The 71,599-nt window shown below is 46.0% G+C and overlaps 2 protein-coding genes across 2 annotated transcripts in view; one reads left to right on the top strand and one right to left on the bottom strand.

Annotated features, from left to right (window-relative positions):
• Lzts1 (leucine zipper tumor suppressor 1) overlaps positions 1–18,401 on the top strand; it is an 18,967-nt gene extending 566 nt beyond the window's left edge. The window contains exons 2-4 of the mRNA XM_059244315.1: positions 11,202–11,679; positions 13,729–14,523; positions 17,299–18,401. Of these exons, the coding sequence (XP_059100298.1) occupies positions 11,335–11,679; positions 13,729–14,523; positions 17,299–17,943 (1,785 nt within the window). The 5' untranslated portion in view covers positions 11,202–11,334 and the 3' untranslated portion in view covers positions 17,944–18,401. The remainder of the gene's footprint in view (positions 1–11,201; positions 11,680–13,728; positions 14,524–17,298) is intronic.
• Positions 18,402–44,912: 26,511 nt separating this feature from the next.
• On the bottom strand, positions 44,913–70,424 carry Atp6v1b2 (ATPase H+ transporting V1 subunit B2). Its single transcript, XM_059244615.1, has 14 exons — positions 70,205–70,424; positions 63,302–63,357; positions 58,208–58,306; positions 57,695–57,788; positions 57,485–57,562; positions 56,934–57,073; positions 56,572–56,673; positions 56,139–56,236; positions 55,489–55,612; positions 52,833–52,983; positions 50,565–50,647; positions 49,846–49,950; positions 48,245–48,374; positions 44,913–46,207 (listed from the first exon to the last, which is right to left on the bottom strand). Exons 1-14 carry the CDS (start codon positions 70,338–70,340, stop codon positions 46,068–46,070), a joined length of 1,536 nt encoding a protein of 511 aa, XP_059100598.1. The 5' UTR covers positions 70,341–70,424; the 3' UTR covers positions 44,913–46,067.
• Positions 70,425–71,599: the final 1,175 nt, after the last annotated feature.

Here is a 71,599-nt window from a genome sequence, read left to right as displayed (position 1 = left end):
CAGAGCACCGAGAGCCGCGTATGGGAAAGAGAATGCCTTCCGCTTGCTTTTGTAGGAGCAGCTACACCCGTGGCAGTGGGGTGAATTTGCCTGAGCTTTGCATGTAACTGGGGCTTTATGTTTGAAATGGGGGAGGTTGGAACTGCAATCATATTCCTGAGGAGAGGTGTCAATCAGCCGCTGCTGAGACACAAACTACCCACCGGTACGGAGGGAGGCTCAGCTGGTGGCTGAATGCTGCCGACCTGCACACAAAAGGCTGCCAGGCAGAGTGGCTTTCGGTTCCTCCAGAGCAGTGAGAAGCAGAATTGCTTCTGATTGTGCCATGGAATGACTCAGCCTGCCGGTGATTACCCTTTCCCTTTCTGCCTTGTCTCTGCATCCAAGTTCACTTAATTGAGAGCTGTGTGGGCCCTTGCTCCCAACCCACCAACAGCCTGCTCCCCATTAGCACTTCAGCACCCTCAGCCTTGCCTCTCATCGCCCACGCTCCCCACCCCTTCCTCCTCCGCTCTTGCCTCTTTTTCATTCATCTATTCACTCAGAAAGTATGTATTGAGCTCTGCACATGGAGCCCTCCAGGCATCTGCAGCTTGCAAAGTGAGCTCACCCCTTCCCTAGCCTTGCTCCGCATCGCACCCCTACCTCACCCCACCCCCAAGCAAAAGAGAGCAGGGTCAAGGACAAGGAGCTGAAACACTGGAAGGAATTCTGGATAGGAAAAGCTGAATCAGGCAGAGCAAAGTGCGTTGCTTGCTTTGGGGGCGGGTGTCATCAAAGGGTACTCAATTAGCCCTGGGCACATGCCCCTTAGCCCTTGAGACCTCTTTTGGAGAGGTGCCTAGAGGCTGATCCATCAATCTGGTACAGCTGACAGATGCCTCAGACTAGTTTCATGGGTCTGTGAGATTGAGTAGCCTTCCTCCTGGAGGCAGAAGCATTTCTGCCTAGAAGACGCTATGAACTCTTCCCCAGTAGCAAGGGAGGAATATAGGGAGACCCTTTCTGAAGGGCCTGCACATGTGTGTGTACTGATACATGAGTATGTGTGTGGGCATGCTTGTAGAAGTCAAAGGTTGATACCGGGTGTCTTTCTCTATTGATGTCTATTTATTGACAAAGGGTTTCTCAGTGAAGCTGGAGCTGATTCCTGAGTTCATGCTGGGTTTACAGGTGGCTGCTTGCTTTTATGCAGCTTCTAGAGCTCCAGACTCTGGTCCTAACACTGACACAGTAAATGCCTTATCCACTGAGTCATTTCCCCAGTGCCGGGACTCACTATCTCGACTTGAAGACATACGAGGGGAGGGTGGAGTCCTTACATCTTTCCACACTCCCTCCTAATTTCAGAAGGTCTGGTTGGCTGCTATTAGTTTCCATTCCCATTGTTGTGGCAAAGTACCTTGACAAAAGAAACTTCAGGAAGAAAGGGCTTATTTGGCTCCCAGTTGGAGGGTTCAATGAGGCATCATGAGGCAATTCTTTCTAGTTACTTCTGGGGTAGGGGCGACTGGGTTGCATCTCCAGATGGGGAAGAGGGAGAAGGCGGCACTTACTGCTCTCCCTGGGCTGTGTGTGACGGGGATGTGTGGGGAGAACGTGTGTGTGTGTGTGTGTGGAGGGGAAATCATGGCAGCTGCAGCATGAGACAGCTGTCACATTGCATCTACAGACAGGCAGGAGAGAAGGACAACACTGGTACTTAGCTTACTTTCTCCTTCTCATATAGTCAGGAACCCTTGCCTATGAAATTATAACACCCACATAACCCAGGCTAGAACTCTCTGATACACATGCCCCTGGGTCTTTCTCTAAGCCTGTCAAGTTCACAGTTTTAGCCATCACAGTCTGCCAGTGTTGTTTTTTCCTTAATTTTGGTCAACAAGTATCTTTATAATTTCCTTCCGTGGTGATGGCTGGAGTTGCTATCAGCTGCACTTATCCGACACTCAAGGAAATGGAGATCCTGATTGATAGTGATTCTTCTAGCAGATGGGAGTGGGTATGTCTATCTGTGGTCCTTTGTTGAGAAAGGATAAGGAGTGTGGTGGTGGGGGAGCCTGATGAATGGAACTGAATGGTTTCTTCCTGTGTACTGTTGGGCCAGGAACAACAGTGAGCCAAGACCAGAAGGTGAAATGAGGGGCCCAGAGGTGGAATGAGGCAGAACCCGAATCAGTTCAGGTTCCCTAACTTCCAGCCTGGCATCTGTCCATTGTGTGGCTCCTCACAGAGAACAGCTGTCCTTCACACTGGACTCTGAAGCGAAGGGTTAAAGCACAGACTGGAAACGGTGGCCTGGCCAGACAGACGGGGCAGACAACTGCAGTCTGAGCGTTCACCTCCTACACAAAATCACGGGAGAGCATTTCTATACTAGGGCCAGAGGGGCCTGGACTCTAAGCAACTTGGCAACCTCGAGTGTCTTGGCCTTTCAGCTAAATCTGTGTTGCTGTTTAAACTCCTACTTGGGTCTGTACCTGGCATCTCTCTCGGATCCTTGGAAACAGAAACCCAGGCTTACATTTCTTTGTCTTGACTTTGAACAGGACTACTTTGGGGTGGTAGAGGGTAAATCCACTTCTCTCTGGGGTGATCAGCTGACTCAGACATCTGCTTACAGCAGGAAGATGCACAAGGAGACAGGCCAGGAGGGGGTTTCATCTTCCTTTATAGAGGAAACGGCCTTGAGTAGATTCTAGTCCTTCAGGAGAACCGTGTTTTCTACTGTGCTTGCCCATGCTCTGCCCCACGGGACTGTGTTTATGAATGAGTCCTGAAGAGAGAGCTGAATATAGGAAAAATAAGGATGTGGTTCCAGAACCAAAATTAGAACTTTTTTCTTAGAGGGATGGGCAGGATGGGGCAGAGCTTTTACCCTACCCAGAAGCTGCCAGCCATACCTGGAGACAGGACTCACAAAAAACGATCAGACAGATTCCCCCTCCCACATACACACTCTCCTAATGAAATACACACAAGATTCCACAATCATGCTTTCATTCTCAAACTCAATATGTTCACATATATACACACTTGCTCACATATTCATACAATCATGCCTGCTCTAACTCATGTTTGCACTGGCACTCATACATGCACATGCACTCATACACACAGTCACACATAGTATTGTCCACAATCATACACACAGTCACACATACATGTGTTCACATTTGTGCATATACTCATAGTAACGTGCTTATATATGCTCTCATACACTTTGTATTCTAATTGGCACACACACACACACACACACACACACACACACACCACACACGCACTTATCTATGTATCACCCATAAAGAATAGTTGGTGCTATTTCTAACTGGTCCCATCTATAAATGGTACCCAGCTGGCCTTGTCCCATTAGTATCTAAAAAGTGTGCTGTAGACCTGAAACTTGAAGTATATAATCTGGTATAGTCCCTTCCCACTTGGCTCATACATCATGAAGATTTGCACATAGGATGTCCAGGGTCTCTCTGGCTCCCTTGTTGTGGAAGGTCTCATGGACATGCTATTTGTCCCATCTGGCTGCTGCAGGTTTGCTGAGATTCTTCTGACCGAAGCTTCTTTACCCCCAGGGCCCCTCCCATCCCCTCCACAGTGACAACATCTCTTAAGAAAAATCCAGCCACAGATTTGCCCTGCCATAAAGTGATTGACCCTGCCCTTGCCTTCTTGTGACTGGGCGAAGTGTGATTTGGGGGCTTTGTGTCTCATCTTTCTGCTTTCCTTCTTGGCTAATAAGGGGCTCAGGTGTCAGCTGTCCTGCAGGGATTCCACTAAAGACTGGGGGCCTTGAAAACCTAGACAGCTTTCAAGACCTCAATAGAACAAATTTAGAAAAACTCTCATGTGTGTGCCAAAGTTGTCATATATAGGAGAGGTTTTGCAACACAATGGCTAGGTCTGAGCAGAGAGCATTCCCAGTGTGAAGAACCAGCTCCCCACAGATGCACCGAGGCAGTAGGTGATGCTAGCCCTATGCCTCACTGTGACCTGATTGAAGCTAAGCAGCATAACATTTGTATAAGAACCATATAGCATCAGTATAGAATATGTTAAAATGTTTTATGATCCAAATATGTTCCTGTCAAATTCATGGGACTGGCTTCCCTTGGGGAGAGAGCTTGGAGTAAGGGGTTGGGGAAAATGTGGGAGGGGAGTTCAACTCTGCCATGTTTTATTTCTGAAACCAACATGTCAGCATTTTAACAATTGTCCATACTTCATGGAGTGCTTGAGTTGTTTTTTTTTTAATTGTAAGATTTATTCCTGTGAATTAATTTCCTGTATGTTTTGCATGCATGCTCTTGTGTGTGTGTGTGTGTGTGTGTGTGTGTGTGCGCGCGCGCGCGCGCGCGCGTGCGTACGTGCTGTTTGTGCACCCTGGTGCTTTTAGGGAGTCAGAAGAAGGTATTGGATCCCCCAGAACTGTAGTTACAGACTGCTGTGAGCCACTGTGTGGGTTCTGGGAACTGAATCGGGCCCTCAACAAGAGCAGAACGTGCTCTTAGCCTCTCTAGCCTTTGGGTTAGTTTTGCGAGTATTTCCACTTTTAAAACCCTTTATTAAAATAAGAATGAAACACAAGGATGAAGGTGGCATCATGGATTGCCAGGCACCAGACCAGCCGAGTTGAGACACAGTACCCTGAGCACTGTGACCTCCACTAGGGGGCCTCCCAGTCTAAACACCTGGTGATCCTGTCTTCTTTTTATTTTCCTGAGACAGGGCCTTGCTATGTAGCCCAGGCTGGTCCCTAATTAATTATTCTCTTGCCTCAGTCTCCTAAGTAGTACACCACCATGCCTGGCCTAGACATTCCTTTGGAAGTCAGTCTCAAACACACCCACATCTTGGGAACTAGGGCAGCCGGGCCTGAAGTCTTGAGGGCACTGAGGTCATGCCACTCATTTTCTTTGCTTTGTCACCCTGTCCTTGCTCCCATTTCCCATCCTTCCAGTCCCCAGAGGGAAGCAGCAAAGTCAAGTCCATACGCCAAGGCCAAACTTTCTCCCTAGAGTTCATGTTAGAGCGTGTATTCATGTTTTTAAACTAGGTCAATCAAGGGTCAGGCGCTAGTGGCCAAGGAGTCCTCAGAAGTCTTAGCCAAGAGCTTGTAGAATGCATTTTTCTGACGAAGGGACAGTAATTCTTATTAAATTCTTAAGAAGTCTAAAAACACAAAACTGAATCAAATTCAGCCTCATGTTGTGATTGGAAAGTGAGCCCAGGGAAGACTTAAGGCAAGGGAGCATTTAGCCTTGTACTGTGGTCTCTACCTGCTTCCAAGTTTGGACCCATATGTGGGGGCTGTGTGACGCCCTGGATGGGGACTGCGGCACTGGGCACTTCTCACAGGAACAGCATCTCTGACAACTGTTCCTGGAAACAGCAAGGGGTCCATGGCATGGCTGTGAGTGCCAAATTAGAAGCCACTTTGTCCTACCTGCCTCACCTCCTCCAGCCCAGACCCCTCCCTGTAGAAGAAGGGGTTCCAGATGAAAGGAGGGCTGTGGGAGTGAGAGAACCAAGTGAGCAGCTAGAGGCTGCTCATCCTGAGCTTGGCCTGCTCTGCTGTGTGGGCAAGAACAACAGGATACGTAGGCATGGGTGCCCAGAACTTCTCTCCTCGGCCTGAAGCCTGTGTATGTTGTGGGTGAGGGCCAACTGCTTTACTCCATGGGAAGGAAGACCATCGGTTTGGAATTCAGACAAACACCTTTCAACTACATGCTTCTCCTTCCACTTTCTGGAGGGGATAAACAAGAATGTGTCACATCTGCTTTAGCCCTGTTTTCCTTTGAAGAGGAGAGTGCAGAACAGGAATGGAGAAAGAGTGACAGAGACATCCCTCCCCGTTCCCACCTAAGGGTCAAAATTGCGGGCTTTGGTTATCTTGCCCATTTCCTGTACTGGTGTAGTGAAGTTCAGTCCAGGCTGGGACTGGAGGAAGGGTGAATGTCGGTGCTGCTGGGGAGCAGGGATAGGGAGGTCCTGTATTCCCCCAGTCGGGATTCTGAGAAATGGAGGCTGTTTTGGGTTCCTGTCCTCTTTGGAGCTCCTCAGACGTGATGTCTGCTACTAACTCAGACTCATCTGTGAAGTTCCTAAGAGCTCGTGCAGGCTAGGCTACCCTACCACACTCAGAGTGGCTTCTTTCCTCTTCTCTTCCTCTTCCCAGATCTCTTAAGATCTATGTGGCTCCTGCTTTTCCCCTTGGCCAATGAAATCTTGTTTCCCAGGCAGGGGAAGGAGCCCTTTCACCCTGTCCTTTCAGAGGAGAGAGGCATCAAGTCTGATGGGGGTGGGTGAGACTAAGGCTGGATTACAACCAAGTTTGCTGGAATGCTCTCTAAGTTGACGGTAGAACAAGTCTAGACACTTAAGGAGTAACCCGCTTGGTTTCAAGTGGATCTCAGAGAAAGCTTGAACTTGACAGCTCCCCGAAAGTTAAGACCTGAGGGTGTATAGACTAAGGGACAGGACTGCTCTCCTTGGGACCAGAGGCGTCTGTCCTTTGTCCACACCTCCCTTTTCTCCTAATGTTCTTTGTTTTCTCTCAATTCTGAGCACCCAGCATGAAATTTGTGCACAGCAAGTCAGAGTCACCCAGGCCACTCAGGGTGCCCGGAACCTTCCTGGCATTTGTATTTAAAGGAAGTGAAGGTGTGGCTGGAGGCTCTGGTCCTTGTTTTCTCCTCTAGGTTCTCTCCCAACCTTAGGGACTCACGTTGGTCATTGGGATAGGAGCTAAACATCTCTAAGTCTACATCCTCAACAGCATGTGATAGTATAGATCTATGCTTATCTAACAGATGGTGACATGCAGATCTAAGTTCAAGGACCCCATTGCTCAGGGGTGAGCCGACTGTCTGAGGCCTTACAGTCGCTCTCTGAGCTGCTGATGAATCTTCCTCAGTTTTGTTCTGGTTGCCACAGATGACAAAGTATTTGTTGCCACAGAATTCAAATATGGTGGAGATAGGTGCACTAAAATACATTTTAAAGTAAGAGTGTTATCGGCTAGAGGAATTATGAGATGGAAAATAAGTGGGTTGGTTGTGGAAAGCAGTGAAGGAGCTGTACTTGTCTAGGATACAAGGAGGTGAGTTGAGAACAAAGGGAGAGAGTCACGTATATGGAGGCTAGGCAGCCGAGAGCGGATGAGCATGCCCGAAGTGGGCAGAGCCTCTGTGCTCGCTGCACAGAGAGAAGCAGTGCGGCTGTGACTGTGGGTGTCAGTAAAGGATTCGGGATGTGGAGAGGAGCCTTAAGTTTTACTGTGAGCATGATGGGAAGCCTGGGAGGGTTTATACCGTAGACACACAGTGTTTGTGCTGGAGAAAAGGCATTGGCCATCTCACCTCTGATGCAAGAGCCAGGGGAGAGGAGATGGCAGGCACAACAGCCGTAAACAGATTTATGTAGTGTGTTTATCACTTGCCTTCCTTGTTGCTGCACTAGGATACCTGACCGAAGCAACTTGCAGGAGGGGGGGAAGGCTGATTTCACCTCAGAGTTTGAGAGGGCCGTACAGCCTAGCAGGCAGAGAAAGCTTGGTGGCCAGGTTCATGTTTTATATTTTGTGGTTTTTTTCATGTGTGTGTATGTGTGTTCACATGTATATGGGCACACGTGTATGGAGGTGCACATGTATCCATACATACATGGAGGTCAGAAGTTGGTGTCAAGCATCCTTCCTCATCCAAGCTCGGTATCTACCTCTCTCCATTGAAACCAGGTCTCTAACTTGAACCTTGGGCTTGTTGACTCTGACCAGCTTGCTCTGAGCATCCTCCTGAGCACTGGAATTGCAGGTGGGTCACCGTGCCTGCGCTATACTTATGGGTTCTGGGAATCTGAATTCTAGCCTCCCACTTGCATGGCAAGCCCTTCATCCATGGACCCATCTCTGCAGCCCTGCTGCTCACATCTTGATGGATCAGGAAACAGAACTCTGGATGAAACAAGAACTGGCTATGTCCCTCTTGCTTTACTCATATGGCCCTCTGTCTGCCTGTCAGATCCCAGTCCAAAAGGTTCCACAACTTCCCAAAACAGTTCCACCAGCTGGGACCCAAGTATTCAAATACATCCGCTGGTGGGAAGCCATTAGCATTCAAACTTAATACACACACACCCCATATTGCAGTTACACTTCATCTGTCACTGGCTTTTGAAGGCACCATGCTGTCATAGGCTTCTGTTTATCCTAGACATATCTGTAGGGGCACACGTCCTGTGCCAAGCATCACACTGCACCCTGTAAGAATGCTTCATCTTCCTACAGTTCCTATTTAAGTGAGGACATTTCAGCTAGGCTTGATGGTTCATCTGTAATCTTAGCACTTGGGAGAGTAAGGCAGCAGGATTGACTTAAGCTTGAGGTATCAACCCAGTATCAACCCAGCCAGAACCACATTGGAAGACCTCAAAAACAATAAAAGTTGGTTTTCATATTGAAAATTTTCTCAGTCAGAGCCAGCGGTCTGGCCTTACTACATGGCATGTATAATCCTCACCAATGTATACGTGCTGTGCAAGAAAGAAGGAGCCATCTCCCCAAGAGGTAAAATGGGAACAGCAAGATGGCTCACTGGGTAAAGGCACTTGCCACCAAGCCTGAGGGCTCAGGGTTGATCCCAAGAATCCACACAATAGAAGACAGGACCTAGTCTTGAGTAACACAGTGTGCAGAATACAGGAAGGTCCTCCTGTGTGTGGACAGCCTCCGCTCTCATGGTCCTCCCTGCCTCCTGAGCTTGCTCCCTGAACCCATCCATCCCCAGACTTGTCTTTCTGCAGCTGCAGCTCCTTTATCAGCTGTCTCTGCACACTCACACCTTTGGTGTAAATCCGCAGCTCCGGTGCCTCCCTCACTGCCTACAGCCTACTCCATCAAGCCCAGGTGCCCATCAGCTTTCACAAACCTACAGTCTCAAACCAAACCCCTGTTCTTCAGCTCAACTCACCTACAGTTGCTCAGCTTGTGATCTTTCTTGTTTCAATTAGTGATAAACCCTTGCTTCTGGCTGCCTCATAAAAATCATTAATTTAAAAAAGTAATTCTTTAAATTATTTAGTTGCTTTTTCTCTCTATTTCTCTCTCTTTATTTCTTCGTGTGTGTGTGTGTGTGTGTGTGTGTGTGTGTGTGTGTGTGTGTGTACACTCACGTGCATGCTAGGGATAGAATCTAGGTCCTTGTGCGTGCTTGGTAACTTCCCTGTTGTTAATAGAATTTTAAATAAGAGCCTGGGCTTTGGCCGCCCCCCTGAGCTAGGCTCTGCCATCCATCCCAGTATACCAGTGAAAGAGACAAGCACTAGTGAACGATCAGAGAAGGGAGATTTATTTAATGTGGACGTGTGGGGAGGAGGAATAGATGAAGGGTAAGGGAACTCCTGTTCAAGTCCATCTCCAGAGTAACTGATTTGAGGTTTGACTTGAGGGCTAGGGGTACACATAATTAAGCAGTTCTGGTAAAGGGTTGGTCCTGTCCATCATGGACTCAGTCGCTCCTGCAGGGTGCTCCCATAAGTTGTCAGAACTGTGTGAAATCTCCCGAGAGGCAACATCCCCTCTGGCTTGTCAGGAGGGCTTCAGATCCCGTCCCTCAAGATTCCTAGGGAAACTTTTAATTCTTTAAGATCCTTTGTTTCGGGGTCTCTCTAGAATGTCTTCTCTGTTACCAGGGCATTACCAATGAACTGCGTCCTCCAACCTCTGTCCTCCCAGACCCCACAGAGCCCTTCTTGACTTCTCTTTCTCTCACTCACTTTACCAAGTCCGTCTGCAAACCCTGTCAGACCAGCCTTGAAAGTACACGTAAAACCGGTCCCAGTTACTCTGGCCCACCTGAATCAGTCACAGGAACAGCTGAGCCCCTGGGCAGCCCCTTTACCCAGCTGCCCCAGTGGCCTTCCGCAGCACAGGAAATGAAGTTGTCCCTTCCTTACACTTGTCTCTGTCTCAGTCGAGCTAAAATTCTTGCTGTTGCCCAGCTTCCTGCTCCATGGACCTACCTGCGGGCCCTCTGCCTGCGCTGCTGCTGCTGCTGCTGCTTCTCCAGTTTGCCTTGCCAGCCTAGTGGCTTTCCTGTCAGGATGGTGTCCCAGCTGGCCCCAAGGAGCACCCTCGGCCTCAAGTTCTCAGGCCTCTTGTACTTGTAGCTTCTTGAAGCTTTGTCCTCCCCAGATTCCCATGGCCTGCTTCTCAGGTTTTTGAGATCTCCTGTGAGGAACTCTGACAACATCACTGTTGCTATGACAGCAGGCCATAACCAGGATAATTTATGAAGAATATAGGCATGTTCAGCTCCCAGTTCAAAGCCTAAGAAGTTCAAGAAGGGTAGGGCATTCACATCTGGTCAAGACCTTCTTGCTGTGAAGAAGTGCTCTTTACACCCTCACTCCCCGGGGCAGAGGATTGTATAGGACAGCACATTTCCAGATAGAGCAAGTGTCCAAGTATGTCTCTTTCTTGCTCCTCCTCTTCCTCTTCCTCCCTGTTCCCCCTTTTTCCTTTTCTAAAAAGATGGGTTCTGACTATGATGTAGCCTAGGCTTTTTCTGTCTTTAATTTAACATGCAGCCCAGGCTAGCCTTGAATTTTCCATCTTTCTGCCTCTACCCTCTAAGTGCTGGGATTATAGGTATGCGCTACCACACCTGGATTTACTTCCTCTTACAGAGCCACTAATGCCATCATGAGGCCCCTACATCACGATCTCATCTAAAACTAATGAGTTCAAATCACATTCCCCAATACCATGAGCATATGTCATTGGAGATGGATGCATCTAAACCTCAGTACTCCCTGGGCATACAGAACTCTGTGCCCCTCCCCATAAACATCCTGACTTCTCCTTAGCATAGTAGTTGAAACGGGTCCTGAAGATTAGGTGTGGGCTATCTATCCATATGGTGATCCATGGGTACTGACATATGGGTTCCATTATCCTGTGCAGTGTTTCAGCTTCCACTGGATGGCCAACGCATAGGATGACACCTAACTCTGGCCTGTTCATATCATCAGGATGATGGAAACACTCATAGATAGAAGAGGCAGAGCTAGCATCTGACTGACACATTTCTCTACCATCCAGCTTTCAATGGTAGGAATAACACGCCTGACATCATCACAGTGGTGCTGTGTCTAGGTCTATGACCTCTCTCTGCGTCTCTTTCCAGGTCCATGGCTCTCCCAGGCTCTGAGAGGGTTTTGCTCTGACTACAGTCCCCTGGCTGCTCCAGGACTACATTTTGCTGCTACAGTGTCTCCAGGCCCCTGGTCTACCCTGCAGGCCCTTGGCCACGTGTCACCATGGGCAGTGTCAGCAGCCTCATCTCAGGCCACAGCTTCCACAGCAAGCATTGCCGCGCCTCACAGTACAAGTTGCGCAAATCCTCCCACCTCAAGAAGCTCAACCGCTACTCGGATGGGCTGCTGAGATTTGGCTTCTCCCAGGACTCAGGACGCGGCAAGTCCAGTTCCAAAATGGGGAAAAGCGAAGACTTCTTCTACATCAAGGTCAGCCAGAAGGCCCGAGGATCCCACCGCCCAGACTACACAGCCCTATCCAGTGGGGACATGGGGGGCCAGGCTGGGATAGATTTTGACCCAGCCACCCCACCTAAGCTCATGCCCTTCTCCAATCAGCTGGAAATGGTAAGTGAGGTTCTTTGACGAAGGTGTCTGGGGGCACTGGAACAGGGTGAGAAGTAGTAGGGATGGGAACCTTGATCCAAGCATTTAGGCCTTCCAGCGGCCTGAGCAGCAGTGGTGAGAGCAGAAGTATTTGGCCTCACTGCAGAAATCAAAAGTCTGTCCCCTAAACCGGAAATTTTAGGTTTGCCCTGCCGCAGAGGCAGAGGGGAATCCTAGCCTTTCTGGACTCTGCTCTGACATGACCTGGATGGTTCAAGCAGGCCAAATGTCAGCCAGTTCACAGGCTAGGGAAGAAGAGGGCCTCTAACCCCCTGGAAGAGTTGACAGGAGGAGGAAGACGCTCTCTAGAGGCCTCTAGGAGGTGAGCATTCTTACCCTGCCCTACCTGTGGTTTGGTTTCTGGTCCTCTTGGCTGGAGAAGGGCCCTGGGATTTTGCTCTTGTCCAATGAGCAAGGATGCCCACAAGAGCCCTGGGTATTTAGGAATCCAGCCCCTGCAACAGTTCAGGCTCTCAGAAGCTCACTTGTGCACATTGGAAACACGTTACCTATTTAGTCCCCATGGCCACTCTGTGGCAGAGTCAATGGCTTGAAAACACAGGTTAAATACCCCTTACCTGAAATACTTGGGAACAGGAGTTTCAGGGGTTCAGGGCTGTCCTCTTTCAGACTATGAAATATTTGTACAGACATAATGAGACATCTAAGCACAATATTCATTTATGTTTCATATATACCTGACACACAAAAGTGGAGGATGATTATATAATGTTTTAAATGATTTATGCACAAAACAAAAATCTCCTAGTGTGTGTTTTTTTCTCCCCACCCTTGGCATCTTTGTCTGAACTCAAAGCCTTGCAGATTCTGGAGCACTTCAGATATGAGATTTTTAGGGCCAGTAATTCCCAACCGAGATTAAGAAAGATGCCCGTGTTTGCACAGAGCTTTCCAAACAAAGGCCTCATGAAGGGCAGAGTCCTCCTCTGAGGGATACTGCAAGTTTCAGAAAACTTCCAACCTGGACTGGAAGAGCTCAGTGGAAGAGGCAGAGGGGAAGGAGGTACTGAGCGGATGCAGCCTGTAGTCCTAACTGTACCACATCTCAGTCCCCATCCAGCCTCTCCAGAGGGCTGGGACCAGGTGGCAGCGATTGCTATTAGCACAGTGCCTAGGCCATCACTGAAGATGTTCTTAGATACAGAGGTAGTGTGTGTGTGTGTGTGTGTGTGTGTGTGTGTGAGAGAGAGAGAGAGAGAGAGAGAGAGAGAGAGAGAGAGAGAGACAGGGTCTCACTATGTAGCCTTGGCTGCTCAGAATTCACTATATAGACCAGGATGGCCTGGAACTCACAGAGATCTGCCTGCCTCTGCCTCCCAAGTTAAATAACTAAAGGCATATGCATGCCATCATGCCTGGCCTTAGAGTGTTTCCTTACTTTGTAAGATTTGTTTATTTTTATTTTATTTTTTTATGCATATGAGTCTTTGGCTACATGTATGTATGTGTACCACGTGCATGCCTGGTACCCACAGAGGCCGGGAGAGTGTATCGGATCCCCTGGAACTAGAGTTACAAAACAGTTGTGAGCCACCATATGAGTGTGGGGAATAGAATCTAGGTCCTCTGAAAGAGCAGCCAGTGCTCTTAACCACTGCCTCCAGCTCCCTCAGAGGGTTTCTTAATCATGGTGTGCTGAGGTGGGTGGGATAGCTCAGCAGTTGAGGGCTCGCCACCAACCTGACAGCCTGACTTCCACATGGTGGAAGGAGAGAACTGACTCCTTCCTGTAAGCTGTCTTCTGACTTCCACGTGTATGCTGTGGCATGGATGTACACAGACACACACAAGTACACAAGAGAAGCATTCCATACTCAGCCGGTCCAGAGCGAATGACAAGGTTTGGGGTGGCTCCCAACCAAGAAGGGTGTCACTTGGGCTCCGAGCTCAGGTGGCCTCGTGAGGGTGGCGTATGCGCGCCCACGGTGAGGAGAGGCGAGATGAGTCTGGAAGGGACATTCACGCCTGTGTGGTCCTTTGTTTCCCCAGAGCTCAGACAAGGGGGCAGTGAGGCCCACTGCCTTCAAGCCTGTGCTGCCACGGTCAGGAGCCATCCTCCACTCTTCACCTGAGAGTTCCAGCCACCAGCTTCACCCCATGCCTCCAGACAAGCCCAAGGAACAGGAGCTGAAGCCAGGCCAGTGCTCAGGGGCACTGTCTGACTCGGGCCGGAACTCCATGTCCAGCCTGCCCACACATAGCACCACCAGCAGCTACCAGCTGGATCCTCTGGTCACCCCCGTGGGGCCTACCAGCCGTTTTGGGGGTTCAGCCCACAACATCACGCAAGGCATCATCCTTCAGGACAGTAACATGATGAGCCTAAAGGCTCTGTCGTTCTCTGATGGGGGCAGCAAGCTGGCTCACCCAGGCAAGGGAGACAAGGGCTCGTCATGTGTGCGTTCCCCGCTCTCCACGGATGAGTGCACGGTCCAGGAGCTGGAGCAGAAGCTGCTGCAGAGGGAGAGCGCGCTGCAGAGGCTACAGCGCAGTTTCGATGAGGAGTTCGTCTCCGGTCAGACCTTTGAGGAGCGGCCAAGGCGAACCCGGGACGAGCTGGAGTGCCTGGAACCGAAGAGCAAGCTGAAGCCGGCCTCGCAGAAGAGCCAACGCGCACAGCAGGTGCTCCAGCTGCAGGTGCTGCAGCTGCAGCAGGAGAAGCGGCAGCTGCGGCAGGAGCTCGAGAGCCTAATGAAGGAGCAGGACCTGCTGGAGACCAAGCTGCGGTCCTACGAGCGGGAGAAGACCAACTTCGGCCCTGCGCTGGAGGAGACCCAATGGGAGGTAAGGCTCCACTAGTCCTGCCCAGGCTTGGCTGACAGCTACGTCATCTGTGCTGGCAAAGCATATCAACACGGAGTGCTCGGGCATCTGCTGCTAGAGACAGCTTGATGTATGACCAAGGAAGGGACTCCTGAGTGAACTAGCACGGGGGATGATCTGAGTCAGTTCTGTGTCTCCCGCTCTTCCCATCATCATCCTCACGGCCCCAGTCACTGAATTCACTAGCCTAGTCTTTGATGGGAAAGCCAAAATCCAGACAAGGGGGGCTCAGCCGGGCTGCCTGAGGGCTGACCTCACTTATGGGAGACTAGAAAGATGCACAGACGTATACCTGTGTTTGTTGGGTCTGAGGACCCTAGAGAAAGAATGGGTCTATTTGGTGCTTTGGGGGAAGGGGCCCTAACCACTGCCACGAGTGTAGGTAATCAGGGATGGAATTGCCTCTCCTTGCTGAGGTGTAAGCTCATATTCTACTTGATCAGCTGGGATTTAAACACAGGGGAAGAAGAAAAAGGACAAACAGATACACAGTCACACTTTGGGGACAGGTTTGGTTTCGTTTTCTTGATTTTGGTTTTGTTTTGTTTTGTTTTTTGTGTGGTTTTTATTTTTTATTTTTTATTTTTTTTTGTGCTGGAGATTAAACCTATGGCCTCAAGTTTGCTAGGAAAACACTCCATCACTGATCTATGTCTTCAGCACTTCAGTCGTTTTGGAATCAGTCATGTGAGCCTGGCCTGGCTGGAGAGCAGTCAGGGTCCCCTCATGAATCCTGCTGGTTGGAAAGTAACTTTTCTTCCCGAGGAGTCCTCATGGGCCAGGCAGGCAGGCAGGGTGTGTGCACATCAGTGCTGTTGTTGAGTCCAGAAAATTATATGCAAGGAAGGAGAGCAGTCGTTCTATTTGGATGGATTAGCATCAGGCCTGGATGGGGTGTTGCACCATCAGCAGCAGAGCCCTAACTGCCTGGAGCTTCCTGTAGTCGCAAGAAGGGTGAAGAAAGGGACCTTTTGTGCCTCTCAGAGAGAAGTAGTGAGTGTTGGCCCCTGTTGTCCATCCTTATGATTCAGTCTGGAACCAAGTTGGATATTGCAATGATCTTGTTCCTACCTTAGCTAGTCAGGATACTTAGCAAAACAATAAAAAAATAAGTAATAAATAGTGACAGGAATATTGTTATAAACCCATTTAATTTACAGGGAATTTAGGAAGTGCCATGTTCTTCTATCTAATCCTTATAACCACATTATGAAGTAGATATGTTATAGTTTTTCAGTTTATAATTAAGGAAATTGACCCACAGGTTAGTTCCGACAGCAAATAGCTGGCTAAATGACTTGGTTAATGTCTGATGCATATAAAAGATCAGTGCTAGGATTTAACTATAAGAATGTGGGCTGGAAGTGCTCATTTTTATTATTTATTTATTTAGGGGGTGGGCATGTATATGCTACAGCCCAAATGTGGAGGTCAGAGGTCAACTTTCTGGAGTTGGTTCTTTTTACTGTGTGGGTCCCAGGGACAGAACCTAGCTCATCAGAGTTGGAGACAAATGTGTTTACCCTGTGAGCCATTTCACCTCAACCTGCCACAGAGTTCACACTTTTAATTGCTTGTTGCCTCCATGCTAATGTGTGCCAGCTTCACCTGGTGCGGAAGTGATCCAACCAGGATTCGAAGCCTGTGCTTTAAAGTGATTGTCCTAACTCCCTCCATCAGACTCTAGGCTTGGTATGTTATTCAGTTGTGGGGTTTTTTTTGTTGTTGTTTTGTTTGTTTGTTTTTTGTCTTCATAACAAAATGCACAAGACGTGTCATTTACAAAGAGGAAAGGTTTGTAGTATTGGAGGCTTCACTTCATGACCAATTGGCAAACAGACTGTGATGAAGCAGTATATCATGACTGGGGCATGTTGTAGCTGGAGAGTTTCTCTCTGGGTCCCGCCAAGCCCCCGCGGTTCCGCAGCCCACTTATAAAATAATCACTCAGATGCTTCTATTACTTTTTTTTTTTTTTGGTTTTTCTGAGACAGGGTTTCTCTGTGTAGCTTTGCTCCTTTCCTGGAACTCACTTGGTAGCCCAGGCTGGCCTCGAACTCACAGAGATCCACCTGCCTCTGCCTTTCAAGTGCTGGGATTAAAGGCATGTGCCACCACCGCCCGGCCTGAGACATTCTTGATATGTATAGGCTGGTGTGGACCATGACTTCAAACCATATCATGACCCTACATAATGCTTTTGACGCAGTTTTGATGGCCAATGGGTGAGGTGGTTGGGGAAGCGAGGAAGGGAGGAAGACCACTGCTCCTCGTTTGGCAGGTGTGTAGTGGACACTGCCTGTGATCCCACACTGGATGGCTAGCCTTTGGGGTGCAGCAGGACAAGGTGAAATAGTCTTACCCCAGAGGTGAGTGCAGGGGTGGGTACATACAGGTATGAGGTCTGTGTATTTGCATCCTGAAGCCAATATCCCCAGTGTTGAAGGTAGGTGATAGAGCTGGGAGCAGAATGCAGAGTAAGCTGTTGATTATTGAGTTGCATACAGCCTTGGGTTTGAGCACAGACTGGGATGTGGAGCCTGAACTGGAGATGAGGCAGGCACTTGGAAATGCAGGCAAGAAAAATAGATCATGTACATGCACGAGAACTGTGTTCAAGGAGTTCACTCTGTCAGGAGCAGCCTCAACCCTTTAGGAAGTGGAAATGTCATCCTGGTTAGGATGCCAATCCCTTGTGGCACCATGTCTCATTCTTTCTCACCCCACCCTTGGCAGGTATGCCAGAAGTCAGGTGAGATCTCTCTTCTGAAGCAACAGCTCAAAGAGTCCCAGATAGAGGTGAACACCAAGGCCAGCGAGATCCTCAGTCTCAAGGCACAGCTGAAGGACACCCGGGGCAAGCTGGAGGGCATGGAGTTGAAGACCCAGGACTTGGAGAGTGCCCTCCGCACCAAGGGGCTGGAGCTGGAGGTCTGTGAGAATGAACTGCAGCGCAAGAAGAACGAGGCAGAACTACTGCGAGAGAAGGTGAACCTGCTGGAGCAGGAGCTGCTGGAGCTGCGGGCCCAGGCTGCCTCCCTGGGGCCTCTGGGGGTTGGGCCTACTTTCTCCGAGGATATCCCTGCTCTGCAGCGGGAGCTGGAGCGGCTTCGGGCTGAGCTGAAGGAGGAGAGGCAAGGCCATGACCAGATGTCCTCCGGCTTCCAGCATGAGCGGTTGGTGTGGAAGGAAGAGAAGGAGAAAGTGATTCAGTACCAAAAGCAGCTGCAGCAGAGCTACTTGGCCATGTACCAGCGCAACCAGCGTCTAGAGAAGGCCCTGCAGCAGCTGGCCCGTGGGGATGGTGCAGGGGAAGCCTTTGAAATTGAACTGGAGGGAGCCGACATCCCCTACGAGGACATCATAGCCACTGAGATCTGAGGGGCTGCCTAGGGGATGGAGGGATGGGGACTGGACCCCAGAAGTCAGGGAGGGCTGAGTATGTTCAAAGAGGCATTTTGAGCCCCCCTGAGAGAAGTCAACTCTGGGGCCCAGACTCAGGAGTCCCCAGTGGCGGGTAGGGGTCACCACATAGCCTTTCCTCCCCTCTTGCCTTTTCTAGTCTAACTAACCCTGCTGCTTATTGGACCTTGATCTCTGAACCCCAAACTCTCCTCGAGATGTGTTCAGGGAGCTTCATGTACTGGTCGATGTTTCCTTCAACTTTGGTCTCATTCAAAGTAGTGAGAAAAGCACTCCGTCAGGGAAGGGGGCAACCGCCATACAGGCCAAATGGCTACCCAAGGACAGACACATCTTCCCTGTCATCCTCAAACCCCTGTCACCCCCTAGGCATATTGGGATGCCTTGAGATAGAAAGAAGCCATGCACAACCAGAAGCCTTGGACACTCTTCACTATGGCCTGTTCTTCTCTGACTGCGGAGGTGGAGGGCTTGGGTTGCCACACGGTTTAGCCAGCAAGCCGTGGGACGAGGGGCTGGATGGACAGTCCCACATTCCAGAACCTCCACAGACCTCACAGACGTCAGAGTGAGAGGTGAAGGGAGAGAACATGGCAGACAGTGGGATCCAGAGTCTAAAGTGAGCTGCACAGCCCCTTTGACCTCGGGGGTCACTCTTTAAAGCCATAGACATTGGGGGCCCAGGTAGGGTACAAGGAAATGACACGGGGCACAGCTTCCCGGCTGTTCCACGGGAGCCTCCTATTTCATCAGCCGAGGCCAAAGCAGGGACTTCCTGAATGGTTCAGTTGACCAGCAGCCCGTATGGAATCTGCCTGCCTCCCCCCACTTCCCCCACCCCCACCCCCACCCCCGCCCGAAAATCAGGCTCTTGCTTGGATCCAGAATAGCCCATCCACTTAGTGGGGGGGGGGGGGGGGAGCTGGGCATTAGCCTCCCTGGCCTGTAGTCCAAGTCAGCAGCATCTCTTCCCCTATAGCAGCATCTTCAGGGCTGTGTTCTGAATCTTCATAGATTAGGAAGGGTCACCAGAGTGCCAAGTGGGTTGGAGTCGAGGCAGGAGGGATGCAGAGTACACACACACAGAGCCTTGTGAATAGCCTATGCCACTCACTGTCCCTTCTCCATGTGGAGCCCCATGCTGTAAAGATTCAGTCTCGAGAGCAGCATGCGAACCTGTGGGAGCTTGGACTTATCCTTTGAAGATATCCAGTGCTAGAGGCAGAGGGAAGTACAGTTGCTTAGTTCAAGGAATTATCTTCTTCTCTTCCCTCCCCCTCCCACTCTGTATTTTCCAAAGCAAGCCAGATTAAGCAGGCAGCCAGGCTGCTCCATATTCTATTTTTGGCCCTTACCACAGCTGTTGTCGTAGGACACCCAGCCCTTGTTGGATTCCTGAGCCATGTGCTTGCCTGGTGGGCGGGACCCAGGGAATAGAAGATGGAAGGGAGGGTCTGGGTGCCTGGCAGTCCAGGAAGCAAGTCTAGCTCTACCTCCCTCATGCTGGCCCCTAGAGTCTCTGGGTGGACCCCAGCCCGCTGACCTTGTCTTGCCCTGGGCTTTCTTCCCTGCCTAGTGTCTGCAGGCTAGGCGCCTGCCTCCCCTGTAGATGGCACTGCTGTCTGATCCTGGGGTTAGGCTTGGCTTCTCCAGCTGACTTCCAATGTCACACTGTTCTCTGGTCTACCATTTCCCATAGTCACATGCTCGATTTAAACCTGGAATCTACAGGCCAAAGATGACATCCCCCACTTGCAGGGTCATACTCTCCACTGGGCACAGTTCACAGCCCAGATAAAAAGTTCATGGCCCTCAGTCCTTCGTTCTCTACCAGTCTGTGCCTTGTTTGAGTCCTCCTTCCCACTGAGATGGTCCAACAGAGGGAGAACAAGATGAGGGTTAGTTAGCTGCCCCTCCCTAAATCGGGGGACTCCACCTTCTGAAAGAACAGAAGCTCAGTGCAGTGCCATGGAGTCCTTGTCCAGGAAGAAGTGCGTGTCATGCCTGGGGCAGGCATACAGGCACAAAGCTTGTACTCTGTCTCTGTGCTGGGTGCCTTCTACTCACAGGGAGTTCTGCCCACGTCACTGCCCAGTGGCCCTGCCCCAGGTCATCTTTGAGACCTTTGCTTGGGACCTGTCCAACAGTCAAGATGGCAGATACTCACCCAAGATGGCTAGACCCCAAGGTACCTCCAAGATGCTACTGTGCTGGAACCCAGTAACCCTGCCTTCCTGGGGGCTTTCTTTCCTTCTCTGTCCTAAAGCATTCTCGCTATCTGTGGTCCATGCCCATGTTGGAAGGCTTAGATGGAAGAGTCATTGAGTGGGGACTGGGGTGTGTAGGCTCAGGGCAGACAAGTAGCCAGCCATGGTTTGTCTCTCAGATCCATGCTGTTTCCCAGAGGTGCCTGGCCTGGGAATGCTGCTGCTCTCCGAACGAAGAATACCAGCCAGCATCGCCTCACAGAAAGGGCCTGCCTCAGGTCTCGTAATGCCCAGACTCCCATGGGGCACCTCCTTGCTCATTTCTAGTCTCCCTAGGTGCACTTCAGCTTCAGCGGGGGACCATTTGGGGGACTTGGCCTCTCTCCGAGAGACACTTGCTGGTTGGTCCTCTTGGCCCTGGCTCCAGCCTGGCTGTGTCTTTGGTGAGAGAGATGTCCAAGGTAAAGGCAGGCTGGACCAGAGATTCCCCTAGGACCTGAGCTCCCCTCAGATGCCACACACAGACCCCAGCACCCCTCAGCGGCACCTGCTTTCCCTGTGGACCACTCTGGAGCCCGTGGCAGAGGCTGGCTTCTGAGGGACTGGCGTTCTGAAGACTGTGTACATAGTTATTTTTCTCTCCCTTGTTTCTGGTTTGCTTTGCTCTTGACGGCTTCGTTTTGTTTTTGAAGTTCTTTGTTGGCTCTGTAAACTATTTCTGGTAATTTTATGTTTTTATTTATGAATAAAGAATGCCATTTCTCACGTCTTCACAGTCACTTTTGTCTCTTCAAGCTAACCCCTGCTCCTCTGCTATGACGTGGCAGGTGACTCCTGGTGACCTCTCCCTTTGGAGCCAGAAAGGCAATGTCCCTTTGTGCTAGCTGGGGTGGTCCTCACGTAGAGGCCTTGGGGAAGGCAGCTCTGTGACCTGGGGAACCCTGCCTTCACTAGCCTGGTGACCTTACTTGTGACGTGTTTTGGGCTGACCCAGAGGAAGGAGGGAGGGGACCAGGGGCCAGTGACTTCAGAAGCATACCCCTTCCCAACCCCGGCCTCTCACCTCCTCCCTCCACCAGCTGCTCACCTCATAGCCAATATTTGGCCCACTGCATATGGCCTTTTGGCAAGGGGACTAGAGGAACTATTATTGCCACTCCTCCGGACCCCGAGGTGGAAATGCTGTCATCACTGCTACCATCTGTCCTGCCTGCCTGGGACTAACTACCCCACCTGGCTCGCCTTGATGGGCATTCCCTGTTTTGGGTTCAGATCCTAGGCCCAAAAGATAGCTGCTATGGTGAGAGAGGACAGAAGGGAAGCATAAAGAATTCAAGGCCCATGGGCATAAAACAATGCCTCTGGGGAAGGGAAGGTCCTTAGAGACTGATGTCAGGGAAGGTGGCCAGGTCCTCTTCCTAGACTCAGCTAGGAGTGTGCTCTTCATAATAGCCCAACCCAAACATGACACTCTGGATGACTGGCCCGTCCCCTTCACTGGGGGCAGGCCCAGGGGAATTAAGCAGGAGAGCCATGCTGCCAACTTTAGCATAAGCTTGGAAGTCTTGGCAGCTTCCACTTTAACATTCTTAATCCCAGCATCCCAGCTAGGACCACCCAGGACCCAGCCAAAGCCACGTGCAGCAGAGATTTGTTTAGAGACCCTGCCAGCACTATGACTTCCAAAACCATGACAAAAAAGGTTTTAAGATTTATTTACTTTTATACACAAAAGCTACCCCACTGAAGAGAGGCAGCAAAGCAGGGAACAAGGATGTCTCCCCCACACCACCACCTCATCCCATGCTGATCCAAACAAGAGAAGTCAGGAGAGAGGAGAGAGGGAGAAAGTGTGTATGTGTGTGCGTGTGTGTGTGCGTGCGTGTGTGTGTGTGTGTGTGTGTGTGTGTGTGTGTAAGAGAGAAAGGAGAGAGGAGAGAAAGGAGAGAGAGAGAGAGAGAGAGAGCTCTTCTGACGACTGCAGAGCAGACCTGAGCCTTGCCCAGCCTGCCCAGCCAGCACACAGTTGCAGCAGATGTTGTTATCCAGATGTCTTAAACTCTGGGCACACCATGTGTGAGGAGGGAGGCTGACCAGTCCGTGAGCCTCCCTGAGCATCTTTCAGCTGCATGCGCTTAGTCAATCAATTCTAGAAGGTCATTCTGTCCCCAAGTTTCTCCCCCGCCCAGGTGTTGCCTGCCTCTGCTTCCTGAGTGCTCAGATCAAGGGGGGCATGTGCCACCACTCCCAGCATTCGGGAAGCAGAGGCAAGTGGAGCTCAAGGCCAGCACAGTGAGCCTTGTCTCAAAAAAATCAAACAACACAAGAACCCTTTCTTCTAAGAGAGTTTGCATTCTCCAAGCAAGCAGGTTTTACAGCAGGGTCCTAAGCCGGGCGGTACATGCTGGCTATGTAGACAGTGATGTGTCTGAAGGGATGTGGAAGGCCATTGGTACAGAAAAAAGGCAAATCTCAGCTTGGATGTCTCCTCAAATCCTTTCTCTTGAGACATCTGCCTAGTGAGGGAAGCTGCGACTCTCCTCTGACGGCTGTGTCCTGTGCTGCCATCCCACCCCAGTACCCACCTAGGTAACCTATAACCTCATCTGCCTTCCATCTGAAGCAAGCTCTAGCACCTGACAGCCTTTGGAAAGCTTCAAGCATCCCGTGTTCTTCCATGCCTGAAAGCAGAAGTCTTGTTAAGAGGTATGATCTTTTCGGTGATGTTGAAGTCAACACAGCTTCTTTGAGTATTTCTAGGTTAAGTAAATTAAAAAAAAAAAAATGATTTAAGTGCTGGGGATGAATCCCAGGTCCTTGCACACACACAATCTACCACTGAGATTTACCCCCGCCTTCACTGGGTAATTTGACAATGAAATGTTGGGCTTAAAGGAATTTATCCATACATATTGTTGCTATTGTTGGCTGGGGAGGCATTGGTCACACCAGGAAGGTGTTCGTTCAGCCTGTTATACGGTCCATACTCCTGCACAGCTCTGTTCTACCAGCCTTGCCTTGCACTTTGGAAGCAAGCTGCAGTTAACTCCCCACTCTCTCATCTTCCCGATCCAGTCAGACCCCGGGTCCTGTAGATAGGTCCTGCCCATTCCTTAAAGCTCATCCCTCTCATCCCTGCATCTGAGGCCAATCTGAGGCTATCAAGGAGTCAAAGAACATTCCAGATATCCTAGACTCTTGGAAATACAGCCCCCTCTTTAGTAGAGAAACAAAAACAAGGTCCAGATGTCTGGCTGGTTTCAAGGTCAAAGAGGCTGGTTAACTGTAATCCAGGTCACCTTCACTCATTCTCTGCTGCTATTCTAACCCATTATCTCATTGCTGTTAAGAAGTGTGTGCCCCTGCTGGGCGGTGGTGGCGCACGCCTTTAATCCCAGCACTCGGGAGGCAGAGCCAGGCGGATCTCTGTGAGTTCGAGGCCAGCCTGGACTACCAAGTGAGTTCCAGGAAAGGCGCAAAGCTACACAGAGAAACCCTGTCTCGAAAAACAAAAAAAAAAAAAAACAAAAACAAAAAACAAGAAGTGTATGCCCCTAAAGCTCCTCCCATCACGCCGTTTCTCTTCAAAACTTTCAGTGGCTCCCACCGATCTCAGAAGTTCAGCCCTTTCGCAGTTGCTAATGTCTTCCTATTTGGGGGAATCTAACATATGTCATAGAAAACAACCATTGGGTTCAGAAGGTTTCCTGAAGGATTTCTCTTAATCATCATCCGAAAGACCCTCGTCTGCCCTTCAAATCCTAGACTCTTCTCTGAACCCCAACCCACAATGCAATGATTAACTGCAGAGTCTGGGGTGGCTACACTCACCTCTAGACTCCCCTGGTGCTGAGCAGTGTGACATGAGTTACTTAACCTCTCTGTGACTCTTAGAGGGTGGTTGGACAATTAAATGTGATAAATGTTCTCTAAAGTATCACTATTATTGTTAACACCACCACCTATAAGTGTTCGTACAACCACTGGTGTTTGTTGGTATCACATCACTGCTGAAGCCCTGCTGAAGCCCTGCTCCACCGATGCTCCCTGGGCTGCCGAGTCTCTGCCCTGTGGGAACAGCTGTTCTGAGCTCCAGCATCGTGCAGTCCTTTTCTCCTCTGCTCTCAATTCTAGAACACTGGTTTGTTGGGAACAAGGCTCTGGGTGAGAGGGTATAGGAGGGAGAAGAAAGGAACAAAGAGGAATTTGCTGGAGTGGGGGGTGCGAGTTAGTGACCTACCTCACAGGAGCAGCCTGTGACTCAGAGTACCAAAAGGGAGACAGTCCGAACCCTCACTCACCACCACCCTGAGCACAGCTTCCCTTTCTGCTCTGGTATTTTAGCTCTATCATATAGTACCAGCCTGAGCATACCCACATGCATACACACACACACACACACACACACACACACACACACACACACACACACACGCATGTGCTCCAATTTCCTTGGTTGCAGCTAATTGAGAGCTAAGGAACTCATGATAGAATTTGTAATCTGTGGCAGGTGAGGCAAATCAAATTCCTCGTTCTAAAACTAACAGGACAATATGCCTGCATCATTTGTCGCTATGGTCGCACCCTCTTGGGCTACAGGGCCACATAAATTGGAATACACAGCCAGGAGTTCCCAATCCAAGTAGAACTCTCCAGCTCAGCAGGGGTGCGTGTGTCTGGGGAGCACTGTCAATATTCACCAAAAGAGATGATGAATGCTGTCTGGCTGAGGCTGGGGGATTGCCCAAGCCTCTTTCTCACTTGCTTTTGGGCCCTCTGTCCATTTTCTATGTAAAGAGAGGTCAGCTGACCTTGCTGATCCAGTCCTGTGGTTGAGCCACAGTGCCAAGCCTGCTCCCTTGCTGGCCAATAGAGTTGAGTCTGTGCACAGTGAAGGAGGGAAGAATGTAAAGGCAATGTCCAGTGGTGTTCAAGGTCACTTAGTTTTCCTCCCCATCCCCCATACTCATCAGAGTGGCCTGAAGTACTCCTGGGCCACCATGTTCTGAGAAACACCACACTGGAGCTAGGGTCTTAACCTGCCCTGCTGGACTTTCAACTCCACCACCCTGGAGGAACAAACTACCACACAGAGGAACCCCAAGGATGTCTCTCCAAGCCTCCACTCTGTAGACAGTGAAGGCCCGGCCCATTGTGGATGGAGCACCTCAGCCACCGGCAACTTCAATGGCACCGTCAGACAGGTCCCAGCCCTACCCTGTGGAGTTAAATGCTTTCCAGGGAAATGTTGGCTCCGGTGTCCACCTGGCTGGGCCCCAAAGACCAACTTAGCAAGCAGAAGGGGCCACATCCATGCCAACTGGCCAGCTCTGAATGGGAGCTGGCATCACAGAGAGACACAAACTATAGAGAAACCCAAGTCAGGTCCCCAGTCTAAAGCCCTGCCTCTGCTCCCTGCCATCTGGTCACCAAGGAAATGGGAGTCTTGGGCACAGTCCCACAGGACAGCTTTGATGTGTCATAGCCAGGCAGGGATTTTCCTTCTTACAGATTGCCAAGGGTCCAGCCACACGAGGAAAAGAAAACCCTGTTTTCAAATCACTCCTTGCACACAGATACCCCATGTCTACATATACACACACACGTGATGAAAGTCAATAGGGTTCATGCTAGCTGTCTTAATGTTGAAAACAGAAGTAGAAGAGGAGGTAGAGCATGCATGTTTTGATGTGTGTGGAAAGTGTGCAGGGATCCTCGTGGCTGCGCTCAGTGCATCCTAGGTCAGCTTCTTGAGCAGACATGGTGGAGCCCTCTTGAAGGTGGGGTGAAATGAAAGTCATGAGAAATGAGGTATGTTTCCTATGTGGAAACACCCTCCAGACTCTTATATCTACACTTACATAAGCGGTTTGAATGTAATTGATCCCCATAATCTCATAGGGAGTGGCACTAATAGGCTGAGTGGCTTTGTTGGAGGAAGTATGTCACTCACTGTAGGGGCAGGCTTTGGGTTTCCCATGCTCAGGATACTGCTGAGTATCTCAGTTGACCTCCTGTTGCCTGCCTCAGCTACTCCAGCACCTCATCTACCTTCATGCCACCATGCTACCCATCATGACGATAATGGACTGAACTTCTGGAACTGTAATTGAGCCCTCTCAATTAAACGTTTTCTTTTATAAAAGTTGCCGTGGTCATGGTGTCTCTTCACAGCAATATAAACCCTCACTAAGACAACATCCACATCTACATACATGTATACCTACATGCACAATATGCACATCCATATCTACACACACATATACCTACATGCATATATACATCCACACTTACACACATGTATGCTCACATGCCACATGCATGCATACATCCACACCTACATATGATGATATTTTATTTGTGCTGAAATGTGGTGATATTTTGTTTGTGCTTTGATAAATAAAACTTGCCTAGAGATCAGGGAGAAAAGGCCTGCCATTTTAATGTTTAATAAACAAAGTCAGGCAGCACATGCCCTTAATCCAATCACTTAGCAGGCAGGGTCTCTGTGTGTTCAAAGCCACACTAGGGAACAGAGCCAAGCGTCGCCTTTAATCCCAGTACCAACCATAGAGACCTGGAGGTCAGTACAGACAGACAGTAACAAGGAAGTGAGGTAGCTAGGCTAAGAGCCAATGAGAGAGCAGAAAAGCAAGGCATATAAAGGCGTGGGTAGACAGGAAGTGGGACGCTTTTGGAAGCTGCAGAGCTGGTGAGGTAAGGTTGGCTGGTGGCTATTCCTATTTCCCTGATCTCTCTAAGGCTTTCACCCCTATATTTGACTCTGTGTTTTTTATTTAATAAGACCATTTAGAAATTCGTCTACACCTACACACATCCACACCTATACACATATACACATCCACACTGATTTACTGGGTAGGCCTGGCTGTGTAAGAAAGCTAGTCAAATATGAGCCAATAAGCTAGTAAGCAGCTTTTCTCCGTGGTTCCTGCTTCTGTGCCTGCCTTGAGTTCCTGCCCTAGTTTCCCTGAGGGGTGAATTATGAGCTGGAAGGACAAGCTTGGTAGGTTTGGACCCTGGGACAAATGGCTGAGATGCTTATTTAACATATCAAAGCAGGCCTGGCCAGCAGGTTCTCCATGCATCCCTCAGTCTCTACCTGTTACGGGGTACAGCTGGCATACCCCACCCCTTACCCTAAACTTCTTCAGCCCAGTGGGCTGGACTGCTCTTCCGTATATAACCCAACCATTTTGGTTGCCAACTCTCTTTATATTTTGGGCCTCCCGGCTGCTGCACCCAGTCTCTCTCTCTTTCCTCTTCCTGCCCCCGCCCCCCAGCACAGTCTGGACTTGTCCCAGATGTCCTTGTCCCTGCTTCTGGCTAGGCTCTCCTGTTAGGATCCTGTACATGCACAGCTCGAGGTCTTGTGTCTCATGTCTTATGTCATCAGCAGGCGCTGGCTACTACATGGTCATGCAATCTGTGCCTTAAAAAGCCGTACGCAGACCCCCACACGCTCTCTCTCTGCTCTGCCCCCCCCCCACTTTCTTCCCCCACCAGGCCTGGCTCCCCACCCCCGACGCCCACACCACACCCCGCCTTTCCCTTCTAATAAAGCCCTAAAATTACCACTGAGTTCTGTCGTGACCCTGACCTTTCCACGCGGTAACCAGCGCCAATTACTATCATCTCCCACATATTTACAATGAACCTTCTCCTCCACCATACCTAGGAGCAGTCATGTCCTTTCTTGTTCCTTTCTTTTCCTCTTTCTTTCTTTCTTTTTTTTTTTTTTTTATTCAAAGCTTAAATAAACTCTTCCCCCAAGTTGGTTTTACTTGTGGTGTTTCTCACAGCAATAGAGAGCAAACTAATACAGATGGCGAGCCGAACAGGAAGACAGGGAAAATTATGGGGATGTGGGACAGGAAAGGAACTCAGAGTCTAGTTGACGTCTCCTGCCAGTTGAGAAACAAGGATTCAAACGTAATCAACCTTTGCTGAAGGCCCTGCTCTCTTCCCCTCTGTAGAGCGGCAGATTTCTAGACTGCACCAGAAACCCCTTTACTGGAAAAGGACGTGTTCAAACTGCCTTGTGCAGCCCCAGAGGCTCTCAGTTTTATTTTGTCAGATTATAGTCCAATTCCAGACATCCTGAGAGCCGCCCTACATGTGATCTCAATCACGAAAATAGAGACAAGCGGAGGCAGGGTCACTTCGGAACCCATTGAACACGACATTCCCAAAGCTTCCAAACTCCTATGTACTGCCATCACTAGGACCCCTGCAGTGTGCCTCTTCCTTGAGAAACCCACACCCACGCATGCCTGTGTTGATCTTACTCTTTTCCCCAGCACCTCTCTGTCTATAAACCCCTGTGCTTCCAATCTCTGTTAAAAATGTACTCGAAAAACTTGAAATCAGCTTCACACTGGTTCACGGCGACATTTTTTTCTCCAGCAAAGCCAAGATCCAGCCTTGTCTAAGTGGGGGAGTCTCTAAAAAGGAACTCCTCAGGCTGCTGACTGAGGACTTGGTCGCCCTGACCAAGATTCCTTAATTATGCATACCTCTTACATTTTATTTAAATCTAAACCTCACAGTAATAAACTAAGAGGCAGACTTGGAGGTCATTGACCCCTTTGCTCTTCCCAGTGTGACAACATTGAATAAAACCTCCTTTTTCTACTTTTCAGTATTGTTACTTGTCTTTCACTTGGTGTGTTGGGATGAGCGACCCAGCCTTATTTAGTGGGGCTGCCGGGGCTCAGGACCCTCAACACTCTGGTAACATCACCAGCCATGCTGCCAGCTAGCTGACAGAGAGGGTCAGGTCAGGACTTAGCCAAAATTTGTGTTCGGTCCCTGCAAAGAGAATCCCAGCATTTGTGAAAAGGGGGAGTCTTCGGAAGCTGGAAGAGCTGAGGGCCTGGAGTGGAGCTGGGGACACTTACCCTTGGGTTTTGAGCTTGGCTTCTCTCACAGAACATACCTGATCAGATCCTCCCAGCTGAGGCACAGGGATATGGGGAAACTATGTCACAGAAGCTTCTAAAACGGGGAGGTTTGCTGAGGTGGAGACCAAAGCGGCAGCAGGCCCTGTTCCTGAGGGATACTGCCTCCTATTGACTCAGACACAAGGAAGAACACGGCTTTCCTGTCTGCGGGCTGTAAGAATCTAATTCCTGCCGGGCGGTGGTGGCGCACGCCTTTAATCCCAGCACTTGGGAGGCAGAGGCAGGCGGATCTCTGTGAGTTCAAGGCCAGCCTGGTCTACAGAGCGAGATCCAGGAAAGGCGCAAAGCTACACAGAGAAACCCTGTCTTGAAAAACAAACAAACAAACAAACAAACAAACAAACAAAAAGAATCTAATTCCTTCTGTGCTGATTCCTTTTGAATTTCCAAACACTCTACAATGCAAAAGGCTCCCAAATGAAATTGGTATTTGCTGAGGTGAGGCAGGAGGATGAGCTCCAGGATCCTCTCCTCAGAATTAGCTGTCTGGCTAAGACACAAACACATATAATTATAACCCTGGCTCACTGCGCCCTCCGACAGGAGCAGAGTGCAGGAGGGGAGCTGGCTAGAGCCCAGTGCCTTCCATTTCATTACATGACTTCAGGGCCCTGGTCAACCAACCTTAATTACTGTAAGCTTCAGTGTGTGTGTGTGTGTGTGTGTGTGTGTGTGTGTGTGTGTGTGTGTTGCGGATGGAGAGGATGCGGAATGGGTAGAGGAGGGACAGTCAGGGCTGGTCATTCCAACTAACAAAAGACAGCTCCCTGGTTGAGTCATTTTATAGCGAGGACTAGAAACTGCCTAGATAGGTGGTATGTGAACACAGCCCTTAGCTCGCGCTCTCTCTCTCTCTCTCTCTCTCTCTCTCTCTCTCTCTCTCTCTCTCTCTCTCGATGACAAGGAGACCAGGCAGTTCCAGCCTCAGTTTCCTTTTCAATGAAATAAGCCAAGAACTTCTTTACTTTCCAGGGATCTATTTTTTCCCCAGGCCACCAGATATACTACAAACTTGGCTGCCCTACCTGAAGTTTGTTCTCTCAAGATTGTAGGGGCCTGGAATCCAAGACACCCTCACAGAGCTGCTGGGGCATGGGGGTGAGGGGGTCCTTCCTCACTTTCAGAACCCCAGGTGTCTTCGCCTTGTGACTACAGCTCTCCAAACTCTACCCTGGCTTCACATGGCTATGGTCTCCTTATCTTAACCAATCACATCTACAATGACCATATTGGCAAATAAGGCCACACTCTGAGGTGCTTAGGGACTAGGATCTTGTAGGGACACACAGAGAATCCAAACCCTAACAAGGGATATTGAAAGGATCGAGACAGAGGCAGCCTGGTGGTACTGGCCTTTTAATTCTAGCGCTTGACAGGTGGGCGCAGAAGGATCTCTAAGAGCGCAAGGAAAGCCTGGGCTACATAGTGAGACTGCCTTTACAAAGGAAAAAAAGACAGCCAGGGTAAACAGAGCTAGGTCTGCTGTGGCCCTGTGAGTGTCCAGATGGAAACATACTCTGAAGCGGAGAGCTGCTAGACACACGGGAGGGTCCCTGGGGATGTCTGGCGAGTGGGCATTAACTTCTAGGGGTTGTTTAAACCCGCCCCCCTGTTAGGAAGGGGGTGGGTAACTCACTCAAAGCAACTTGATTTTCCCCAGAACAAGGCTGGGTCCCCGGAGCGGGGCACTGGGGCCAGACCCCTTTGAAGTGCAAATGCAGGTCTCTGGCGCAGCCCGCCCCCGGAATAATCAGTGCTCCGCATCTGCTGCCCCGCTAGGCCTTTGCCGGAAGTGCGCCCTGCCAGCTGCTCTGTTCTCTGAGTGCCCCACTGGCTAAAGTCAGGTGGTTGGAAGGATCGGGGCGGGGGAGGGGTTGGGGGGCGAGCAGGCAGAGCCGGGTAATCAGCACTTAGCAGGGAGAGAGAATTAGAAAACAGCGCGCTGGTGTGCTCAGCGGCAGCTGCGGGCCCATTTCTGCATCTGCTCAGAAACCTGCTGTCGACAGGGCGGTCCTCGCTGCTCGGCCTGCGCTTCGGGAGGGGGCGTGGCCCTTTGTTTAATTGTAGCCTTCTGACAAGAGCCCTAGGGCATCTGGGCAGGTCGCAGAAAGGGGTGGGGGTGGGGGGCAGATGGGATTCGATCCGAGAGTGACTTGGTGATGAGGAAGTGTCGGCTTGGCTCACTGCGTCATCGCGGTCCCAGCTGGCTGTTCTTGCTCACCTCTTCAGTCCCACCTCAAACCGCAGAGGTATTATTATCATCATCATTATTTATTATTATTATTACTATTATTATTATCATCTTTTTAAACGAGACGCCCAAGCCAGCTTCCCAGACTGGAGGGATCTGCTCCAAATACCAGAGCTTGGGAATCCGAAAGAGCAGAGAAGACTGCAGTGGGCATATGGTGCTCTGAGGGTTGGATCCAGTTGTCCATTTTCCCATCTATAAAATGGGAGTATTTGTCGGCTGAATGGTTTGCCCTAAGAAAACACTTGGTATATATATATATATGTATATGGATCCATTTTCTTGCCATGGTGTAGAGAAGCAATAAACATGGGAGCACAAATATCACCGTGGTAGGGTATGCAGTTCTCTGGGTATATACCTGGGAGTGAAATTGTACCATATGGTAGTTGTATTTTTAATTTTTTGAGAAATCTCCCAACGGTTTCCCACAGTGGTTATATTTATTTGCACTCCCACCAACAATGAGTGACAGTTCCTTTCCTCTTCACCCCCCCCCCCACCATTTGTTGTCATATTTGGTGATGATATCCACTGTGACTGGGGTAAGGTGGGATCTCAGAGTAATTTTAATTAGGCATTTCCCCAATGCCTAGGGATACTGAATAGTTATTTCAAAAATAATTGGATATTGAAAATTTGAGACACATGTGAAATGGAACACTACTCAGCTCCAAGTAAAAACAAATGGACTTAGATTGTATAATATTAAGTGAGGTCATACATTTTCATATGTGGAATCCATAATATATTTACAGATGTGAACAAATATGCATGTAGGTACAGAATAACATGAAGAAAAGAGAATGAGAATAAGACATATCTATTCCTAATATACATTCCTAAATGCAAGGGAGGAGGAAGGACTGAATGTAGCTGATGGGTACGGTTGTGAAAGAACTTTCTAGTTCTAATTCTGCTATGGGCTTATTTTTTATTTTTTGGTTTGGTTATAGAAAAGTACAGAAAATATATTCAATATTGAAAGTGTAAGATTTAGTGTGTAGTTCAACAGCTTCTGTTCCAAATGCCTATACTAAGTGTTCACTGAGTTGTACAGACTTTGGTCTAGTTAATTTTGGTGTGTGATATTTTTATTTAATTACAATTTTTTTAAATGACAAAGTTTATAAAATTAAAAAAATAGACAGTAACAGTGAACATGCCCCTACTGGCATGCACAGACCTCTGGAAAGGCAGCACTACCCCCCCTGGCAATCAGTTAGGCTGTCACTGAGAAAAAAAAGCATCCAGCTATACAGTAGTTATTTGTGATGTCACTCCCCCAAGATCACCCATGGTTCAAAAGTGTTAAACAGAACTGGGTCTGCCATCATAGACCTGCACCACCTACTTGGAAGGCGGAGGCAGGAGGATCAAGTTCAAGGGCTGCCTGAGCAGCAAGTTCAGGGCAGCCTGGGCGATTTAACAAGACCCTGTCTCAGAATAAAATGATACAAAGAGGAAAGAGCTGGGATGTAGCTCAGTGGTAGAGGTCTATTCTCCAGCATTTGCAAGGCCTTCAGTTCAATGTCCAGTATCACATACATGAACACACATGCACACACACACACACACACACACACACACACACACACATTTTGAGCTTTAAATTGTGCACCCCTCTGGGTAGCATAATGAAATCTGACGCCATCTCTCTCCCACTCAGAGCTAGCACCTCCCTCGTCCAGTGTATCCACACTGTACACTACTCACAGGAAGTCTCCTCAGTGCCTGCTCAGTTGTTCACTTGATGGGCACAGTACCAAAGTGCTTATAGTCAAAGTCCAAGAGTAGGAAAGCCAGCCCCTGGGATAGGCCAATGAGAGCCATAAAGAGGACAGGCTTCCCCGAGGGCTGACATCCTAGGTTCAGGCATCCTTTGGTTGCTTGGAATGTACTCTTTCAGGAATAGCCATGCTTCCCATTTGCTTGTCTGCACTTGTGGAAAGATGCAAGGCCAGCCATTGGTTCGAGTCATGGGCTGGAGGGGATAAAAGGCATTTTTATGGGATTCTTTAAAGACATGGAAGGGAAGGTAGCTACTAAGGCTTCACCTCTGGGGCATGCAGGAAAACCCCGATAGTGGGACTACTATTGCAATCTAACTCTCCTTATGCAGCTTCCTCGTCATGATAACTCATGGCTGCGCCCAGAGTTGCCTTGATAATTAAACCCAGTGGCTTCGGTCAACCTTTAGATCGCGGTCAGGCTCATAGTAAGTACAGATTCCAGCCACTGCTCTCCTACCCTAGGGGAGGAAGCCTTGGTGAGATTTTTGATTTTTGGTGTGGAACAGTTGAGACTACAAAGACAGACAGGTGGAAAGAGCGGGGGGGGGGGGTAGAGAAAGGAAATTGTAGGAGAATTTCACGCAGGGACTCCTGGAGGAATAGCAGAGGTACTCTCTGCTGCCAAGAGAATTCAACTGCTCTTCTGCATGGTCTATTGACACCTTGTGGTGAAAAGTGGAAATGCAGCAAGTGTTACAGTTGAAAAAAAAAAGGATTTTACTCTTATAATGGAATTAAAAATACTGACACCTCTGAGAAACTATTGGCAATTAATGGCTTCTGGGGGAAGGGAGAGTCAGTTTTCTTCAGGGATGGTTGGCTTGGGAGGCTACCCATGGTCCCACGTCTATGCACTAAGTGAACTCACTTTAAATTGGGAGGGAAAAGTGTGAACGGCAGAGGAAGTACTGGAGAGAAGGGAATTGGGGTCCAGTTTGATAACAACATATTATAAGAATTTATGAATATTTCAAAATATTTAAAAATGCTGACACACATACCCCCATTCATCAGTACATACAGCTAGACTAAGTGTCTCCTAAACATTTCACTGATTAAGACATACTTCAAACTTTCAAGGGCTTCAAGCTGTGACCATAGCAGTGGTATAACTCCTACAGGGCCTCCTCTCCCTGTTCAGGGCCAGGCCAACAACAGAGCAGAGCAGGCACCAGTAATGACAAGACCAGGAAAGAGGTAGAGAAGCATGTCTCGGGACAGGCAAAACCAGCCTTTTCTAAACTCCATGAACCAAGTAGTGCTTGCTGAGATGCTATGACATGTCTGTCACCTATCTAGGAATTAGAAATCAATCCCGACTCCCTCTCCCATTGTTGAGAGTATTTCCAAGTTCAGGACCAATGTGGTGATGAACTGTCTAGACACTATCTGTGCAAACTTTTAAGTAGTAGTGACTGGACCTTGGGGTCTGAACATGCCAGCAGAGCTCAGCAGAATGGCTCCTCTCTTGAACAAGCCCAGCTGATAACTGGATGTGATGCCAGGGCTTCTGTGCTATGGCTTTTCCTTGGAAAGGGGACCCTTTCTCTGAGGAGACAGTGGGATGGAGCAAAGAAAGGCTTTCTGAGGCTTGGAGCTGCTCCTTGTGCCGTTCTGGGTCTCCCAGGAACCACAGGATCCTGTTTCCTCCCGAGGCTGCAGGAGCTTCCTAGTCACCACCCTATGCCCTCAAGATCTGAACCTCAGTGAACATCATGCAGGAGAAAGGAAGGGCTCTCTTGTGGGTGCACTGGACCTCCCTGGGGCCATGATGACCCCCACAGCTCTGCCGCTCTCTTCTGATCTGGATGGGAGCAGTGGCAGTTGAGAAGAAGGCCACACAAACGCGTGATGCTTTGCTACTGTATCCTGCTTTTATAAAATTCAGTCTTGAGCCCTTCTCCCAGTTTTGTTGAAGAATACAATTCTGGAAGGCCTGAGATGAGCTACCCCTGAGCTACATCCATAGTTGCTGACATGTCTTTGACAAGCCTTAATGTCCTGGTCATAACCTTCACATCCTAAAAAACCATGGTCTGTGGGGACAATAATCAAGTTATTATCATCTGGCTTCCACCCCAACATTAACAAAACAGAAACTTTCATCGGCCATGAGACACAATGAAGCAGGCCGTGGAGCGCCCTGGATGGAGCACAGGTTCTTCTGAGAAAGGAAGTCTTGTTTGACTTGGTGTTCAGATTATACCTTCTAAATAGATTTCATCTGCCTTAGACCTGACAATGTGGGTCTGATGCTTGCTTAGACTCTGCTCCAGGGGAAGGAAGCAAGATCCCAAAGTGGGGGACTGACTTCTCAATAGCTAAGAATCCATTTCATCACTATGAAGAAAAAGGCAAATGAAATTATAAAAGGCTGAGTGAAATCGAAGGTCTGTGACTACACAGTAATGGAGGCTGAGATTAAGCATTTGTCGTGGCAGGTAAGAAAGTGGAGCAGACGCCCTGCTGGCTGGGATTTTGTAGTTACACCTATAGAGTGGGCACTGTCCTGACTTACTTAAGCAGAATCAAAGGCAATAACGTGTCTAAATTTCCATTAAGACTGAAACCAGACCCCACCTGGAATCTTCTGTTCTCAAAGCCTATGACTTTCTGCACTAGGCTGTCACAATCTGAGAGCTTGTATACACAGCAGGGACACGAAAGGGCAGAAGGACATTGGAGTTAATTTGCCACTAAACCTGGGTCAGTTATTCAACCTCCCTGAGTCTCAGGCAGAGGACAGTGACGCTCACTCTGCTCTACCTCAGGGTGGCTTTGAAGAGCAGAAATACATCCTGGGTTGAGGTGAAATTTGGGGAGTGTTGAGAACAGCAATCTGCTCCCAGAGTCTTCCAAAGGCAATGAATAAATGAATTATCCAATGAATAAGGCAAAACCTTGTTCACGTCAGAGAACAAAGTGCCTACCCAAAGAGACCAATTCACCCAAATTAGTGGTGAAGTCACTTATTCTGTGTACTTTGCAGGATCCACATAAAGGGAAGAGCAGAGAATTAGGTCCAGGAAGGAGAGCTGAGGGAATATCTCAGGTCTGTTCTGAGATTGCTTTTCCAGAGTTGAGAAGAATTTCCTTCTATCTAGGCTGAGGTGGGGAGTGTGGAGAGGGCACTCCCCACCTACACAAAGTCACGAGTAGGAGCCTTGAATTCAGTGACGATCTTACCTTGGTTTAATGTTGTTGCTGTAGAGCATTTCGACACGGTATCCTCTCAAGTCAGGTCTGATAATGCACTAGGGATAGGAGCAAGATGCTAAGAGATGCCTCATTGGTTTCCAGAGAAGAGATACTGGACCCAAGGATGGTGTACTGACCGCAGACCTGACCTTAAACCCTGGGATTTAAAAATCATGGGGGTTCCTGCTTTCTCCAACCTAATTGGGGACACCGGAATAAGCACACCTGCCTTTGCAAAGCACATGCCTCAGGCTTCCAGGAGCACAAGTAATTGAAAACTCAGCGAGCCAGCAGTGCCATGGTTCACTGTGATTTAAGACTTTAATTAAAAATTAGTGAGTGTGGGTACCACAGCACATGTGGCGGTCAAAGACAACGTTGGGGAGTTGGCTCTCTCCTTCATGTGAGTTTCGTGGGTGGAACTCAGGTTGCCAGGCAAGTCCTTTCCCCACTGAGCATCTCCCCAGGCCCAATAGGAAGCATCTTTGCACACTGAGTTAGAAAGTTGGTTTTTCTGGGTTTTGGTAATTTTTTTGTATGGCTTTTGAAGTCAGGGACTGGATTTTCAGCAGAGGAAGCAGGATGGCTTTTCACATGGGGGTGGGGATGGGGGTGCAGGTACACAGTGGGGACTTTTGAAATGCCAGCGATGTCTTGTCCAGTGTGCCATGTCTGACACAAGGATTCACATTGTGAAAATCTACCATCACAACTGTCATCACATTGTCACACTAACAGTCTTATCAACATAAACAATTTTCTCTACATGCTGCTACACTTTTAATACATTTTTCCTTGAAATTGAAGTTTTCTTTTCTTTTCTTTCTTTTCTTTTTTTTTTTCAAAACAGGGTTTCTCTGTGTAGCCCTACAACTTGCTATGTAGACCAGGCTAGTCTCCAACTTAGAGATCAGCCTGTTACTGCCTCTCAAGTGCTGTGATTACCACATCTCGCTTAAAAAAGAAATTTTCTTAAACATTCAACTTCAAGTTTTAAAGAAGAAAAACAAGTTTTTTAAGGGAAATGAACCCTGAGGATAAGACTACAAATTGTCATGCATTTTCAAAGAACCTTTAAAATGGGTGTTTTTGTTTTTTTTCTTTCCCCCGTACATGCATGTCTGTGACCACATGCATGCTCAGTGCCCAAGGAGGTCAGAAGAGGGCATCTGATCTGCTGGAACACAAATTATAGATGTTGTGAGTCACCATGTGGGTGCTAGAAATTGAACATGGGTCCTCTGGAAGAGCAGTCAGTGTTCTTATCCACTGAGCCATCTTTCCAGTTTCAAACTGTCATATATTTTAAAAAAGAAATTCACAGACATAAGTAAGTTTTCCTAGTGTTCATATTCTTTGTACTATACTTTCAAAACTCTTAAGTAAATATTCCAGAATAAAAATATTTATCAATAAACAAGTTTATTATAGAATAAATGAAAATTTGAAAAAATGCTAAATGTTTAACATGAGAGAAAATATGGTATATTTACAGTATAGTATAATAATAGTATAATGTAGTCATTAAACTATTAGGATGCTTATGAACTGCAGTTTCCTGTGCAATTTAGTAAAAGGCCAGAACGCAAAATTTAGTATCTTCAGTTTTAACTGTACTTGGGGAGTGTCATAAATGTCTGTTTTGTTTTGTTGTTTTAAATGACATTAAGTATATCTTTAAAAACGCAGAAAGAGTTCTAGAAGTTATTTGTTTCCCAAACAAACCAGATTCTTTGGCATTAAAACAACAGACAACCAGCCCCCCACACCACCAGCTGACCTTTAGGAAGTGGTCTGGTAGTTCTTCAAAATATTAAACATAAAGTTCCATTGTGACTCAGCAATACTGGGGAGTCCCAGCAGAACCACCACATGACACCTGGGAAATGTGTCAGCTCTTGGGGCTCTGAGTCATTAATAAAAGAATTTAAGGATAAACACAAATGAAAGCTTGAAGAAAAAGAACGGATTCAAAAGTCTGAGGCAAACCCCAGGACAGGCAGGTGGCTGCCTGGACATGGAGAACTGAGAAAGAACTGGAGGAGGCAGCCACTGGGAGGGAGCAGGGCAGGAGGAGAGCTTTGGAAAGAGTAAGGAAGCCCAGGGCATCAGTTAGAGTGTAAGCACGCATAGGCTCTGGCCAGCATCTAGAAGGGAAAAGCAGAAGAAAAGGATAGCTTTTCTTTAGGAAAGTGGGAAGACCCTAATGAACCTCTTGGGGCTCTTAGGGGCTGTACTGGGATGGGAATTCTGGCAAGGAAAAGTAGTATATTCAGGGGAACCTGTCTTCCTAGGGTGGTTCCTAGTCAGGTCCCTGGCCTGTCACTCTGGATTAACCCTTAAGGGAGAAGGTAGATTCTGTTCTTTACATTAGATATAATATATGCACAAAGCAAATATATGTACAAAAACCCACAGAAAAGCACACCAACGCAAACTTTATTCATGGTGACTCCAAGGTGTAAACGACCCAAATGCTTACCAGTCAATGACTGGATATATGCAATGTAATCTATCTATGTAATGGGTATTATTCAGAAATAAAAATAAATGAAGTGTAACATGTTTAACATTAATAAACTTAGTGAAATAAGGCAGACACAAAGAACATACCATGATTCCAGAATAGATAGAATAGGCAATCTACACAGGAAGATCAGTGGCAGTTGCTTGGGACAGGCAATGTTGTGGGGAAATAGGGAATGAGTCCTAGCGGATACAGCATTGTATGGCGAATATAGAAATGAGTCTAAGACTCTGCCAAAGACCACTGCATGGTGTTTAAATCGGCAGATTGTACAACACGTGGAGTTCATACCCTGCATCTCCTTCAGTGGTTTAGGGCACCTTCTATACTCCATGTCCTCCTGTGAGTACACAAACTTGCACCTTTATTAAATCCCTTCATGGCTTAAAACATGCACTTCACAGTTTAGAACCCTTAGCAAAATGCATGGGTAACTATGGTATATTTTCACAAGGTGTTGAGCACTTACGAGTTAAATGATCTTGTGGCTCTATTGCAGCTAGGATCTGTATTAATGTCCGTGGCTTCTGCTTACCATTGAAGACCATGTAGATGTCCGAGGTCTGGGCTGCCACTTGGGGCCATGGTGGTGTCCACGGGCCACGGTGCTGCTGGGGCCATGACAATCTAAGTGGCCTGCGCTGCCACCTGGGGCAGTGGTGACATTCAGGCCCAGCTGTTGCCAAGGACCATGTCTGGGTCTGTGGTCCTACCGCAGCTGGAGGGGCTCTGCGTTGAAGTTGGAGGCCAGTGTTGCCACCAAAGGCCACATGGAAGACTGGGGTCTGGGCTGCAACCTGTGGCCTTGTTGGTGTCCCGAGGGCTGATCCACCACCAGAACCATGATGATCTGAGTGGCCTGCGCTGCCACCAGGAGCCATGGTGTCACCCAGGCCCAAGCTGCTGCAGAGGGCCAAATCTGGATCCATGGTCCTGCTGCAGCTGCAGTCCATGTTATGTCTGTGGCCCGTGTTACAACACTGACCATAGGAACCATGTGTGGTGAAATCAGAGGCAACTGGCCATAGGAACCATGTGTGGTGAAATCAGAGGGGCATGCTTAGCCGGCCCTGCCCTTTGTTGGCCCTGCCCCTCTGGACACTGCAGCAAGAGAGCTGCCCACTGCAGACACTCGAGAGAGATGGCCCCACCCCCTCACCATGGGCGTGGGAGAACTGGCCCTGATGGCGTGGGTGTAGGAGAGCTGGCTCTGCCCCTCACCCGAAGGGGGCAGCCCCCATGGCCTGGACTGACCAACTCAGCTACTACCCAGGCCCACATCCAGTGCCTTGGGCTGACCCGGCCTAACATCTACACCCATCTACGACCTGCTTGAGCAGGTGAAGGGACTGGTCCCGTGGAACCATACCTGTAGGAACTCTATGACTTGGGGCAGCCACGAGATACCCAGTGATGACGGATCAAGGAAACTAGAGGCCTTCAACCAGACTTGCAAGTAAAGCTGATTGGAGAGACAGGAAAGACAGGAGTAAAGAGGTTCTTTTGTTTGTTTGGATTTAATATTGTTTTTAATTTTCTTTTTTTTGGGGGGGGCGATACTGCAAGGGTGAAGGGCAGATATGGGGTCACTGGGAGATGAGCATAATTGGGGTGCATGGTGTGAAATTCCCCAAGAATCAATAAAGAAATTATGTTAAAAAAAGGAAACTGGAAACTGATCGATGACTGTTTTCAGTTTTGCTCATGATACTTTCATCATATGTACCATACTGCACATTCTAGATGATTACAACTTACGTGCCAATTATACCTCAATAAAGCAACTGAATCTTGTCTTTGCTACCAAAGCAAGACAATAAAAAAAGAGTTAAATAATCTATGGGGACAACCCCAGATAGGGGTGAGTATGTTGGGAAAGGCTTCCCAAGCATCATACCTATTATGAATGTTTGTAGTGAAGTCAAACAGGGTGTGAGGACCCAGGGCTACAGGACTGGAGTTAAAAACCCATCTGCAAGCATGTCCTCTAGATGCTATCCTGGGTCCAACCTCCTTCAGTAGTCAGAGCTGAAGAACGGGCTGCTTCTAACTGAACTCAGATATTGGCCAGTTGAGACCGGATTCTGGCCAGCCTGAATCCCTTACTTTCATGAAGGGACCTGAAGGGAAACTGCTGGCAAGTCTTCCTATGTATGTCAGCTACCTCTTCAACTTTGCAGTGGGAACTGCACCTCATACCTAGTCCCTTTGACTAGACTTGCCTCTCTCATCTCCTCCCATGGGATTCTGTCACTTCAGTCAAGTGCCTACGATGGGACAAGGGCTGGAAGTGCAGAGAACACAATGAAGAAATGTTTGCTTAACTTCCTGAGGCTGGAATGAAACAAAAGGAGAGACAGAGCAGTGGACCCGTTTCTAAAGTTATTCTAGGGCCCTGGAGGAGTGGCTCAGTGGTAGTTAAAACTGGATCGATAGCCAGCACCACAGTAATATTGCTAGGGAAGTATTTCGACTTCCTTTTCTCTTCTGCGGGGCTTTGCTATGTACCCCAGGCTGACCTCAAATTTATGATATTCCTGCTAAAGCCTCCTGCATGCTAGGAAAACAGGTGTTCAGAACTATGCTCAGCTTGCAATTATTTATGGAATTAAAACCAAAAGAAACTTTCTGGCCAAGAGACGGTGGCACACACCTTTAATCCCAGCACTCGGGAGGTAGAGGCAGGCGGATCTCTGTGAGTTCGAGGCCAGCCTGGTCTACAGAGTGAGATCCAGGACAGGCACCAAAACTACAAAGAAAAACCCTGTCTTGAAAAACAAAAAAACAAACAAAACAAAACAAAAAAAACCTTTCTGTTGCTGGTGCTTTGGGTTTGAACCCAGGGTCTCATGTATACTAACTGGGCAAGTTCTCTAGCATTGACCTGTATGCTTAGCTACAGGAACTGTTATATAACATCCATTTTGGTTAGATGAGTTGCTACCTAATTATGCCACTGTCTGAACTACACAGGATACTGATCTTTTAAATGTATGTATGCGTTTTGGCTCTCCTAGAAGTAGCTATGTAGATCAGGCTGACCTAGAAACCACAAATCTGCCTGCACCTGCCTCTCAAGTGCTGAGATTAAAGGCATGTGCCACATTGGGCAACTTTTCTCTTCTTGTATATGACTCCTATCATCTGACAGACATGGTCTATGGGAGGAGGGAATTGTAAAAATGAATGCTGTTCAACATGATGGAGGGCAGAGTCATGGCTGCTAAACTGAATGGCATATAAGATAAAATGCAGTTTCCTGAGTTACAGGTAGAATTCTTTGTGTTTACCTGCACTTGTCAAGTTCTGACGAGTAAACCATTAATGAAATTAGCCTAGTGCTAGGGCTATGCCTGAGTGGTGCTGAGGAGTAGGTCCTGGGAAAAGCCCAACAGAAGCAGGGGACAGAATGTCTTAGATCACAGCACAGTGAGGTTTCCAGTCATTTCAACTGGGATCAGAGTCCGGGCCTCACTGGCTTGGTCCCAAGGCCATGCTCAGCACTGGTATGCCTTCCGGCCACCCACACGGGCAAGGATTTGATTCTGAGGGGCTGAGCCTCTGCATCCCACTTGCCTTCCAAAGAAGGCACAAAGAGATGTACAAATAGAACAATGGACCGAGATCCCTATGCCAGGAAAGATCTGGGTTCAAACTGCTCAGTGATGGAAGAGGTAAAAGCCTCCTCTACCCATGAAATGAGGACTGTTTGCAGGCAGGAGTGTGCCACAGAACACATGTGGTCAGAGGAAAACTCTTAAGAGTTGGTCTCTTCTGCCACTCTGTGGTCCTGGGGCTTGAACTCAGGTATTCAGGCCTATGCACAAGCCTACACCTAAGACATACCCACAGACTCATCTTCCCATCCTGCTTGGGTTATAAAAGTTAAATTTTTTTTTAAATTAATTAGAGCATATTCTTTAAAGTGTTGGGCCAACACGGAGCTCCACAGGAGGCACCATCTGGTTCATGAACCATTGACTGCCCAGCCACGGATAGTCAAGAGCTGCGCCCAGCCTCTCTGGAGCTCAGTGTGGCCTGTGATACTTTATGGAAGAGAATATAGCTGCAGGCAAAGATACGCATTTTGAGGTTCCTGTCTATACACCCCCAATCCCTTTACTTCACTTCACAAGCAGAACTCTGATGTGGACATCTACGCTGGGGACTCAAAACTACCAGAGACTTTGCTGCATACTCACACGACCTTTATGTCTCCTACTGAAGTTCTGGGACTTCAGGCAGCAATAAATATCCTAGGCTCTAGAGAGCTGGGAACTCACAGGTACTTAAGGAGGGCATGCTGGAGGGAGACACAGAACTATGGGAAGGACACTGAATTAAGCTTAAAGGACTAGCCTCCAGCACTTGCTCTGCCATACCCTGTGTGACAGTGAGTGTCAAAGAAAAAAAAAACTTGTTGATATGGAACAAAGGCATCGCTACTTGAAACCCAACAGATTTACTCAATTTATAAAATGTTCTGGTCATGTGGAGATGAAATCCTTTTGGAGAAAAGTGGTGTGACATGTACGTTACTTACTGTGACGCACTGAGCCCAGAGTCACGCATGCTCCAACCCAGACTGGCAACTCTCAGACTCCTACAGACCAGCCCGGCCCAGCCTTGTTCTCACCAGGGCCTCCAGCCTCAGGGGTAGCTGGTCAGATGTTTGCTTTCCCGAGGCAGGAAGTATGGCTGACTGATCGGGAGGACTCAACAATTCCTAGTAGCCCCTGAGTGTGCAAACAAGTGCTGGTGAGGATCCAGAGCTGTGGCGAGTGACTGACTGGAAGAGATGTCTCATTGTTCCCAAACACGAGTCACGAAGATACTCGCTGCCGTGAAAGAGGGGCATCACTGGCCCCTGAGCATGAGGCAGTGTTCAACCCTCAACTGGAAAAATGGTTTGGTATAAAATCACTTTGGCTATGGAATGGCACTTGTTTTGTTTTAAAATGCCAGCAAACAAAACTGTTTTCTTACACACACACACACACACACACACACACACACACACACACACACACAATTTCCCTCAAGAGGTGCCATAGTTGTTCTTTTCCTGTTTCTTTGAGACAATATAGCCCAGTACATTAATCTTGAACTCATGTATTTGAGGATGACCTTGGATACCTGATTCTCCTGTCTGTCAGGACTTCAGGCTCGATCTACCAGACCTCTCTACTAGACTGTTCTTGGTGTCTTCTTATTGAAAACACTGTTTTACTGAACTGAGCCCACCTGCCCTCAATCAAAAGCAGACTGCTCTGTGGACCTGACACTTCCTATTACCCACTTGCACAGGAAAGCAGCACCTTGGTGAGATATTGATGGCATTAATTTACAAATGGTCTTTCACTCACATGAAATCTCCACTGAACAGCAATCAGCTGTTTGAAGATACCTGTCATTTAAATCTGTCTTTTAACAGAAGGCTCCCTTAGAAAATGTTTTCACTAAAAAAAAAGTAACAAATCAGCAAGAGTGCTTAACCAGCCAGCCCTAACTGCTGCACACAGTCATTCTGTCTTTTTTAAAAAAGATTTATTTATTCATGTAGTTTATGTAAATGAGTGTTCTGTCTTCATACGTACCGGAAGAGGGTATCAGATCCATTACAGATGGTTGTAAGCCACCATGTGGTTGCTGGGAATTGAACTCAGGACCTCTGGAAGAGCAGCCAAGTGCTCTTGACTGCTGAACAATCTCTCCAGCCCTGAGTCAGTCTGTCTTGATTAAGGTTTGCTAATAAAGGCAGCCTAAGTGCTGCCATGGACAAGATTCTACAGCTGTACACACAGATGCCTTCTGAGTTTAAGCCCTTAGGAATATGAAGTACTCACATTTCTTACACACCAACACAGGCCACACTCGTTATGAAGGTCACAACCACGAGGACTCAAGTAACCCACTTGCTTGCTGAAGTTCCTCTTCTGATGAGAAGACAGAGTCATTTCAGGAAACTTCCATTTAATTTAACATTTATTTTCATTTATAACGAGATGTCACATTTTCTACATTAAATATAATCATGCTGGCCACCCCCCATGCCCTCAGAGAAAAACAACTGGAAGATGGAATGCACAGAGTGGGGAAGTCACCGCCGCACCTGAGAACACACAGCACGGAGATCCAACAGCAGACACGCAGAGGTGAACAGAATATAGCTAAGGGCTCGCCAGGAAGGAGCAGGAATGAAATAAACACTACCATATGTGCCACAAGATCACCTGGAAAAGGCAGAGCTGGGTCGGAAAGCTCGGGGATTGAACAGTTTAAAACCAACAAACCCAAGGGCAAGTCATCACCATCCTCATACCCCGCCCCAGGATCTAGGAGGCAACGGGAAACCTAAACCACCATAAACACATCAGGATGAGATGTAGGTTTTTCTTAACTGTACCCCAGCTTTTTCCAAGTCTCAGTTCTCCTATGACTGTAGCCCAGTGGGAATCAGCAGCACAAGACACGTCACCACTGCCAGGAGAACGCCAACTGTGCAATGCTGCATGATTCTGGAGAGCCTTAAAGAGAAAGAAGCCACACGGGAATCCCCAACTCACAGCACTGGCAGAAGGAAACTCGTTTCCTAAGAAAGCACAAGCAGACAGTAAAGCCCATCTGCATAGGGCAGAGGACAGACCCACAGGCACACCAGCATTCCAGAGGGAAGACACAGCCAAGAGCCTCATGGTTTTTCTGAAAGAAGAATTCTTCCCATCTCCACCTTGCCCCTAAATTTGAGACTGAAGCATTTTAACTTCAAAACAGTGATACTCTTAAGGGAGTTGAGAGGTAGGGTTTGGGAGACCCAAACAAGACATTATTAGCAACTAGCTCTCCACTATGTACAAATACATACAATCAGAAAACACACTTCACTCCAGCCTTCAGCTACTTCAAAGAAAGCACTGAAGGCGAGGTTTTCTGAGCGGGGATCTCTCAATCTGTTAGCAGTTTAAACGTGGCAACACTGGCACAATAGTTACCTAGCTGTTGTTTTTAATTACAGGGTAACAGGTAAACTCCCGCACACAGGTGGGCATGGAGGAGTGCAAAAGAAATCAGGAAACAGAACCAGTACTTCACAAGAGGGTCACGCCACACAAGCAGCAGCAGCTAGTGTTTTGCAGAGTCTCGAGGGTAAAATTCGCTCAGGGTGCTCTGAGGGATTCTCTTCAGCATTTCTTTGGGGAAGATTCGAAGCAACTGCCAGCCAATGTCCAAAGTCTCATAGACAGTGCGGTTTTCATAGGGACCTAAAATATTGATACTGAATTAATAGCAAAGTACTTCCAACTGACCAGTGTTACTCAGTATTCTGTCTACAAAGCAGCAATCAGGTCAGGCATCAAATACAAGAAAGAAAACATGGGTTTGGACTTGAGACTGGATGTAGAAATGAGGGCACAAAGATTAGAGGTGACGAGCGGCCCACGGGCAGTGTGCATGTTGGTGTAAGGGGTTGAGGTGGACAGACAGACAAGTAAGATCCTTAAACAATGCAATTAGACCCACCCAGCATTTTGTTCAAAGGTCAGCAAAAAGATGACTAGGACACAGGAGAAAAAGCTTGGCTTGCAGGAATCTACAGCCATGCTGAGAAAGCCTCAAATGCCACAGAGCCGAATATATTACAGGTTTTCAAAGCTTTAGTGCGACCAGGCTCTCATTGAGTGGCCCAAGCTAGCCTTGAGGCTACTAAGCGCTGAAACTACAACCAACTTATTTTATTTAATATAGAATTAAATCCTCTTACCCCCCCCCCCCCCAAAAAAATCTTCAACCACAAGATTAAGAGTGGCTGGGTTTCTTTCACTAAAGAACTTCACCATATTTTTTAGGTTCTGCATAAAAAGAGAGAGAGGTGCCTGAGGCGAGGGCAGGGAAGAGAAAGGAAGGAACGAAGGAAGGGAGGGAGGGAGGGAGGAAGACAAAAAACTAAATTCCAACAAGACCAACAGTGTAGCTCAGCGGTGAAGCACTTGCCTAGCATGCATTGGTTCCACCCATAACCCTCCAACAATTGTGCCCTTGTGTGAGGTGATTTCAGTACGAATAATGAATGTACGATATAGGTAAAAGAGTGCACAAATCCTAAGTGTATCACTTGAGGTGTTATTTCAAAGTAGCACACTTATTTTAACTACCACTGAAGTAAAGGATGGAGTATTTCTAGCCTTAACCCACATGTGCCAAGTACGAAAACCCACTGGCAGCTTTTTAGAAGAGAGACAACCAACACAATTAGTAACAGTTCCCCTGAGCTGTCAGAGTGGTGGAAAGCTGGCACTAATGGCCAAGGATGATGGCACAAGGCTTTGGATGAGGGTCTTCAACCTCAGATCTGGTTACAGACCTGTAGCTTCACTGTCACCCAGGAACACCCACAATCTCCAGCCCCACCCATATCTATTGGGTCAGCACTTTTAAGAAGCTTGGTTGATTCAAAAGCAAATCAAAGTTTGAAAAATACTGAACAAAATATTGTAGTGAGAATACAAAAATAACAGAGTAAGAAGAATAGTATGAATGAGTAGTAGCTGATCACTAGAGAATAAGGAAGGTTAAGAATGGTGCCCAGTCAACTGGACTAGTGAGTTATCTCCTCTCTCTCTCTCTCTCTCTCTCTCTCTCTCTCTCTCTCTCTCTCTCTCTCTCTCTCTCTCTACACACACACACACACACACACACACACACACACGTGGGACAGGTTGTATGGGGGAGTTGGGAGAGAATAGAGGTGGTAGATATGCATGATCTTAGTTCACTGCACACATGCATGAGATTCTCAAAAATAAAAACAAAATGAAACAAAAAAACCCAAAATGCTGTCCAGCAACTGAGAAAGGTTAGCTGGAAAAATGTCCCAGCAGACACTGACAGCACACAGCCCAGAGTATTGGCAGGCAGGCAGGTGGTCAGCTGGGAAAAAGTCTCATTCTGGTTACTGGGTCCTTAGGGATAGATAGCAACACATGAAAAGACATGCTTACAGCATGTAGAGATGTGGGAGCTTGAGAGAAGGTGAGGATCATATACAGCAAATTAGAGCCCACAGTATAGTGACAGTCAATGCTTAGGAAGAAAAACAAACAAACACCCAGCAAAACGGTGGCTGGGCTTATAATTAGAGATTTCCCTGAGGATGTTCAGAAGGCAGAGGGAAGTCAGAGGTTAAGACTTGGAGGAGTGTCTCAATAGAGGAGAAAATGCAGAGAATAATGTAAGTACTCAAGATTTGCAAGGAGGGCTTAACAATTCTGAGATGTTGTGTTTGAAGGGAATCATCTTACCCTGAGTAATGAAGTTTTTCTCAAATTTCTGCAGAAATTCCAAGTAAAGAAGGTCATCTGAGGTCAGGGCTTCTTCTCCCACCACAGCTTTCATGGCTTGCACATCCTTACCGATAGCATAACATGCATACTGAAGAGGAGAGAGGCAATGTCAACAGCACAGGATGCACAGGTGTCCTGCTTCAGCTCTTTTCCTGTGAGACTACAACTCAGACAGCTCCCAGGAAAGTGGTTAAGTACTTGTTATACAGGCTCCCCCAGAAAGAGGCCTTCAGACATGCAATGCAGACATTACCCACACTGCAAAAATATACTTCCTCAGGTGCCAATGAATTTACGGTGGAGAGAGAACAAAATACAGAAGAACCAAAGAGAAATTTCTGCAGGTCTCATTCAAATGCCTGTGATATCACAGGTCTGCCATTTCTATTGCAGGGCCAGATATTTCTCTTTTATGTTTGATGTACAATCTATAGACATTAAGGAGTTCATAGAATATATACAACTATGAGCTTCAGTAGTCTGTTGGTTGTTTAATATGTTAAGTAACAAATGTATGGTATTTATGCAGAAATGATTGAACTGTACGACTTGGTGGTAAGTGCCTTTACCCATTGAGTGCTTTTTTTGTTTTGTTTTTGCTTTTCTCTTTTTAATTTAAAAAACTGTGGGCTGGAAAGATGGCCCAGTGGTTAAGAACACTGGCTGTTCTACAGGATCCAGGTTTGATTCCCAGTACCCATAGAGCAGCTAACCAGTCTCTATAACTCCAGGTCCAGGCGATCCCAAACCTTTTTCTGGTGTTGGGCACTGCATGCATGTAGTGCACAGATAGGCATGCAGGTAAAATACCAACACACATAAAAATAAATAAGCAGATAAACAAATAGGGACAGAATATCCAATAAAGTAAATTAAAAAAAAAAAAACCATGTATAGTATGAGAAATGAGTCACAAGCTAGGTAATTTTCTTGTTGCTATCACTGTTTCCTGAGGTAGTGTCACTATGAAGCCCACACTGACTGCCAATTTGTAATTCTTTTGACTTAGCCTCCTGAATACCGAGATTACAGGTATGACACCACAAGCTGCCCAAACCTGGTAGGTTGTTAGTTTTATTTTTCAAGTATTTTATTTTATATGCATTAGTGTTTTGCATGCATGTATTTATGAGAACCACATACATGCCTGGTACCCTCAGAGGTCAGAAGATGTCACGTCCCCTAGACCTGGAGTTACAGATAGTTGTGAGCATCATGTGGGTTCTCTTGCAAGAACAATAAATGCTCTTAACCACCGAGTCATCTCTCCAGCCCCCAAGCTTGGTACTTTGATCTTGATTAGCATCATTTATTCTTATGAAAAAAGGTCATCTCTCCAGCCTCCAAGTTTGGTATTTTAATCTTGATTAGCATCATTTATTCTTATGAAAAAAGGCTGCTTTGTTTCAGTGAGGTATTATTCCGTATCAAACCAACACTGAAATTCTACTTGGATGGGAAAAAAAAAACACAAACACTGCAAAAGTTATGGGTAGGACAGCAGAAGAACACATGGAGAGCCGCAGTCTCTCAAGCCTCGTCCTCAGAGAAGCGCATACCAGCTGGTTAGAGACGTCAGCATGGTCCTTTCTGGTCATTCCTTCTCCAATAGCCGACTTCATCAACCGGGACAGCGAGGGCAGCACATTAATAGGTGGGTAAATCTGGGAGAGAAAAGGAAGAAAAAGTCACTAAACTTCAAGTGTTAGAGCACAGAGGCACTGAGAGTCACCAGTTCCCCCATCACATAAATCTGCAGCACTGCTTCCTAGATGAGGTCTGATATCTTCAAGGGAAGAAATGGTGCTGAGAAACATCTGGGACACAGTATTTCTTTTAAGAACCAGATCCAAGAAAGAGAAATAGAAAGAGAGCACAACATTGTTTTGAAAATCTACAGTTTCAACTGCCTAGACAATTTTCTGCATGGACTCAAAAATTTTATAAGCAAAATAAAGATTAGACAGCAAAAATTATGCTTTTCTATTAATAAGATTGACAGATTATACCATATACCACTTTTAGCATAGAATTCCCTGAAAAAAGTCTTCTTGAGACAATTAATGCCATTTAAATGCACAATAAATAAAAATGATAATTCTTAAATCTGCATTTTGCCTGCTGCAAGATTTTAGCTTACAGAAATGACACTTTTACAGCCACATTAAAAACAACAAGCTGATACTTTCTAAGCAAAATAATCCCAAGGAGCCAATCAAGTCAGTGGAGAGTGATGAGTAGCTTCAAGGCCCACAGCACACCGTTCAAGAGTCGGTACCTGTCTGTTGTGCAGCTGTCTGTCCACATAGATCTGCCCCTCAGTAATATACCCAGTCAAGTCAGGGATGGGATGAGTGATATCTGCCAGAGAAAGATGTAAGGTATTAAATTAAACACATGGCTTTTTCATACGGTCAATCTCAGAAGAAGCCAATCTGTATTACCTACACACCTCTGCCTGTAAGAGCTACAAAGAATTTCTGTGATGATGTATTTGTGCTGTCTAATATAGTAATGTGATGGTTAGCTTTAATTGTCAACTGAATGCCACCTAGGAAGAGAGTCTTGGTTGGGTTGGTTTGTGAGCATAACTGTAGGGAATTATCTTAATTTAATTAATTGATGTAAACAGATACCCCACCATGGATGGAACCATTCTTTAGGCAGGGTGTCCTAACTGTATGGAAACAGTGGAGATACTGAGCATTCATGTCTCTCTGCTCTTAACCATGGATGTGGAGTGACTAGCTGTTTGAAGTTCCTGCCTTGACTTTCCTACAATAATGGAATTATAAGCTAAAACATAGCCCTTCTCCTTTAAGGTGCTTTTTATCAGAGTGTTTTTGTTTTTTTCTTTTCCCAAGACAGGGTTTCTCTGTGCAACAGCTTTGCTGTCCTGGAACTCGCTTTGTAGACTGGGTTGGCCTTGAACTCCTGCGTGCTGGAACTAAAGGCGTGTGTCATCACTGTCCGGCTTATCATGGTGCTTTATCACAGCAACAGATATGGAAGCAGGATGGAAAGGCATTTGCCAAACATGGCTGCTGAGAACCTGAATGTGGATAATGAAACTAAAGGGCTTAATTTCAAATTTCATTTTAATCCAATTTAAAGATAGGACAATGTATCTAGCAGTTACCATATTAAATGGCAATTTCTTTTGTTTTTTTAAAGATTTATTTATTGATAATGTACAGTGTTCTGTCTGCACGTATGCCTGAAGGCCAGAAGAGGATGCCAGATCTCATTATGGATGGCTGTGAGCCACCGTGTAGGTGCTGGGAATTGAACTCAGGACCTCTAGAAGAACAGCTAATGCTCTTAACCGCTGAGCCATCTCTCCAGCCCCTAAACGCCAACTTCATTTGTTCAGTTACAATAGTTCTAACATGTGCTGTACACTATGAAGTAAACACTTGCTCACTTGCTCCTAGTTATGTGCTTTCATGTTAAAACATAGAAGTCCCACCTTAAGCACAAAACTCTATGCAAATATAAGACACACAATGGCAGTGGTGCTGAGGCAGCACCCAAAGACCATGACAAGAGCTAAGCCTTTAACCCACTGCGGGAAGACGGCCCCCTTGTGTCCACTCCTTTGGGACAGGTGTGTTCATGTCCGAAGCAGTACAGCAGAACTGCTGCTGTGGATTATGAATCCAGACTATGGGCTGTAGAACTACCACTTCCTAATCTAACAAGTCACTCCACTTCTCTGTGCTCAACATTGTGATGAGGATCAAACCATCACAACAGTGCTCACCATGGTGAGGTATTTTCCAAATTACCTTATATAAGTGCTTTTTAAAATGAAATATGGACAAAGGAGCATGACAGAAGAGGAAATCTGAAGAGCCCCACTCCAAGCACACTCAGCCTTGCTATACCGTATGCTTCCACAGAAAAGCAAGCTACTGCTTACCCAAGCTAGAGTCAAACATCCCACAAGTCTGTAGCCTTTACATCTACGCTCTTCATTGCACGTTTAACTATTTAAATGACTGGCTCACGAGAAAATCCAAGCAGCTTACACTAAATAGAAACAAATTCCTCATAACTAAAACAGTGCTCTGAAAACAGCAGACATCAAAATAAAACATCATAAATGAAAATCTGAAATTCAAATTACAAAGAAAATTGCTTTTCTACAGCAAGTAATAAGGATCACTGGGAATAGTCTTCAAATGAAAATGTCGTTTAGATATAAGTATATAGTTAAGGTAAACCTTAGAGGTCAAGCTTTTACAAGAATTTTAATTCAAAAAGACAGAGGGGTGACTTCTATGGGATCAATGCCCTGGGGCTATTGAGCTGATTCACGGGTAAAGGCACTTGCTATCAAGTCTGATTACCTGAGTCCCTTAGGACCTGTATAGCAGGAGAAAACTAACTCTGGCCAAGTTGTCCTCTGACCTCCACTGGCACACTGTGGAAAGCACCTCCCCGCCCCCACATACAAACAAATAAATAAATGTTAACTCGCTCTCTCATAAATCAAAAGCCCGTATAGTGACTAAGTCTGGCACAATCAAATATGCAAACTTACCATCATTGGGCATGGTGAGAATAGGGATTTGGGTAATAGAGCCATTTCTACCTTCCACTCGACCAGCACGTTCATAGATCGTGGCTAAATCGGTGTACATGTAGCCTGGGAAACCTCGCCGACCAGGAACCTCTTCCCTAGCTGCTGAAACCTGATAGCAAATCAAGGAAGGAGAAGAATACCATGCCACATCAGAGTAAAAAAAAAAGTCTGGCTAGAATGTCTGCTTGACAAGAAACAAGGACTCGGATGGGTCTGAGCTAGATCCTCTGCATATACCTTATGGTCGTGTAGCTTGGGGTTCTTACGGGACTCCCAACAGTGGGAGGAGTGGGGGTGTCTCTGACTCTTTCATCTGCTCTAGAGGCCCTTTTCCTCCTACTGGGTTGTCTCATTCAGCCTTGATATGAGGGTTTGTGCCCAGTCTTACTGCATCTTGTTAGGCCATGGCCGGTGGATACCCCTGGGAAGCCTGCTTTTTTTTTTTTTTTTTAAGGGAAATGAGAGAAGTTGATCTGGGTGAGAGGAGGGACTGGGAGGAGTAGAGGGAGGGGAAACTGTACTCAGGATGTCAAGTATGAGAGAAGAATAAAAGTTAAAGTTTAAAAAAAAAGGAATGTATCCTTGAATATTCCCAACAAAATATTAATTCAAGTGGTTATAAATAAAAAATGTTGAAAATTAAAATGAATCAGAGATTCAGTTGGTCTGGAAGGGTGATGCTATCCACATAATCAATTCCTCTATTTTTAGTTTGCTAATGACTACACTTTTCTCAATTCTGAATAGATAGTAATCTTTGGAGTCTGAAAAAAAAATTCTGTTCTTTTCATAAGACTTCACTTATATGTTTAAAAATCCTGAGTGACAATAATAAATATTATGTACATAAATCAATTCTATGAAAGAAATTTAGCTGAGTATGGTGGTGTACACACGTAATCCCAGCACTGGGGAGGCAAAGGCAGGAAGTCTTATTAGTTCAAAGCCAGCCTGGACCACACTGAGACCCTGTCTCAAAAACAAAACATGGAATAAGAAAACAAAACAATTAGATTTTCTGTTAAAAGTTTATTGCAACAATGTACTAGAAAAAAAAAACCATAGCTATAATCCTGTAAGTCAAATAGAGTGAATCTAAGCAAAATTTTTAATTCATTAACTATGTCATGCTGTGTAACAATCCATTTTTATGTAAAACAGACTGGAAAAGGTCAAAACGAGGAATATATACCAAAAACTAATCACTTGTTGCATGATTCACATTAATTAATCAAATCTTCACAACAGCCAAACAAGAAAGTGTATCCCAAACTTTATAGTCAGAATTGAGTCTCAGAGAAGTTTCCCAAAATCAAAAAGCCAGAGCCCAGCTTAGCGGCTTATGTTTAGAATCCCAACACTTTGGAGAGGCAGGAATATCCGAAATTCAAGGTGAGTACCTCAGCTACATATTAAGTTTGCAGGCCATACTGAGCTACATATGACCTGGATCACAGAGCCAGGGGTCTTCTCCGCTGCACAAAGTAAGAATAATTAAAGGGACACACAAATGGGAATACAGGTAGCTGCATTACTCCACCATCACAAGAACCTGAGAGCATTACTAATGTAGGGTTCTTGCAATGTCACTCCAAGTGTGATCTACAGACCAGCAGTCATCTAGGCACAATGATGCTGCCATGGCAATCTGGCAGAACACTCTGATGTTACTGAATCAAATGTAAAGAAAATCTAGGTTTGTAAACTGCTTATCTTAAAAAAAAAAAAAAACAAACAACTTTTCTCATAGCTCATTTTTGTTGTCCTTAACCAAAGTATTGATCTGTTTCAATGAAGGAAGACTCTAGCCCTTCACAGAGTCAATGTGAACACTGTGACAGTGTGGTGATAATCTTGAGAATTTTAAAATCTACGTTAGAGAGCAGGTTTCCTCAGAAGTCTTTTCATGTAGTCAAACCAGTAACTAATTAGAAATATCAGGAACTTGTCTTAAAATACCCTAAAATTTCTATGTGGTGATAATGCTATAACTGTTATTAAACAAACATTTGGTTTTCTGAAGAAAAAAGTTCCAAAGACAGTGTTGCCAGACCACTTATTAAAATATTATAACCATTAAAAACAAAGACCCGAGGGGCTGGAGAGATGGCTCAGCAGGTTAAGAGCATTTGCTGAGGTCCTGGGTTCAGTTCCCAGCACCCACACGGGGAAGCTCACAACCACCTACAACTTCACTTCCAGGGGATCCAATGCCCTCTTTTGGCCTCCGCAAGCAAATACATATACTCAGACACAAAATTTTTAAAAATTAGGAATCAGAAAGGTTTAGCATAGAGTGTAGACAGGAATTTCTGGGAGTATAACATCATCACCAGCCTGTGGTGCTGTCTTACTTCTTAGACTGTTGGGACAGTGACAATGGGGTAAGCAGGCTATTAATTTTAATCACATCCTCTAATCATTCCAAGTTGACAGAAAGAAAAAAGAGCTGTATTGTCTTTTTTGATGAAGACAATCTACAAACCAATCAGCAGCAAGCTCAAAAACATGACTAAAGAAAAAACAAAAACTTACAAAGGGTCACGATAACCCTACAAACTGAGCTATTTTGTTTGACTGAGAAAAAAAAATTAAAGAAGGAAGGAAAAGTTACCTCTCGAAGTGCTTCAGCGTAAGAACTCATATCTGTTAGAATGACCAGGACATGCTTCTCACACTGGTAAGCCAGAAATTCAGCAGTGGTCAGAGCCAGGCGGGGAGTGATGATTCTTTCGATGCTGAAAGGGAACAAGTCCCAGGTCACTCAAAAGCCAGAACCCAAACAATTCTGGACGCATCAGCAATTTCTCCTTTGACAGTCTTAATAAATGCAGGAGAGAAAAACTACTACTTTGAAGATGCCTCTGTAGGCAATTACTCTGCGTACTTAGGGAACAGTAAGTACACAGGTTACATTACATTACAAATGCTTGTTGTTTCTCAGAATTGAGAAGGGTGGTGAGAAAAGGGGCGGGAAGGAAATAGGCGACATATTTCCCAGGTAAAAAGAAAAAGTTGTTTACTGATTATCTACTATGTCCTAATAACTCATTTAACGTGCACAACAATCCAGCCAATTTCACTGGTCACTTTTATGAGCGGCAGTGTCTTTGTTAACTCCGTCATTTGCAAAGCGAAACAAGGCTCAGACTGGACTCTAAATACAGGGTTCCATCAGTGACGAGGCTTTCACTGACATTTACCTCTTTAACTCCTTTGATCCCCAGTCTTCTCAAATGGAAAGAAGTGACCGGATTTACTTACGTTGGGTCATTAGCCAAGTTCAAAAAGAGGCAGACATTGTCCATTGAGCCATTTTCTTCAAAGTCAGACTTGAAGAACCGGGCTGTTTCCATGTTTACCTAAATATTAATGACTTCATCAGTGCTGGGAGAAAGAAAATTCTCAACATCTATTTCTGATGAAGGCTCATCTATGAATCTAAATTGTTCCATCTTTTAAAAATTCAAGCATCCATTTTTATTTTCTTCTTAAAATGTAAATCGGAGTAAAGCCCTTTAGACACACAGGGTATTATTAAGTTTCAGCCACATACTAAATTTGATTCCTTAGTTTTGCTAAAATGCCAAAACGCACTGTCTCTACCTAGGAACAAAGTCATGTGTATGTGTAGTTTATGACCTCTTTCTAATAACAGTTAATTTTATATTATTTCCAAACAGAATTCCATACTTACCCCCATAGCAGCAAACACAATGGCAAAATTTTCTTCACTATAGTCCACTACATCTTTAGACTTCTTTACCAAACCAGCCTGGCGACAGATCTGAGCTGCAATCTGTTGGGGATGAAAAGAAACAAGGTGTAAACTAAAATCATTTTCTGGCAGCAAAGTAACTTATCCTTAACTCTTGAATACTTTAATTACTAAACTTAGTCAAGAAAGTTCATTGTTAATTTTTATGAAGATCCAGAAGAGAAGTGAAAGGGCACACACCAGCCTGAATTGGGTGACCAGACCATACCAACTACATGCCAGGTAAGCCGATTCTAGGGGCTCTCCCCATGACATGCCACAGCAAGTACCCTAGCTCTCACCTCGTTGTGTGGCAAGCCAGCAGCAGAGAAGATGGGAATTTTCTGTCCCCTAGCAATACTGTTCATGCCATCAATGGCAGAAATGCCCGTCTGAATCATCTCCTCTGGGTAGATCCGACACTGAGGGTTGATTGGCTGACCTGATGTATTCAAAAAAGGGATGGATGATGTTAGAATGTCTGCATATTACTCATGGACAGAAGTAGAAATAAAATTAAAAGATCAAAACTATACACTGAATTCCTTTGTACTTAAAAAGGATTTACTTTTTTTTTTTTTTTTTTTTTTTTTTGGTTTTTCGAGACAGGGTTTCTCTGTGTAGCTTTGCGCCTTTCCTGGGACTCACTTGGTAGTCCAGGCTGGCCTCGAACTCACAGAGATCCGCCTGGCTCTGCCTCCCGAGTGCTGGGATTAAAGGCGTGCGCCACCACCGCCCGGCCCAAGGATTTACTTTAAATGATACCATAACAATTATTTTCTCTCTGGCAAGGCTCCCAATAGTCAGAAGTTATTTTCCCCAATACTGAATGAAATCCATCTACTGCCCCTACCCATGATGTCAAGGAAGTCTTCAGCCAGCACCACAGGACCTCGGTCAATGGGTTTTCCTGATCCGTTGAATACCCGACCTATACAACAGCAACAAAGAAAACAGAGTAGACCCAGACTTCCAAATCTGCATCTTATGTTTCTAGATATTATATAAATAAGTTGAAAAGGAAACAGATCTGTGTGCAGAATGAAGAGTGATGTCCACTTACCGAGCATATCCTCTGACACTGGTGTCCGGAGAATATCCCCAGTAAACTCACAGGATGTTTTCTTGGCATCTATACCTGATGTCCCTTCAAATACCTATCAATCAGAAGGTTCATAGAAATTTAGGTCAGGGACACTTACTAGACCTAGGCTCTTGCTTGCAGGGTCAAATATCACAAATGAGCTGAGGGTGTCAGGTATGTGTAAAAATGATGATTGAAAGAAAGAACAATGAAAAAGAAAGAAAATTTAAGGACTTTTGGTCATCTTATAAAATCTAAAGAAAACTTAACATCTGACTACTTTTAGAAATTTTACCTACCCCTGCTCTAGACTGTTTTTTAGGGAACATGTTAAGAAACCTCTCTTTCCCTGTAATAAAACAGCATTAAAACCTGGGAACTGTAAGGAAAAAATTCAATAGAAATGAGTTGGGTATCATTTTGATAGCATCCAATCATCAGTGAATGTGGCTTTGATCAGGATATGGCTCAACGGTGCTGAGGGACGCTCACCTGAACCACTGCTTTGGAGCCACTAACTTCTAGGACTTGCCCACTTCTTTTTGTGCCATCCGGTAATGTCAAGTGGACAATCTCAGCATACCTGGGAAACTAAGCAGGAGAACAGTGAAGCATTAAGAATCAGCATTCTAAAAGCGACCCAAGACACTCTGCATCTCTACCTCGCCTTGTCTGTGCACTTTCCCCGCCTTCCAACAAATACACAGGGAGTGGAATCTGGGTCCCTGCAACTTACGTTCACCAGCACACAGAGTGGCAAACTAGTATAAGGTACAGAGAGGAGCGTATTATCTTGCAAAACACAGCAATTACATTTACTATTTTTTCTCTGTGTGTATACCTTAAGGTTTTAAGACTCCAGAAAGATTACCAATAACAATGTCTCTGCCACTCAAAGTATGTTAATTTTCTGGGCTATATGTACCCACTTAGGCCTCACATGACAGGAAAAAGATAAAATGTTACTATGTAATGTTACTATTAGACTAAGATAATGTGCAAAGTCTCCCACAATCTCTAAACAGATACATATCCTTCTATACAAGAATGTGTATCCCTAAAAGATTCCTTCCTACCCCACTCCCATCCAGCCTTATACTGTTCATTTTTGAGACAGGATATAATGTAACCCAAGCTGGCCCTGAACTCACTATATATATAAAACTGAGGATGACCTCAAGCTCCCAAGCCTCCTGTCTATACCTCCTTTGGGCTGGAATTACAAGCTCCTGAGCTACCACACCCAGCTAAGATGCTGTTTTATATACTTACCTGGTAAAGTATTTGATGCATCATTGGGCAACTTGCTTTACCGTATTGACATGTTTAACATGATACACTGTCATGGTATTAGTCATAATCTACCAACATGATTTATTGGGAGATGTATCATTCAATGTGCTTTGAGGGGGGAAAATCCCTTCAATCAAATTACTGTGCATTAGGGATTGTAAGGCCTTTGGATTTTGGAGATGTTAAAATGTTAATAAACAAAACAAACATTTTAAAATTAATGTTTACACAACTGACAGTTAGAAACCTAACGACCAAGCTAGGCGTGGTAGCACACGCCTTTAATCCCAGCACTTGGAGGCAGAGGCAGGCCTGGTCACATAGTTATAGGCCAACCAAGGTACGCACACAATGAGATCCTGTATCAAAAAGTAAAAAAGTCATCTAACGACCATGTCATACTCAATTCAGCTGTTCACCTGATGAAACACAGAGCTGTCCTATATTGTACTACAATAATGATATAATAAATCCTCATTTTTGCATGTAACTCTTCACAAAAGTTAGCAAGCTACATACTAACGGTGAACGTGTGTACATATCAGTGGCAAATTGTATCATTTTCTGCCCAATTATTTTGCAAAGGTACCAGGTTAAATCACAGTCCCCTATTAGTACAAAAAACCAAATCCTAAACAGAGCAAACAAAACTAATCTCCTTCCACCTCTATTTCTGTCGATCTTTTTCTTTCTTACTCACTTGTGGTTTTATAGAAGGTGGATGTTAATCCTCTTATAAACAACGCTGCTTATCTTTTAATTTTGCTTATGACATTTTCTATCTCACTGAAGTATGTAAGGTTATAGAATGAAAGTATTATTGTTATGGTTTTATCTTTTATTAAGAAAACCTTCGACCTGAAAGTCATAAATGGGTTTTCAATATTGTCTTCTGATGGGCTTCTAATAGGCTGTTTCATTAAGTCCATTTGGATTGAATTCCCTATCTATCTATCTATTTATTACTTTTTCATTTTTATTTGGGAAATGAACACTCTAACAACATTTGACTAGCATAAAATGTTTCCCGGGGCCTCACAATGCCCAGCTCACCATGTGTGAACAGATAAAGTCCCAGCACTCAGAAAGCTGAGACAGGGGGACTGCAAGTTCCAGGTCAGAGTAGGCTATATATGTCTTGGGCAGTGGTAGCCCACGCCTTTAATCCCAGCAGTCAGGAGGCACAGGCAGGTAGATCTCTGAGTTCAAGGCCAGCCTGGTCTTACAATGAGTTATAGGACAGCCAGGGCTCATAGAGAAACTCTGTGGTGTGGGGGAGGTGTATGAGTCTGTCTCATAAAAGAAAGACAAGACAACCAAAGATCAGATCATCCGTGTGCAGAGGTGTTTAGGTCCCATATCCTTGTTACGTGGATGGGTTTATCCCTTCACTAATTAATTCCCCATGCTTCCTCACCCCATCTCTGACTGTCCTAGCTGGTAAGGAACAATTCTTTTGCAAATCTGAGTCTACTCACCCAGTCAAAGTAAAGTGGAATCACATAAAACAAATGGAATTTCTGTGTATTCAGTGCCTTGGAAGCCTCTCCGTGGGCTTCCTGCTTTTCTCTATACACCAGTTACATGTAGCACAGAGACTACAATGGTTTCTGTGAGCTGTCTCTAATAAACAGTACTGATGCGTTAAGCTTTGGGCAGTCCCATCAGGGAACAGTGACAGTTGCTATTTCTCCCTTCCTTTTCACTCCGCTCTTTGCCCACTGCTTGCTAACGTCAAACACAAGGATGGACAGCCACAGTGACAACAAACAATCTCATCTTTCTCCTGGTCATTTTTAGTTCAATTCTTGGCCAGAGCTCCTAAAACCCTTGTAATTTCCCAGGTATCAGGAACAATCAAGATGAAAGGAAGTCTTCTGTTATTCATACCAAGTCCTTTCAATCACACTTGAACCTTAATGTGGTGACTTTTGGGAAACCTCTAGAGATCATGGAGGGTGTCCACTGTCTAGGTGAACTAAGCACCCAATTAGAGAGCTAGATGTTTCAAACATCCCATCCTCTGACCTCTAAGGAGAGGAGAGAGACTGGAGACTGACTTAGTCAACACTGGCCAAGAATCGATCAACAATAGTTCCACAGAAGTCCTGACTGAGAGCTGGGAGTTTTATTGTTTGGAATGTAGCCACACGCAGACACGTACTACCCTCAGCTCCTCGGGACAGACGCTCCCTGTACTCAAGACTTCTTAGAATTCTAGATATTTACTCATCTGGCTATTCACTTATACTTTTTAGTTTATCTTTTTAAATAAGTCAGCAATGGTAAATTAACTGTGTGTCTGCTTTAGATAAGCTATTCCAGCAAATTATGGGAAATGAAAAGAGACCCTCTGATTTACAGCCAAGTCAGACAGTAGCTGTGTCTACCTAGAGACCCATAATGCTTGACTGAAGCGGGTACAGTACATGCATGTGACAAAGTCAGTGGAGTAAGAAATGAGTCGAATTTCAGGTCTACTGAAAAACTGAACTCAGTTGTTGGGGAGGGAGAACTTGTCCACCTGGTGTTAGAAGAACTGGGGACAGAAGCCAAGAGCAAACGGAGTAGCTTTCACAAATTTAAAAGAGAAGGTTACTAGGGTAGTGGTTCTTAACCTTCCTAATGCTGTGACCCTTTAATATAGTTCCTCAAGGTGTGGTGACCCCCAAACATAGAATTACTTCGTTGCTACTTCATAACTGTAATTTCATTACTGTTATGAACTGCAGCATAAATATCTGATATGTGACCCCCTGTGAAAGGGTCATTCAACACCCCCCCCAAAAGGGTCACAACCCACAGGTTGAGAACCTATTTACTAGGGTCTCCTAAAGATGCTGATTGCCTGCTGTCTTTGTGGTAGATAAAGGGGATTGGAGCTAGGAGGATGTGTGGGGCTTGAGGGCTTCCAGTCCAACTGAGAAAACACAAGTAATAGTTCTGGGAAAGACCCTGAATCAGGTTGGGGATTTAGCTCAGTGGTAGAGCGCTTGCCTAGCAAGCACAAAAGCCCTGGGTTCGATTCTTAGCTCCCCCCCACAAAAAAAAAGGAGTAGGCAGAGAGTAACAGAGGATACTCAAGGCCTCCTTCTGGGCCAGAGGGAAGTATGCTAGGTTTACTCTCAAGATTACTCTGTAAGAATCCTTTCTCATAAATGAAAATATTATTGTAGTGATAAAGTTAAAAGGAATATGCACTTTGCCCTTTAAAAAAATGTTTCTCAATCTTTTTTCTGCTTCCAGAGGGTGACATGCTAAAAACATATGTGATCATCATTAGCATCTGTCAACAAACGGATTAACTGTGTGCTTCTCCCAGCCCTGCCCCAACAGCCACCAACAGAAACTCTAGAAAGCACACTATTTAAATTACTTTCTCTGATACTTTCCTTGTCTTTTAAAAACTTTTTTTTAAAGAAAGCAATTTTTTTTTTAAGATTTATTTATTATATACACAGTGTTCTGTCTGCATGCCAGAAGAGGGCGCCAGATCACACTGCAGATGCTTGTGAGCCACCATGTGGTTGCTGGGAATTGAATTCAGGACCTCTGGAAGAGCAGCCAGGGCTCTTAACCTCTGAGCCATCTCTCCAGCCCCTAAAAACATTTTTTTTTTGTAATATTATTTGTATTTTTTTCTGATGACTCTGATTGTAAAAATCAGGTAGAAAGCTTAGTCCAGAGTAACCAATTAGAAACGAGATTCCACAACTCCTTTCCTAAAATTAACAGGAAGTTCGTAATAGACATAGAAGGACATGTTAACTAAAGGTCCTTATGACCAACTGAGGACAAACTATTCTGTTTAGGGTTTTAAGGCACTATTGAGATAATCTGTTCTTATATACTCACTACTTGCATGTCCATGTCAGGTTCTCAAAGATAAAGTATACTTAGTTACTCAAGAGTTTAACCTTTAGTACAGAGGGAAAATAATACTTTAAAATAGACTATAACATGTCAGGCTTTGACAAAGGACATAAGACATCACATCTCTGTATAATATCCTTCAGGTTATAAAACATACTCATTATTTCTGTTTTCCCCCTATAAACCTATATAAAGTAAGATCTTCCCCCCAACTTTGAAGGCAAGGGACTTGAGGTCATTAAATGGAATCCAAACTAACCCTAATACTGGAACCCAGCCTTCTGACTTTTGGTCTTTCTTTCCTACAGAAAATACTTAGTCACACTGAAGAATGGTTTATAATTCGTAACACAAACTTAACAGAGCAGTGGTGAAATCTGAAGTACAACAACAGTCAGACCATGATGGACAAGGCCTTACCTTCACATGATCTAAGATTACTAGCGGACCATTCACTCCTGAGACAGTCTTGTAGGCTGGAAAGAAAGAGTTATGTTTAGTGAAACAGCACAAGCTAACATGGCCCTCTGGTTTTAACAAAAACAACCCTTCCCTTCATCTACCCATTAGAACATGGATACTCAACAAGCTACACAAATTTTCAATGAATGTTAAAACATGGCTGTTCCTGTGCAACTTTTCACTATCCATCTTCAAAGACATTTGAATCTTACTCTAAGTAAGCCACTGTTCTCAGAACCTGGACACCAAGCAAGCATGGAGGCTGCTTCCCTTTAAACGTTCAGTTTTCATGCAGGGCAGGGGGATGTTGCTTTTTAAACAGGGTTTCACAATGTAGCTCTGGCTGGTCTTGAACTCACAGAGATCTGTCTCTCTCTTCCTTGAATGCTGGGATTAAAGGTGTGTACTACCTCACCCAGTAAGATAAGTACTCTTTACTTGGTTTTGAGACATGGTCTTACTCTGTAGCCCAGGCTAGTCTTGAACTTGCAGCAACTGTCCTGCCTCAGCTTCTCAGGTGCTGGGGATTATAGGCATGAGTGACCAACCAGCCAAGAAACATATTCTTTAATTTTTTTTCTTTTAACCTTTATTTTTATTTCATGTGTATGGATGTTTTGCCTACATGCATGTATGTCCTGTGCCTGTGGAGGTCAGAAGATATTAGAATCTCTTGGAACTGGAGTTAAGGTCAGTGAGAGCTGCCATAAAGTGCTGTGAATCTTCTGGAAGAGCAACCAGTGCTCTTAACCACTGAGCTATCTCTCTAGGCCCCACCCACACCCCCAAAATACATAGGCAGACAGCAATGCAAGCCGGGTGAAGGGGAGACAGAGGGGACTGTCGAGATGGCTCACGCCTTCAAGACTGACAAGGTGAGTTCAATCTCCAGGACGCACACCGAGGGGAGAGAACTGACTCCCAAAGTTGTCCTCTTATTCCACACATGCACTCGTCCAAACACAAACATACATGCACAAGAACTAAATGAACATAAACAAATTTAGACAGATCTACAATAAAAAATATTTAAAAGTCAGCAGGGCACAGTGCTCCCTGTCTATAAACCAGGAAGGCTAGGACAGGGTAAGCTCCAGGCAAAAACAGGAGCAAGAGTCAGATATTACTTCCACGTTAGAGACCAGTACTATTCATCGCAAAGTATGCCTAGAAAGAAACACCTAGTCTACTTTCACTCGTTCCAATATATATTTTAAATGTTTATTTATATTTTACATGCATTATGCACGGCTGTCTAAATTTTACGTATACCACGGGCTTTCAGGTGTCTGCTAAAACCAGAGTGTACTGATCTCCTGGAAGTGGAGTGCGAGGGGGTTGAGAAGTGCTTGATGTGAGTGCTGGGAATGGAACCCAAGTCCTCTGCAAAAGCAGTAACTGCTCCTAACTTCTGAGCTATGTCTCCAGCCCCTCACTCATCTTAGAAAGCAGTTATCTATTATTGCTGGCAAGGTTCATGATGATGAGATACAAAATACTTAGGAAATAGAAATTTTAACAGACAACTTCAAAATTTGCTAAATTTCATAATCAGAACAGTTAAAAAATACATTTCTTAGGAAAACACATCATTCATGTGAAACTATTAACTAATCAGGAATGTTTTACTTGTCTGATTTGAGATCTTCTAATCAGCTTGGACAAAGATTCCCGGAAAAAGCACCATCTTCCTAAGAATGAGGAAGCCATTTACTAACCAGTCTGTCCACTCAAGGGGCTTCCACTCCCTCACGCCCAAGGCCAGGAAGCAAGTTTCTTGACGGACTCTGGGACAGAACAGGCAAGCCCACTCCATACTGAGACATTTAAACACAGATGGCAATTATGTGCTTGAATGTCTCTGAACTGGAACAGTCTCAATAGGGGCCCCCAAATGGAGACTGTCTTTTACCGTCCTGGATAAGGGTGTTAGATGTGCTGCACTTGGGCCAGTTTTAGGAAAACACTCTTACTGCTTTAAGATTATCTAATACTGTTTTAAAAAACATGTAATTCCAACCTTTCAAAAATTTCTTCCTTGTTTTCATTGTAAAAACTCCAAATACTGTTTCTCAAAGACTTTCTAGAACTGCTGTGTGGAAACAGAAAGTGAGCTACATTACTTCTTGAAACCCACTTTTTAAAAAAACATACTTTTCTAAAACTTTCCCTAAGCCTTAAGGCACAGGGAAGGGGATAAGCGGATTGATAATGCTCAAAACACTTCATTAAAATCCCTCCAATTCTTAAAATTCTCTACTTAAAAAAAAAAAAAAAAGACTGTACTTTCTTTGAATTTCTAGTACTGGCAACTATGGCTCAGAATCTCATGGTTAAAATTCAAACTCATTACACACTATGAAGTTTTGCCAGTCATAAGCAAAACACATGACCAAGAGAAAGGAGCATTAGTCAATTAGTCATGGCTTTTCCTGTCAACAGCAGGGTTGACATCCACTATAGAAGACAAGGCTTAGAGGTCCTGAGTTCAATCCCCATAACAGCAAACAGGCAAAAAAAAAAAAAAAAAAAAAAAAAAGAAAAAGAAAAAAAATTTTAAAAAGAATTCTAGGCCAGGCGGTGGTGGCACACGCCTTTAACTCCAGCACTTGGGAGGCAGAGGTAGGCGGATCTTTTTGAGTTCAAGGCCAACCTGGTCTACAGAGGGAGATCCAGGAAAGGCACAAAGCTACACAGAGAAACCCTGTCTCAAAAAAAAAAAAAAATTCTAAATTCGCAACAATGAATATATGGCCTTTGAAAAGTCAATAAGCAAACACTACAAATTTACTAATTAAGAGCAACAGTTCCATTATTCCTGGCTTTACAAGAGAAAAATCATTTTCAGAGAGAAGGAGCTACCCCATGCACCGGAACCTGAATGAAGCCTGTCTCTAGCCACTTGAGTTAAATCCTAAGACTGAAGCTTTTCTAGAGCAGCGCCCTCTATTTCTAAGAACTACACACTGAGGCTGGGCATGGCAGCATATTCCAGTAAGCCCCTGCCTCAAACAATGAGTTATGCAGCAACAGTACCCACATTTTCAGCTATGAAAAGGGCAAGATGTTTACAATTGGGTGGTGCCAGGCACTTTCCCTGGTGTCTACATTTGTCACAGCTGCAAAGCTACCCTCCTCCAGCACTCAGATCTTCGAGAATAGTAGCCCTAAACTCAGTCTCGGGTGGCTATTGAACCCATTGCAGTTACTGATAAATCAAGCAGATACAAGCTCTACAAGCCAAGAATGGAATATCTGACAGAGAAGGTACAGTTTTCCCTCATGGGCAATCTGAAAAACACAGGAGACCTCGTGTGGTACAGGTGAGACTGAGACACATCAGTGTAATTTAAACAGACACAGAGAAAGGCTAAGCTGATGGATCCCATAACCTGAACTAAGTGAAAACACTACCAAACCATGGAGAGTTAGGCACATTTTTGCTGAGCATTTTCAGATGATCTGATTTTATCTTTATAAACCATTGTAAGGTAAGCAAAGCCAGTATAATCTTACTACAAACTTTCAGACACGAAAGCCCTGAAGAACATTACCAAATGGAGGACCTGTGGTTTGTCTTACTAAAAGTTTTGTGCTGCTTTCTGTTAATTACATAGTTGCTACTCTATGGTCCTGAAACTCTTCTAACTGGTTAACAGTATATATAACTTAAATGTGGAGATCACACAATTGCTAGCAATTGTACTAGAAATCGGTGCAAGAAGACAGTTTAATTAAGAAGGTCAGCCCTTTCCATGTTGACAATGGAAGCATTCAAAAAGAAAACCGAGCAGGGAAAACAGCGGGTACCACCTTTTAGTCCTCCACACATTCCATCCTTCATCAGGATAACCACTAGCAGTTGGAAACGGTATTATGAGTTCAGATTATGGCATCCAAGAACATCACACAGCAAAGCCACTGACAAATGATTCCCCTTACAGCAACAGCAGACACATGGTTATACTACACAAAAACTTTTATGGAGTAGCATTTAAAAACCATGATTTCTTGGGAAGCTGGGGCAGGACAGCTACTATACTGCATAGTGATTTCCAGTCTTGCCAGGGACAGGGTAAAACAAGCTGGTGAATGACTTTAATCCCAGTAGCACTCAGGAGGAAGAGGCAGGCAGATCTCTGAGTTCAAGGCCAGCATTGTCTACACAGTGAGCTCCAGGACAGCCAGGGCTACAAAGAGAGTCGCTTTTCTCAAACAAACAAAACAAACAACTTGCTCAACAACCAACCAATAAAAAAACCCAAAACTCCATGAACTACAAAGATCTTAAAGAACACGCATTCTGCCAGATGACTGGCTCTTCCTCTTGCAGGGAAAGAGGTTGTTCAACACTTCGAACACCCTTAAGGATTGTGACACATTTAAAGTAAAAACCATTGCACAATAAGTCCCAGCTCTTTAGGCACCACCTTAATAGCAAAACAAAAACTCCAGAAGCAATCCTTCTATTGGGCAAGAGCAGACAACTAACCTGAGCAATGGATACCTGAAAGAGAAGGTCTAGAAAAGCAAGCAGAGTCCCTTACTTGCGTTTTTGCTGGGGCTCTGCTTTATGATAAAAGAAACTTAAGGTTAGCTGACACATGAGTCAAAAGTGGAGCCAATCACGCTTGGAAATTTTTGCTTTAAAAGTTCTGTGTATGTTGTTGATCTTGCTGAAAATTTAAAAGGCAAAGTTTTCTTACCGTGTGAAATCAGAAAGTCAAATGATGTGTTCAAGATAACTAAACTTAAAGCCTGAATATTGTACTTTCCATTTCTTTTTAACAGTCCAATAAACCTGAAAGTATTTTAAAACAGGATCCTATTTTCACAGGGCAACTGCCAGTATTACTCCATTCCTTCCTTCAAAAAGTGTAAATAATTATTTACCACTTTAGATGGTATTATGGAACTTTAATAATAAACATGGAAATGTTAATATTTACATGGAAGCATTTAAAACTGATTAAAAATGTGGCAAAAAACAGTAAAAGATGATACTTAAATTCAGTTAGTTGTTTGCTTAAGTACAATATTCCAACTCCTGGCAAACTCCATCCGTATGAAAAATCTCCCCACTAAATGCCTAGGAGAAGTTACAGAACTGTAAGTTACAGAATTTACAGAGCACTTTCTAGGTCAGACACTGTGAGCTTGAGGGTACAGAGAGGACAATTTAAGCACTTTCAACAACATCTTCGTCAGCAGGATCCTCCTCTGGATAAGCTCTTCAAGCACTGGCCAAGCACATGTAGATGGTGGAGAAACACTGTTCATATCCTTGAAGGGCTTACCAAGTAGCCATGGAGCTTTCTATGCTCTCTGAATTGACAATGAATGATTTATTACATACACACAGATTACTGTACCTTTTTTTTGGTTTTTGGAGACAGGGTTTCTCTGTGTAGCTTTGCGCCTTTCCTGGAACTCGCTTTGTAGACCAGGTTGGCCTTGAACTCAAAAAGATCCGCCTGCCTCTGCCTCCCAAGTGCTGGGGTTAAAGGCGTGCGCCACCACTGCCTGGCTACTGTACTCTTATAACATTTTTTCTAAAAGCCACACCAAAGTCTATGGGTTCTGCCCAGATCAAAGCATGCATACTAATTCTCAGGTATAAACCTGTCAGTGTTTTCAATGTTTCTTTCTGCTCCTATGAGCCCCTAGCAGGCATTCTCTAATCCTAACCATTATTCTAAAAAAAAAAAAAAAAAAAAAAAGCCTAAAAGGCACATCTCAGCAATCCTGTCTCCAGCGTGTTTTCTTCCTTCCCCACACTGCAGTGTTATCACATGACCTACTGACAGCTCAGGACAGGATTAGTCAGGCTGGAGGGGGCCTTGCTAACCCTTCATCTGAAATTCTTTTTAACCAATGAGCCACCCACAGAGCCAGGCTGGCAATTAACCAGTGCAAATACAACCTTATTACCTGGAAAACAATGTTTTTTTTAAGAAGTCTCTTTCCAAAGCTCTCTGTCTGGTTTTAAGGGAGCTGTGCAGAGGTTTAATGCTATACAACTGAAATCTTCAGCCAACAAGAGCTATTTCTTTGGGAATGATTGATCTGTCTACTTAAACATGGTTTATTAAGGTCTTTTATAATCTACACTTAAGTCTATGCACACAACACTAGATATAGGGGAAAGCTTTTCGGCTTTGCCAAGGAACCTTTCAGTCAACTGAATTTGGTCAACTGGTCAGTAAATGAAGAAACGACATAAGATCAAGCAAGGATTAAGAAACCTCGATTTTTGGTTCCTCCTTTGCCAATAATTAGATGTCTGAAGCCTGGCATGGCCTCTCCTTTCCAGAACCTTAGGCGTCTCGCTTGTAAAATGAGAGGGTGGGACTGCACGACTTGGGTACTTTTCAGCTCTAAGGTTCTCAGGTATCTAGGTGTCCTCCTGTGAAGCGGTCCCTGCAGAATAAGCCACCATCTCCCTCTAGCCGCGGGCCTGCCCACGTCAGCGATGACACTACACCTCCTGCTAAGTCCACCTGTCCAGAGGTCCTCGGGGCAGAGGGGACCGGAGTGGGCGTTCTCTCGACCCAAGGACATGTAAATGAGGCCAGGGGCAGATGAGTGACAAGAAGTGGCCTTCAGAGACAGACAAGTGCCTAAGAATACTCCAGTCCAGGGAACCAGGAGCGGGTGGGGCGATCGCCAGGAGCCCACTAGCCCACGGGAAGGTTCCAGTCGGTGCTCTCGCCCTCGGCCCACCTAAGTCACGGAAATGCTCACGCAAAGCTCGAGGGGCGGCTTTGCGCGACGCGGGGGAATCAATCCCATTCCCTCCCCGCTGGCTGAACAGGTGAGCAACAACACGCTAGGCAGACACGCTCCCTTTCCCGTACTCACTGAGACGAGGCTGGGAGAGGTAGTTCCGGCTCACTGCCAGCGCCTGCTCCCGAGCTCCGGCCATCGGGCCACTGGTGGGCACGGGCAGCTCGGGCGCGGCCCCGTTCACGATTCCCCGCATCGCTCGCAACGCCATCTTGTCTCCTCCGTCCCGACTGGCCCCGCAGCGGCGCGGCGCAGGCGCAGATATAGCAGGCAGGCCCCGGCGGCCGGCTCCGCCCACGCGCGCGGCCACGCTGCGGCAGAGGCCCCGCCCTCCCGGCGGCGCCCCGCCCCCCAGCCTCGTGACTCGGGCTCTGCGGGGGTGGCGCAGGGTGCGTGCGCGTGCTCGTAAGCGATCAGGGAGCTGACCAGAGTGCTGGGAGCGTGGACCCGGGGACCGGAGCCGGGGAAACGAAAAGCGAAGGAGGCCAGAAAGGCAAGAGGGACGCAAAAGAGAGAATACACAGGAAGAAGAAAAAAGATTCATGGGAAAGCAGGGAAAAGGGAGTTAGGAAAACATGCCTAAGAAAATACATACAAGTGATGTCTATTGTCAAACTATGAAAACCACCTTGAAAAGCCGAAGATAGAAAACCTGTTGCGGTGATTGCTAGCATGGAGTGCTTTGTGTCGTAATTTATTTCTGTTTATCCTTCTACCCAATTCATTCTCTTGTGGATCCGTTCAACAGACCTTGGCTTGCTTTCATATCCGTTTCAAAGATGACCTTAGGAACAGACTTGAAGCCCGGCGGTGGTGGCACACGCCTTTAATCCCAGCACTCGGGAGACAGAGGCAGGCGGATCTCTGTGAGTTCGAGGCCAGCCTGGTCTACAGAGTGAGTTCCAGGAAAGGAACAAAGCTACACAGAGAAACTTTGTCTCAAAAAACAAAACAAAACAAAAAAAAAAAAAAAAAAAAAAAAGAGGAACAGACTTGAAAACCAGTTAAAGGGGTGGAACTCACATAAGGTGTTCTAGTTTGTTTTCTGTTGCTGTGATAAAACTAGCTAGCTCTTGGCATGGTGTCGTGGCGCATGCCTTTAATTCTAGCACTTAGGAGCCAGAGGCAGGAAGGTCTCTGTGAGTCCCAGGACAGCCTGGTGTACATAATGAGTTCTAGGACAGTCAGAGCTACATAGTGAGACCATGTTTCAAAAAAACAAGCAAAAATAAATAAATAAATAAAACAGTCAGAAAAATCAGCTGGCTGTGGGAAATGAACAACCCAGTGAATCGATTGTGGTTTCTGTTTATAATCTAAGAACAGAAAAGGAAGACAAGAACTTTGCTGTGTTAGGGCAAGGCAAGGAAAAACTGCTTTCTTTGGGTAACTGTTAGATCTCCACAGTTTGTTGATAAATACACAAGAAGATATCTAGACTGGCCTGACGTAAGGTTTGTAATTTATCAT

The sequence above is a fragment of the Peromyscus eremicus genome, chromosome 17, assembly GCF_949786415.1.
Source record: "Peromyscus eremicus chromosome 17, PerEre_H2_v1, whole genome shotgun sequence".
Classification (NCBI taxonomy): Eukaryota; Metazoa; Chordata; class Mammalia; order Rodentia; family Cricetidae; genus Peromyscus; species Peromyscus eremicus.
This window is presented reverse-complemented; position numbering and strand designations above follow the sequence as displayed.

Coding starts and splice junctions, on each gene's coding strand:
- Atp6v1b2 (XM_059244615.1), bottom strand. CDS start 70,340: ATGGCGTTGCGAGCGATGCGGGGAATCGTGAACGGGGCCGCGCCCGAG. Junction 49,951..50,564: donor GACAGCTGCACAACAGACAG/GTACCGACTCTT, acceptor TTTCTCTCCCAG/ATTTACCCACCTATTAATGT. Junction 46,208..48,244: donor GAAAAACTTCATTACTCAGG/GTAAGATGATTC, acceptor TCAATATTTTAG/GTCCCTATGAAAACCGCACT.